Raw genomic sequence first — 72,089 nt, 5'->3', positions numbered from 1 at the left:
AAGCTCAGTGCCTTAACAATAATTGGAATTTAAGCAAAGTAAATGTACTACAAACTAATTTTTCAAAAAGTGCATATCTAATAATCAAAGTTACCAAATGTGTAGACAGCCAAGAAAGTGATCTACTAATAGGAGAAGACTTTCTAAGCCTTTCATCCAAGAGAATTCCAATAATTGCTCAAGAAAGGCCACATGAAACCCACAGAACAGCATCACAGCAATAGCAGACACTGAGCAATCACCAGATAATGCATGCCAGGACAGAATGTAATGTTACTGGCAACCATCAGTATGTGGACTGTATAGATGCAGGACAACCACAGCTCTTCAACAGAGTCTAAAAGCAGCATGGAAGTCTGGCTAGCTAGGCTAGTCATTTGGTGAATGAAACACTACAGGTCAGAATAGAATACTACCTTAAAAGAAGTCTCACCAGCAAATGGTAACACAGGGAGAAAAAAAGTACAATCTATGAAACGGAGGGAATAAGGTGGAAAATATATGAAGGAAAAACAATTACAGGACATCCAGACTGCTTTAATTTACAAATTAAAACCATCAGGAATGGAGCTTTCATAGCAATAAGACAAATGAGTGAAGTGTATTGATACACTGCCAAATTTCTAAGCAATGTGAACAAAAATTAGCCCATCATCACAGAAGAATGTGGACTACCATAACTGAGAGAAGACAGCAGCTTGATAGCTCTCTGACAAGCACTCTGTTAATATTCTCTATCCAATATTGTCAAAGTGCAGACAGCCAACCCACTCCTCAAAGAGCTTCTTTTAGAGAAAGTGGATCCCCAAGCTCTGTAGAGAGGCAAAAACAGTATCTTCCCTTGCTGAGGTCCAGAATACAACATGCCCCATAGACTCATTCTGACATTAAAGGCTGAATCCTGAAAGGTGATTAAAGCCACGAGTTCTCACTGAAGTGCAAGAGATGGCTCACTCAGCACACTGCAAGATCAAGTCTCAGATTTGCTAAACAAAATCATAGGGGGGGAACACAATTATGAACTTAGCTGTCAGTCTTTGCTTTAGATAAATATGTTTAAAGATTCAATTCCTTAAAAAAAAATTGCTTCATTATGCTAGATCTAATACTTTGCTTCCACAGTTGTGAAGGGGAAAAAAGTTTCCAATTTTCTTCACCTAAGACAATAAGACTTTCATATTTATAAGACTGATTTATCTCAGGCTTCCTCTCTACTTGGGCTGGGTAAACAGTGGAAACATTTTTCAAATACATTAGCTAAAACTGATTCATATTCCATTCAGCCGTGTCTGTACCTCCATATTTTTTTACCTGTCCATGAACATATCTGCAACCAGCCCATGTTTCCATAAATGTTTGGAGAGAAGCTTTTATTCATGTGAACACACATCTGCATGTATGATAGCTGCCATCTTGGTTGATGCCGTGGGGATTGAAATGGGCACCTCAGAGCTAGAATCAACAAGGCTCTCTAGCTAGGCTGTGAGCTATAGAGCCAAGGCTCTCTAGGTGGGGGTTGTAACAGACTCATATCCTGTATGGATCAGGCCCAGAGAGACCTGTAACACACTCACAAGTGGGTTATGCAAATGAATACACTGTATGAAAGTGCTTACCTGGCCTCCTTATATACAGGAGATACACAATACCTAAGACGAATGTAAAAAGGTTATAACTGAATATAAAATCTGCTAGATAGTTCAATAAGTCAGGTTCATATATTTCTTCTCAGTCAAGAAGGAAGCTGTCTATTTTTGAAATTTGCTTCCATATACCTAGGCCAAATGCAATGCCTTTTTATGCAGGAGAGGATAGGAAAAATTTTCAATATTGTAAAATTTCCTAGTCTTGTTTCTCTCATGCATCTTTCTCTAAAGTTCTCCCCACAGCCACTCTGAGATATTCAATGTCCTAATAACATCTCGTTAGCCATGTAATCGGGAAACAAAAGCTTTGTCATATAGCTAGAGTGACCAAACTCACATGCACTGAATGCCACATTTATTTATGTTTATCTTTCTTCCTGTGTGACTCTCTCTATCCGATTGTGAATAGTCAAGAATGATCTCATTCTGAATATGTTGTGAAATCACATAATTTTTAACCGGCCTATTTGGGCTTATTTGTCAAACAATTCTGAGTAACGGCTTACTTTTTAAAAATGTGTCCAAGTAGAATAAAAGCCTAAGTGCCATTGACTTTCAATGAAATTTCGCATCCTGTTCACTGACCACTTATAAACAGAAGGACCAACTTGATAAATTGTTTACAACAAATAGTCTGACCATCTACCTTAAGCAGGGAAATAGCTCATAAAAGGAATGTTATACAATATGCAGCTTACTAGAAATATCTTGCCAATTTTAGAAACTCTGTTATAGTATACTGTACCAGGAGACCTAGCTTGATCTCAAAATTACATTATATAAGGGTGCCAAATCTTTTCCAATCTCCACTTGTGATTTTTATGCTAACTTCTGAAGGAAGTGGCATGCATGATAGTCACCTGTCCACAATCGTACCCACTGTGCCTTGTATGTTTTATGCATACTTTCAAAAGTAAAAAATAAGCAAGCATCAAAAAAGGATGCTTTAGTCTTCAAACTATTGTATTGCAGTTCCAGACATAACTGATTGCACCCATGTTGTAGACAACGAATGGCTTTTGACAAGATACTCAATACTTGGTATCATCACATTTTGATGTGAAACATCTTGCAACTTTTGAAGCTTGCTTCTGTATGGATATGGGAGGTAGGCTAGTTACTACTTGCTCACTCTTTACTCTCAGAATAGCTGGAAGTCCCAAAATTGTATAGAAATGAAGCATGATATGCTGTTAATACCCAGACTATCACAGAAAACCAATATGTTAGATTACTCTGCGAATAATTGTAGTGAGCAACTAGCCAGTTTAATGAGAAGTTGTAAATCTCACTAACGTTTATATCCCTGTGTGGCTTGTAAGTGTCTTAAAACCACTATAGTAATGTGCCCCGAATGCTTTCTGAATACAAATTAAATGTATTAAAGAAAAAAAGAAACTGCTTAATTAGTGTCTGAGAAATTGCTCTTTGAGGCATGCAGGAGAGTGCCTATTACATCTAAAGCTGCTACAAGGATCATCTTATTGACTACTTTTATGCTGTCACTAGCGACAAGATTTTTCATTCTTCAGCACTTGCAAACTTACAGTAATTGCCTTGCTTATAAAGAGTATTCATATCTCAGTAGTGTGAATAGTAATGAGATGTACATGTCTTCAATTGAATGCATGCATATAGCTTTAAATGTACACAAGGGGCCTTTCTGATTTGCTGAGAAGCTGGATAGGTGGGCTGAGTGATCATATTTTGCATGCCACAGAATCAATTTAATCAGGAAGTGGACATACAGTGGAAATCCATTCTCAGCTGCTTAAGCAGAAAAAAGGAATCCATAAATGTGAGGTTAAATACAAAGCATATGAATCCCTCTTCTTTGCTATGAAATCTCATTGAGAACATAAAAGCTTCCATTAACAAAATTGGAAAGCAATTGTTCTTGTCAAGCTTAATTAATATTTGTTCTTTGGGAACCTTGGATGAAAGATGCAAAAGTAGTGCAAGGTGTTGATTCATAAATGATGATGATTACTGTATTTATTCCATGCAATGAATTCTGGGTGGCTTCACTGGGTTGTGAAGTTCTACAGAGTTCCATTCTAAATATGGATCTTATTATAGAGCCTCTTTGCTCCCTATTTTCCCTGTACACAGAGTTCCAGTCAGACTGTACAGAATGTCCATGATCCTTCTATGAAACACCAGCAGTCCAATGGTCCACTTCACAAATTGTAACATTTGCTCAGTAGCTTGCAACTTTGTGGTGAGGTAGATGCTAAGAGACACCAAGAAGCTTGCCTAAGATCACCCAAGACATATATGGCCAAGCAAAGAAGCAGAACTCAAATTTCATGAAGTGCATAAGACTATCTTCCTTTCCATTGTATCCTTATACCACTGTTCATGTTCATTAGTGAACTAAATACAAAAATATCTAGTTTAACTGACAAAAGTTGTCTGTTGTACACACCCATCCAGTTCATTCTTTCTGTGGTTTCAGATAATTAAATTATGGGAACTCCTTATAACCAGAGTTGGAAACAGTTGGACCTAAATAAACATCTCTGTTGCATTCCAGAGACAAACATCTCTGTACTTGCAAGTTCAAATAATCTTTTCTTCCTGAACAGGAAGCACAAACAGCCAACATTTTAGCTCATCTTGGTCTTTACTGAGGCTGGGTGAGGCCCAGAAGAATATATATTATAAGAGCTAGGTGCTAATCATCTCTGAAAATCAGAAAACATGAGGATGATTGTTGCCATGAGTCTGCTCATAAATGTATCAAAGTAGCTGCATTAAGATTATTTTACAACTATTTCTCCAGCTTTTGACAACAGGACTATGTTCCTTTGAAATGCCCAATTGTGATCCATGTACTGCCCAACCTAAAGGATATGATCACAATTTTGTTTTTTTGCTTTTTTCTAAAATCAAGCTCTTTATCAGAGAAATTCAAATTAAAATAGTTGATTATAATCTTTTGTCATGGATATGAAAATGAAACAGCTACACAAAATTAAAAAAAAAGGTTACCTCAACCTTTTTTTAAACCTTCTGCATTTAAACTGAGGATTTTTCCTAAATCAAAAAACATTAGCTGAATCTCTGATAGATATCTAAGGTCCTTATGCTTCAGTTACATTTTTTTATCCTGCATGGAGGGAAAAATCCTCCTTCTTTTATAATTTAACTGTAGGCTGAAAGAAAGTTCAATCTACTGTTTACATAGATCACAAAAGATCTATATATACCTGCTGACAAGTTAACTAATGCTATGCAACAAATCTGGTTTTAGGGGCGAGAGATGAAAAACTGAGAAGCTCTGCATGTACTGTGCATTTTAAAGGCTAACATAGAAAAGTTACTACAATTTAGGACAACATTTTCCTTCAGATTAGTATGCTGGATCTCAACTACATTATTCTGCTCTCCCTTCATGCCTCAGATTTCTGGGCATGTACAGGGAATAGAATATTGCAGCTGAGATCCATCATGGAGCCAATGGTTTTGCCCTGTAGATTTTTGCTTCACTCTAAGATTATATTTCTGGAGAACTTTCGTTCTCTTTTTTTATTTTTTTTGGATTGTATTTGCCATAAAATGCAGTTAACCTTGTAAAAGCACCAGCTTGACATCTATTGTGTTGAAAACAAAACAGTGCATTTATTGGTAAAATTATTGTATCTATTAACCGTCTAGGCACACCCCAAAATTGTATTTTGCTAAGATTTTCTTTGCTTTTTTAATTTTAAAACTGTTAATTTGATGGCTATATTTATTGTAATTATAGATTAACACAAATATTTATATACTGTACATATTTTGGGGAAAAAGACATGTAGCTTTCTATTAAAGGAAGACAAGATAATGGAGAATCAGTAAATTTTAACCCCAAGGAACATCATAGTTAATAAGTTAGCTAAGCAAAATACAACCCTACACAAGAGGTCAGTGAGTGAAGAACACTGGATCAGATTATAATCCCTGCCCAGTCCTGTGGGTGCAACCAATCAAGTTGTGGTTCCCAGAATCTGGGACCATTTTCACAGAGTCTAAGATTTATAGGTTGATGGAGTTTAAGACCAGAAGGGGCCATTAGATGATTTAAACCATTACTCTGACCTGCATATCATAGGCTATTACAGTAACTCTTCACTTAACATTGTAGCTATGTTCCTGAAAAATGTGACTTTAACGGAACAATGTTAAGCTAATCCAATTTGCCCATAAGAATTAATGTGAATGAGCGGGTAAGGTTCCAGGGAATTTTTTTACACACACACACACACACACACACACACACACACACACACACACACACACACACACACACACACACACACACACACACACACAGTATAAATTTTAAACAGAATTTAATACTGGTACACAGTGATGATGACTGTGAAGCTTGGTTGAGGTGGAGGAGTAAGGGGGTGGGCTATTTCCCAGGGAATGCCTTACTGCTAAATGATCCACTAGCAATTGGATGAGCCCTCAAGGGTTAACTCACACTCTACAAGGCAGCAGGAATGGAGAGAGGGGAGACAGCATTGCAGACAGACACACACCATGTGTATGAGGGGGAGAGATGCACATTTCCCCTTTAAGTACACTGCCTTGTTAATTAGATCAGCTTGCTGAGATCACAGCTGCTGTCAGCAAGTTCCCGCCATCCTGAGTCCTGTCATGTGTACCCCCTGCTCTATGGAAATGGGGTAAGCGGGTGCAGGAGCAGGGGGGAGGGAGACACCCTGACATTAGCCCCTCCTTCACCCTCTCCCCCTCGCACAGCAAGCAGGAGTCTTGTGGAGCAGCTCCAAGACAGAGGGCAGGAGCAGCACATGGCAATTGCGATCCTGTTGGGCAGCTGCTGCACAGGGAGCTTAGGGGAGCTGATAGGGGCGCTGCCGGTCCACCCTGGTTCCGAGCCTCCACCAGCAAACTGTAACAGGCTGCTCTTCCTGCAAGCAGTGTACAATGCAGGCGGCTGCCAAAGGACGTTAGAAGGGAGCATTGCACAACTTTAAACAAGGATGTTCCCTAATTGATCAACTTAACAAAGAAACAATGTTAACCGGGATGACTTTAAGTGAGGAGTTACTGTACACTTAACTCAGTTACTCCTGTGTTGAGCACAGGAACTAAAAGATATCTTCCAGAAAGACAGCCAGTCTTGATCTGAAGAATCAAAATATAGAGAAGACATCTTGTCCCTTGATATAGTTTAGAGCAGCCTCAGGCTACCTCTCCTAAACTAAACCAGCTGGGTATGTCCCCTGGGAGCCATTACACTAGCTGAGAATATCCAGAGTGCAGCAGTGCTCTAGTCATACTTGGACATGCTCCTTATGTTTGTGGCTGCAGAAAAAACGAGGTCAGGGAAGCAGGAGCTGGAGCTGGCAACACCATCTCTCAGCCAGTTGGGAACTCCCACCTACACGCAGGAATCCTCAGCTAGGGAGATCATCACCTTTGCATCATAGAAGGGACTGGAAGGGTCATCTAAGTTAAGGGTCATCACCAGGGTGAAGAAAAGAATCCATCCCCTTATATAAATAAACCTAGTCTTAAATACAGACTGTAGTTATTAAACAAGGTTGTTTTGGTTTATAAATAGTTATTGAATATTAAAAAAATGAAGGTTAGCTTTGAAGGTGCAACTAGATCAAGCAGCAGCAAGAGCCAGGTCAGCTTTTTGGCCTGGGTGGATGGCCAAGGGCTTGTGATTCTTCAGGAAGCAGACCTTGCAACTGGTATCCATGTCTTTAGTCCCTCAATTACATTATTGTAATGCGATCTACATGTGGCTACATCTAAAATCCATCCAGACAATGAAGTTAGTGCAGAATTCAGTGGCCTATTTATTAAGTGATGTTTCCTATCATAAGCACATAGGGCCTATTTTTGTTATATTTTGCATAGGAGTAATAGAGAGTGCTGATTTTTAAAGGCACTAGGGCAGTGGTTCTCAAAGTCAGTCTGTTGCTTGTGCAGAGTAAGCCCCCTGGTGTGCTGGGCCAGTTTGTTTACCTGCTGCGTCTACATGTTCTGCTGATTGCGGTTCCTACTGGCCGTGGTTAGCCGCTCCAGACCAACGGGGGCTGTGCGAAGTGGCGCGGGCCAAGGGATGTGCTGGCCATGGCTTCCCACAGCCCTTATTGGCCTGGAGTGGTGAACCGTGGCCACTGGGAGCCGCGATCGGCCGAACCTGCAGACGCGGCAGGTAAACAAACTGGTCCAGCCCACCAGAGGCTTTCCCTGCACAAGCAGCGGACTGGCTTTGAAAACCACTGCACTAGGGCACTCTTCTGTTGGAAGTGTATTATGCATTGAAATAACTCAGAGGTTTGGAACATTAGAAGTAAACATGGTGAAGACTAGTCAAGTAGTCAGATTGCATGTGAAGTTGTATTTGCATTTTATGCCTGACCATCTATGATGTAGATATAACATTGGTACTGAGCATGTGATGCAGGAAAGTACAAATTCACTGCAACTATGTTTGTGTCCCCCTTTGGATTTGTATTAAAATGAATTAACTGGCAGAAATGTTCTCCTAAACAATACATTTTAAACAAATGTTGCAGAATGTTTTCAAAAATAAATTTTGAATTTGCAATTACCAGGATTGCTACAGGGAAACAAATTCTAAGATTTTGTATTTCCAATCAGAGAACAGAAATACAACAGATCTAAGTGTACTATCAAATCAAATTGGATTTAGAATAATAAATTATTTCAACAAAGTTCTCAGACAAGTTAGACAGTATTATGTGCATAAGTTACTTGGTGACTTAGGAAATAAAGAATAACAAATCTGAGAATATAAATCTGTTTGCAGACAAATCACCAATAGGAAGAGGCAAAATTTATCTAACATTGTGTATTGTGAATTATTTACTCAGCTTTAGTCACATCTATATGAGACAAATAGACTAGCGATATCTGCATATGGTAGGGAAAATGAGAACGTATAAACTATTAATTGTCATCAATCCTAAAATCAAAATTTCTGTGTTGGAGCTGAAAATGGAACAGAAGCGCTCTTATTAATATAAAACTCCGTTCTGTTGAGTTTCATTTACCATTAATCAAAGCTAGAACCCTGAGACTCTCATTCAGTTTTCAAGTGTTAATGTCAAATTTTTAATGGTTTTGGTGTATAAGTGAGTAACTCAGTCAACACCACTAAGTTTTGCTTGGTTTAAATGGAAAACTGAGTTTCCCATGAATCTGCTCAAGTTTCTTGGCTTGGGTTTGTTGAAAGATTTGCCAGAACCTGGACAGAGTTCTGAGTTTCTAGCAAACCTGATACATCAGCAGCCTCTCACTTTAATCCCACCGTCTCTATCTTTGTGATTGTGTGTAGAAGGACAAAGGAAAGCATAATCTTCCAATAACATTTCCCACTGTGCTACAGCTTGGTCACACATGCCACGTTATGTGTAGCTTATAGAGAATTTTACCTTATTTGGAGTTATTACAAAATTTTGCAACATTCTAGTTTAAACGCATGGGACCATTTTCATTAGGAGTACTGTCTTCTACCTTTTAATTATGTAAAATATTTTTTTCTTTAAATGCAATATCAGTAATTTGTCTGTGTGAAAAATTTACCAAGAACTCTGGACACCTCTAAAATCAGGATAGGTTAGCCAAACCCACACACAATTGAGAAGCCCTTTATGTAATCCTCAGTTGATGCAAGAATGAGGGGGATGCAAAACCTAGGCATAATGCATCTACCTGCATGTCCATAATGACCCCATCTCTCAGGATTTGTTACTAGCCTTCTCTCATTTTTTCTAGACTGCTGGAGTTCTGACCTCTCCCTCTGTCCTGGAACCAGGTGTCTCTACCTGTGGATTTCAGGAGATGTCCTGTGATTTGTCCCCAACTTTTTTTTGTGAGAAGGGGAGCCAAATGGGGCCACAGCTTCCCTCCTCCAAACATGCCATTGCCTGAAGGGTCAGAAAACAGTCTGAACTCTCCATCCTTCCACCACTATAGAGATGAATGATTATTGGAGAAATCAATGCGTCTTGTATGGGTCTATCCTCAATCCTCAGGATCTTTAATGAGTGACAGAAAAATCAGACATACACTGACTGATCAAAGTCCCTTGAAATCAATGGAAAGGCTCTCACTGACTTCAGAGAGTTTGTGATCACGTCCACAATGCTATCTGTCTTTGTCTTATTTTGGTTGCTCTGTTGTTGTAGTTATGTTTGTCCCAGGATGTCAGAGACACAAGGTAGATAAGGTAATCTCTTATTTTTTCCAATTTCTGTTGTTGGAAGATACAAGTTTTCAAACTACATAGAGTTCTTCAGGTCTGAGAAAATAGATCAGAGTATTTGAGCTAAATATAAGTTGGGACGGATGGTTAAGCATAAGGGATAACACATTGTAGGGGGCCCTTTGTGTGGTGAGTGGTTCCTGGATGGTTTCTATGAGTCTTGATATTTCTTCAGTAAGATATGATAGGTCTGCCAGTTCCCTTGTTTGTGTATCTGGGGAACTGTAGAAGGTTCCTGGTGTGGGTTTATGGGGGATGAGTTATAGAGATTTTTTTGGAGTTGTTTGGGGAAGGATTTGTTGGTATCTTCACAATTCACACATGAATTTAGTGTGAGGTCTTCTTTTAGTTTTTTACCAGGTGGTGTCAGATAGTTTTCTGATGGCCTTCTTAACATAATAATCACAATTAAGGACTACAATAGATTCCCTTTTGTATTCTGGTTTGATCAATTTCTGGTTGGTTGGACTTCAGGGACTGGGTAGCTGTATAGCAACAATGCCAATACCCCCTACGACACTTTTCATAATTCATGGGTCCTACACATGCTTATCACAACATACGGTGTACCTCATCTAGTGCACTGAAAGCTCTAACAACAATGCTGTGGGTGAAACCAGATAATCACAGTGCTTTCAAATGAACTAGCATGGAAAAATGAGAACAGACCAAAATACCATATCACCTTTAGGCAAACACTTTTCACAAAATGATCACTCCACATATGACCTCTCAGTCCTCACCCTCAAAGAAAACCTACACAACACCTTCAGAAAGTGAGCCTAGGTACTTAAATTCATAATACTGCTAGACACTAAAAAATATGGACTTAACAGGGACACCGGCTTCATGGATCATGCAACAATCTGTAGTACACACCAGCCTACTAAAACTTAATTGCCCTCTTCAAGCCCTGTTTGCATAAAAAACCCTTATTGCTGGCTCCATTTCAAATGATCTCCTGCAATGTTACCCCTTATGTTGGTCATAAAATTCTGACAAAAAAATAAAGCCTCAGACATGTTTATTTTTCCTTTTTCAACCAGTACTAGAAGTCAGGTTTCCTGGGTTCCGTTTCCAGCTCTGTTATTGACCCACTATGTAACTAAAACAGATTCTAGAATGTTGCATGAGGATGCAGAACATCCATATAATCATAGATATGTAGGGCTGGAAGGGACCTCAGGAGGTGATCATGTCCAGTTTAGTTGCATTATCCTGATGATGTCAGGTGCTTAGACCTTCCAAAAAGAGATACTGAGGTATGTTCGTTAGATCAGCTCCAATAGATGAGTGTAAAAGATATACTCTAATTCAAAGAAGAATTCATGGAGGGAAGTCCTATGGCCTGTGTTATGCAAGAAGTCAGACTAGATGATCACAGTGTTCCCTTATGATCTTCCAGTCCATGAATCTATATGAACCCTATATGAAAGGGTTTTGAGCCTCTGTGAGGCAAAGGGAACCAGAGGTCATGACAGAAGGAGTCGTTAGGGAGAACTCTTAAGAACAGCCAAGCTAGAGAAGAAAAGTATAGGGTGATGTTTGTTTCATCAGCATTTGATACCAATAAAACCAAATCTCAAGAAGGTAGATAAATTTGGATGGTATACTTTGGAGCAGGGCGGGAACTCCTCCTGTTTCTAGCAAACTGAGTGAGTCACAATTTCTCTATAGATCAGTTTTCCTAGCTGTAACATGGAGACTGTAATTCTTACCTGACTCATGAGAGTGTTGAAAGTCTTAATTAAGTGCTTTGCTATTCTTAATTGAAAGGTGGTCTAGGAAGGGTCCACTGCTATTAGATGCTAGAAATAAAATAAAGTTACTTAGCCATACTTCCCACGGAGCTGAATCTTTCTTGGGCTTTGGAAATTCCTCCTCACATACAATAATTTCCCTCCATCATTGTCCAAGACATATGACTGTGTAACTTCATTGCCCTGGCTGCGCTAAGAAAGCTTGAATAGTCTTTGGCATGTTTAAGAACTGTGGAGGAGTTTGTGTCATAAGTGAAGTCATTTCAATAGGGAAATACATTTTGCTGCTGTTTGGTGCTCTCCCAGCACACTCCAAAATACTTGTGTCAGTAAAAGCAACGGGGGGAAAATCCCTACAAGGTTCATGAAGGAAAAAGTGTCTAATGTCTGCAATCACAGAAGAAAATGGAAAGCTCTGAGACAGTTTTTCTCTACCACCCCAGCACATATGCTTACCAAGGCATAAGCCAAGACATTGAGGAATCTATAAAAGAAACTACTGTGCCCTGACAACTTTTAGTTGTTGCTTCCCTGACATCTGGAACTGCCTGTCTTTGGCAATTTTGGATGCTAACACAGTTTCATCACTTAAATCTGTGCTCAAGATTCTCTTGTTTGCCCTGCATTACTCACAATTACATGTGGTTAATTTTACAGTTTAAGAAAAAGCCTGGGAATATATGGCATGACAGGCATTTATAACCTACTTGATGGATGATATGCCATTTATTTATTATGGCTTTTCTGTCTATGGTTTAAACATGTGGTTTCAGTGCAGTCAACCGTTATCCCAGGTTCTCCTGTAATGAAGCAAATTTGTCTCCTGGTTAGGTCTTCATTATCAAGATTTATGCTACAATGAAGGATGGCATTGTGGTGAAAATACAGGTTTAATAGTTAGGAGATCTGAGATCTATTCCCAGCTTGGAGCATCCATGCCTTAGTTTACCTATCTGACCTGGAGATGGTACTACTTTGGGTGGGGGTATCATAGGACTTAATTTATCTTGTGAGATCATTCTGAGATCCTCAGGTTTAAGGGCAAATTATTATCCTCCCTATTCTGTCCCCTGTGAAATGCTGGATCTTAGAGAGGAACAAAATCTGGTTTCAATACTCTTATTATACAAAGTAGCAGTGAGCTACAGATAACAGAATAACCATGCAGGAATTGAGAAATTTTTTTCTCTGAAGTGTCTCACATGTTGGGAAGGGAACAATCGTATGGGTACAACTAATTAAAACCATGAATCAAGCTCAGGCAAAGGCTGTGAGAGAGGCAGTTAATGGCCCTAATTTTTCCTCATTACACATTTTCTTTTCACCTTCCTCACATACTTAACTTTGCATTGGGAGATATGCTATTCTTGTAAGGCTACTCTAGAACCATAGAGCAGAGATGAATGAGTTCCCGCTGAAAACAAAGAAATGATGAAAATTAATGAACAGCAGCAGAAACAAGAAGAGCAGTGTGGTAACTGACTGGCAACGAAGACTTAGCATATGACCTAACTGGAAGAGTATGATAAAACATCACAAACCCTCTTCGCATTGGCTAGAAGCCAAATAGATAAAGCATGACTACAGGAGCGCTTACTGTAAACCAGTTCTTTGTTGTTCTCCTTCTGATTTATTCACTTTGAAGCCCCAAATCCTCTATCTGAGTAGTTTCCAGCCCAAATCCCAGACCTGAAGACTGATTTATACCAGAACCTCGTGTGGCAGCAGTGCTGTGCTTTCTCTCCAGAATTTTGTCATATCTTGTTTTGGATGTCTTGAGTACAAATGTATTTTCCACACAGGGAGGCTAGGGTTTGTTTTGTTCATCATATGAACAGCTCTCACAAGCCAAATGAGGAAAAGCAGACCAGACTTATTTTTCCACAGGATCTGATAAATTATTCTAATTTGGAGCAATGTATATGTAAGGGCTAATAATTGTTCTGAACTGAAGCATCACATTTGAACCCCTGCAGATTTGGGGAAAGTCTGGTTCTGAACTTCCCAGCTCCTGCTAAAGACTTAATTTGGAAACTGACTGTTTGTTTATGAAGAGTTAGATGGAGAGTTTCCTCTTAATCCTGTGTAAGGGGTGTCATGTAGCTGAGCAGCACCAGACTAGCCTTGGGAAGCAATTGTGACTCCTCCCTTGCTTCTGAGGGTAGAGAATTAACTTACTGCAGCCCTTGATAATGTGAAGCTGAATTCCACATACCAGTAGTTCATACATGCACATAGTGTGTTGTGCAGGGTACAGAGCCAAGTCTCCACCCACTCCCCACCTCTCTCTAGTCCCATCCCACTTACTTGCCCCCATTCATGCACATACAACTTGATGAAGAGAAAAAAGGTGTGTCTGAGTTTTTACAACATTACCTCTGCATGCATCAGAAATGTTGAAGACACTGAAATGTAAGTCTGGGGAAGAGGAGGAAAGGGCAACTGGAATTTCCTTCATATGTCCCTGTTAGGGACAAAAAAATACACGTCTACCCTGACATAATGCGACCTGATGTAACATGAATTCAGATATAATGCAGTAAAGCAGCGCTTTGGGGGAGGGTGTGCACTCTGGCAGATCAAAGCAAGTTCAATAAACACGATTTCACCTATAACACGGTAAGATTTTTGGCTCCCGAGGACAGCGTTGTATCAGGGTAGAGGTGTAACAAGTGAGTACAAGGTTAAACAATATTTACATGCAGTAAATAAATAACTATCCATACTTAACTCACTGGCACATATTTTATAGTCACACACAGGACCCAGTCTCCTGTAGGGGAAGGATGATCCTGTGCATCAGGCCGTGGACTCAGGAGAAAAATTTTGAGCACTACCACTGACTTACTATGTGTCTTGCACAAGTTTTTTAAAGTCTTTACACCTGAATTCCTCATCTGTATATGGAGGATAATAACACAGAAAAAAGAATATGTAATCAGGTAATTATAAATCATGTCAGAGTGCTATACACAAGGGGGCCAAATCTAGGTTGCACAAACTATCTTAACTTTGCAACCTTAATAATGTTCTTTTACTATAATTTTTGTGTGTAATTTGCTAAGAAAGCAAGCAAGAAAGAAATGCATGTAGCATCATACTGACACCCATATGGGTCACCAGCAGGATTGGAACCTTTAGATCCACTTCAGAGAACTCTGCCATTTGAGCTCATGGAATACCCTGGTTGTAGGTTGTCATCTCTGCCATGGATCAACATTAGAGGGGAATAGAGCACTTTTTCCAGGGACTTTGACAGATATTTGCTGATAGCAGAAAAATGGTGAGGCTCAGGAATCTTGAGTGTGCCCTATCCCCTCTAAACTGTCTTGTCCCAGTCCTATTCACCTCACATCACCAGTTCCCCACATCTCTGCTCTTCATCTGATCAGTCTTCCTGTCTCTCCTCCTTTGCCTCCAGTCACCAACACCCTCTGTCTAGACAGTGCCAACCACGGTTAGTTCTCCTGCCACACCCCAGTTCCTTATCACATCTGTCTACCTTCCACCTTCACAGCCTTTCCCTACTGGCTTCCAGTCCCAGTCTCCTTGCTCAGTCAGTCCCAGACTCCCCCTGAGCTCCCAGACCCAGCTTCCTTCGTAGCCAGTCCCAGTATCCACTCCCAGGTCCCAGTCCCTCCACACCTTTGTCAGTCCCATTTTCCTTCTCTCCTTCTTCCCCACTAACCTACAGTCTCAGTCTCCCCATCCCCTGCCCCAGGCTCCTTGTCCCAATCTACTTCTCCTTTCCTTCCCCTCCCTACCACAGATATGATTGTTGTTCCTCTGAATTCCTATTATGCAGCTTCCTCCTCCACACTGCTTGGGCTCATTAGTCATTCTTTAACTACTGCTTTTGAGAAATTATATGAGCACTAGAGATAAAGAATCACACTTTAAATAAGACCCCGGAGTATCTTTGCTTTGTTTGTAACTTTGACTTGACGTAAATAAAATGTATGCTATAGGAGAGGCTTGGGGAAAGGTTAGAAAGGGGCAAAAATGAAGTCTGATACATTAACTGGCTACCCAGGAAACATAAGTAAACTGAATGAATTCTTCAATGCCAGATGTCTTCAAGCAAAGCATGGCAGCACTATTTATTTTTATGACTCACACACTCTACAAGGTTTCACTGTACTAAGATATGAGTCAACAGACAGTAACCAAGTCAATACTGCAATACAGTGCCTACAAATCACCAAGCATTGTGCTTACTTCACCAAATTTGGGAGTTTTGACTTGTGTAACATAACAGGCCATCACATAGCATGACATCTAGATCTCTAGGTGAATAGCTTTAATTAATAAGTTAAAATAAGAAAGTAATGGAGTACCTTTATTATCTAAGGGCCTGATCTAAAGTCCCTAGAAGTCAATAGAAAGATGACTCCCATTGACATCTGCTGACTTTGGATCAGTACCTAAGTGCACAAAATGCATAATGTGAGGACATTTGTTTAAAAAAAAAGTTGTTTTCTGACCATTTTAGCTAAAATCATGAAAGGACCAGCATAATCAAAACTAAGTACAAAGATTGTTTGCTTTCCTGTTTTACAGTGAAATAGTCAACACTCTCCTTATCAGTTCAAAACCATCAACTACAATATTGATCAAGATCATCTCAAGAGCTCACAAATTTTAGCCCGCATAATGCAGGTGGTCAGATTGGTGACCCTTTGGGCCTTAAAATCAACAAGTCAATGAAAGTTTCAATAGTTTTTCGTCCTTTACAATCTGAATGCAATTAGACTTGGTAATATGAAAGTCCTACTTTTAGGTCTGATCCATTATCTATTGCAGTCTATGGAAAGACAACCAATGACACTAGGAATTGAATTAAGCCTTTATCACCCTTCTCACAACCATTTTAATATCTGCTATAGGTTTGTTAAGGTGTGTCATAAACAGATAGTCAAGGGTTAATGTCTCTTTTACCTGTAAAGGGTTAAGAAGCTCAGTAAACCTGGCTGACACCTGATTAGAGGACCAATAGGGGGACAAGATACTTTCAAATCTTGGTGGAGGGAAGTCTTTGTGCTTTTTGTTTTGCTCGTTTTTCACTCTTGGGACTAAGAGGGACCAGACGTACACCCAAACTCTCCAAATCTTTCTGAATCAGTCTTTCATGTTTCAAAATTGTAAGTAATAGCCAGGCAAGGTGGATTAGTCTTATGTTTGTTTTCTCAACTTGTGAATGTCTTTTTGCTGGAAAGATTTTTACCTCTGTTTGCTGTAACTTTGAATCTAAGGCTGGGTGGGGGGGCCCTCTGGTCTATGTGAATCTGAGTACCCTGTAAAGCATTTTCCATCCTGATTTTACAGAGATAATTTTTACCTTTTCTTTCTTTAATTAAAAGCTTTCTTTTTAAGAACCTGATTGATTTTTTCCTTGTTTTAAGATCCAAGGGGTTGGGTCTGAACTCACCAGGGACTGGTGGGGGGAAAGGAAGGGGGTTGGTTAATTCCTCCTTGTTTTAAGATCCAAGGAGTTTGGATCGGTGTGAAGCCTCTCAAGGCAACTCAGGGAGGGGAAAGTCTGGGGGGAAAGGAGAGGGGATGGTTAATTTCTCCTTGTTTTAAGATCCAAGGGGTTTGGATCTGTGTTCCCCAGGGAAGGTTTTGGGGGAACAGAAAGTGTGCCAGACACTAAATTCTCGCTGGTGGCATTGTACCAGATCTAAGCTAGTAATTAAGCTTAGAAGTGTTCATGCAGGTCCCCACTTTTTGTACCCTAAGGTTCAAAGTGGGGAAAAAACCTTATCACCCTTCTCACAACCATTTTGATATCTGCTATAGGTTTGTTAAGGTGTGAGGGCTAAAACCCACCACAATAGTGCAGATGACGTTCCACTATGATCTAATACTGTACATTAATAATAATTTCTATTCCCAATTAGAGATAGAATCCATTTATTTTGACATGATAACCTACATACCCATATTGCATGTTTCTAAAATCTTTCCAGTTAGTGAATTTGGTGTCTCTGTCTATTTACATATATGAAATCCTATAGACAACTAAATATAGCATTGCCTCTATTTTGTCTTAAAATCAAGCATTCTAATATCCTTCATGGAATGAAGGAGATTTCTTCTTAGCAGTTTATCTGAAGTGGAGTGCAATCTGAGAGTAATAGGTAAAACTGCTACAACACCCAGCCCCCTGGCTTTTGGTTGCTTTTAAGTCATGGTAATTAAGTAACACTTCTAAGTAGTGCCACATTAAATTTGTGGTACTCTTATTACAGCTGAAATCAGAACACCTGTCTAGCTAATCAGCTTTTCATGATTAAAAAGCCCAAAATAGCTGCAGTACTTAATGAAGAACAGAATGGCAGTTATCAACCACTTGGTAAATTTTGCTAAACAAATACTAGGTTTGACAACAGTATAAAGTTTGCTTTGGTTACTGATATTGATATTTCTTCTTTATTCATCTGTCTAAAAGCCTATGTAACCATGTATTTCTATCATTGATATCCTTATTTCCCCTCATACATTCCCCATTTATTTTTTACACTCCCATGTGTTTTTTCTCAAATAAAATTATAAGTTCTTCAAGGTAGAGACTCTCTCTTATTTGGTGGTATTACATCATGTAGCACAATGAGACACTTCAGTTCTGGGCATTACTGTAATACAAATAGTAGTAATAGATACTGTTTGAAGAAAATCAATCTTGGTTCACAAATATAATTCATGACATTGTCACTAACCTATGGAATAATAACAACTATAGATGAAAATATGTTGTGTAGCTTCAAACAACATTGATCTAACAAGATTTTTTTTTCCAGAGATAAATTATTGCCAACAGATTTCTGTCTGCTATGCAACTTTTTCCATGCACATTTATAATATGCCAGTTGTTTCAGTCTGGTTTCCAGGGTTACAAACTCACTCCCTGTTGACTGCTTTTTTAAATATCTTTTCTTTGATCGGTTTTGCCTACTCACCTCCCTACGTTTCAAAGCCTAAGCTTCAGACCAAGTCACAACTTTAAAAACTGCAGTGTAGACAGCACTTTGGAGTGATAGTGCGAGCCCTCAACGGGCTCCAAAATGCTGTGCTGACATACCCTCAATGTGCAGATCTCCTCACTGTGTGGAAATGGCCTCTTAGGAACTTTCCCACTCAAAATTATTTAAAAACTAAATAGTTGTGGCAATGGGGAAATGGGGAGAGATACTGGCCTTTTTTCCTGAACATCAGTGTTCCACATATACAAACTGAGGAAAAAGAGAAAATCTTTAAAATAACTATAATGTAATATTAAATACATGATTGATTTGGCTGTGTTATATGTATGAGCCAGTGGTAGTAGATTTCAGAGGAGCATAGGATATACATAGTCTCCTCCCAAAGTCTTTTCCCCCAGTGCATCCCTAGATATCAGGGGATAGCTCATTCAGACCCTGCTTACCTCATGGATGAGTAAAGGAGTGCAGGAAGAGAAAGGATGGTCTCATGGTAGAAGCAGTTGAATACCACTCTACTTATGCTAAATGATCTGTTTGACCTTGCATTCTGCTGTGAGACTGAGAGTTCCTTTTCCAGAATTGAAGAAGAGCTCTGTGTGGCTCAAACGCTTGTCTTTCTCAGAAACAGAAGTTGATCCAATAAAAGACATTTCCTCACCAAGCTTGTGTCTCTAATGTCCTGGGACTGAGAGAGCTACAACTACATTGCCTTCCTCAAGAAATTGAATTTTATGCTGCCTCTGCCACAGAGTTCCTGTGTGACGCTGGGCAAGTCACTTCAACCAAACTTTTCACTGGTGGCCATTAAGTATTCATCATTTCTGGATAGCCAACTTGTGCCACTTGTGACTGGATTTGTAGAATGCTGAGCACTCACAGCTGCAATGGAAGTCAATGAGAGGTCTTCTCTGAACAAATAAAGTGCTATAAATATGTTAAGTACTCTGACAAATCAGGTCCTGTGCATCTCAGATTGGGCACCCCAATTAGTAGATACTTGTGAGAGTTTTAAGGTTTATCTCTCTGTGCCTTAGCTCTAGAGTTGTAAAATAGGACTAATACCACTTTACCTTACAGGAGCCACCAGTGTTCCCTGATATATAAATATGTTATACAATATACAATGGTGTGTGGCTTTTCATTCCATGATTCATGGGTAACTGCATTACTCACCTGGCAATACCGTGTGTGAATTATTCATGTCTTCTCAAAAGAGTGAAAACAAAACCTTTCTAATATCCATCTGTTTTGCACAGTTTGTATACACCATTTATTTGGTTCTTTTTTTTTTTTTTGTCTGTACTCTTTTCTTGTTTTACCCTCTCTTTGCAATAGATCAGTTGCTACTCTGGAAAGAGAAACATAATTGCTATGGGCTGATTTGGTTACAGCCACAAATTCTCGCATTTTTAAGTGTTCATGCCAAGATTCTGCAACCACTTACACACAAGTAAGTCAAGCCAATAAGAAATAAGACTATTCATCTGAGTAAAATTACTCATCTGAATGCATGTTTTCAGGATCAGGCCCTTGTGTGGTAGCATTAATCTACACTGCACTTTCCAAAATGTATAAGACAAATTTTGTGCCCTTTTAAGTGATGGATGCAACAGTTTTCATAACAAAATAAGGACCATTGTACATTATAGACTGTTCATTAAACACATGGTTTTACTTGAAGCATTTAATTGATATAAGGAGGAAATCACTGTGGTAACCTAATATTGATATTGACCTACTGTTAGTAGATGCTAAAATACAGGTTTTAAACTCGCATCTGCCAAATTTGTTGTCATACTGCAGCTGGGGTTAATTTGGGTGACAACACCAGCTGAAGAGCAACAGGTCTCATCTCTGTCACAATTGGAACATTGTAATGACATTATGACAGGACTTGAAAGAAAGCAACTTTAATCAAGATGGCCAATAGCTCTGGTTTCTGTGCAGGGGGAAAAGTGGAAAATTTGGAATCCATATGTTCATCTTGCAGGTTTGTGATCCTAAAAAGAAAGTCAATCAAGCCAAACTAAACAATTTCCTAAAATGTTTTTCTAAGATCTTTTTTTTTAAAAAAAAAAAACAAGCTATAACCAACTCAAGATCATACACTGGTTGGTGATTCTAAATCTTTTAAAATTACTCTCTGAGGCATATAAAAACACCTTACCATATGCTATATGCAAAGAGAGCAATCCTGTAAGTAAACAGCTTCAAAGAACTTCTTACAGGCTATATTATCCATTAGTAGTACTGTGAAAAATGATGTTTCATCACTAACAGGTAGGCCCACCGGGGAGCTACAATACAGCCCTTAAATAGCTGCTATTCCAGCTTGCAGACTGGAGTCATGGCTCTGCCCCTCCTCAGGGCTTTGAGAATAAGTGGTACATCAAGGAGTTCCTGGCTGCCCTGACCCCCTCTGACCCTCAGTTTCTGCTTGAATCCAGAGGAGCAATATAAACAGAGAGAAGTCACAGCATAGACATACCAGCAGGACAGACTGTGGGAATTTGTCCTCCCTTTGTGTATAAGCTTTGCAACTTGGGGAGAGGTGGTCTTCTTGGATGCCCAGCTGCTTCTGGATGTCCAAATAACTGCAGATGCCAAGAGTGCTTCCTATCATCTATGTTTTGGAAAAAACTATTTACTGAAGCAATTGTAGCCCAATATGCAACTGCTAAATGCATTTTGGCTATTGGGTCCATGTAGCTTCAGACCTACTGATATGTTTCCAATCGCCCTGTCTCCCTTTGAAGAAATTGCGATCACATAGCTGTGCTTTTATGGGGCACTCTTCATGTCTGTCCCCTTCATTGTACCTAGGATTTACCATTCCTGGGGCCTTCTCCAGCAATTCTGTGAGCCAAATAATTTGCTTATTTATCTTTTCACCCTTAGTCATTTACAAAATGTTATTATGCACCCTTTAGTTGCTACTGAGCCAAAAACTGTACACATTTAACCTTTCTTTATGTCATTCCTCCTGCCCCTTACAGTGGAGTCCTCAGATGTCACTTGAAACCTGCACAAACTCCAAAATGAACACAATTATATTCAGCCTGCCAATAGTCCAGAATATGCTGGACTAGGTGCCTTTTGTTTGGTTAGAAATCCAAATACATACATTTTTCCATCCATGACTGAAAAATGTCTACCACCTTCACTTTCTGAGCTGCTGTGTAAATGACACTGGCTTCGTCCCTTTAAAGAACTGAAAGAATTATGAGGGATTTTATTTATGCTTCAGATATCTCCTCAATCAGCTGTGACAAGTAAAAATGTACCAACTCTTTCCGAATGAGCTGTTTTCTATTTGCCTAGTTGGACCTCCCACTGATTTTATTTGGTCTTTTAGAACAGGAATCACAGGAATAGCATGTTGGTACTGAATAAATGTTTCGTGCTTTAAAAATAACCAGTGTAGCTTCACCTCCACATAGACAGGAAGTTCATGTATATGATAGAAAATCAGTTAGAGTAGCTTTAAGGCGGAGGTTTAGTCACATAACAATTGGAAAATTTAGAGTTATATTTCTCGCAGCATTTTAACCTCTGTCCCATTGTGCATATCCATTACCCTATGGTCTTTGTGGTCCCAAAACAGCAAGGCACCTAGGCCTGCTTAACTTGAAGCACTTAAGTCTCATTAGCTTTTGCTTAAATGCCTCTGAGTAGCATTTCATATTACTTCCTATATGGTGTGTGAAATGTAATTAGGCCCAGATCTAGCAAAACATTTAAATGCCTGCCAGAACGCACGGTAGAACTACTATGTGCTTAACTTTAAGCTGGTGCTTAAATGCTTAGGCTGGGTCAGGGTCTAATTACATTATCGGAAAACCTATGGGCAGTAATAGAAGATGCTACCTTATGTGCATCTGAAGTAAAATGGAGGTTAAATTTATATTATTCAGTTTACTTATATATTATATTCTTACTGGAGGAACTGTATGAAAATTTAGCATGTGAGCACAAAGGGTCAAATGCCCTAATATAAAGCTTGCTCAAATGCTAATGAAGCCACATGAAACCCCATTGGGTAGAAATACAAAATGCTGCATACTGTGGGGCCAGTTTCTGCTCTTACTTGCCATTCAGGAATGCGGTTGTGCCAGTTTAGATGAGAGTAAAATTCTGCCGCTGGCCTGCTGTATGATCTTGGGCAAGTCATTACATTTCTCACCGCCTGTTTCCACATCTGTAAAATTAGGATAATGATACCTACTTTTATAAATTGCTTTGAGATCTAGGTATGTCATAAACAGATGGTTAAGGGTTAATGTCTCTTTTACTTGTAAAGGGTTAAGAAGCTCAGTAAATCTGGCTGACACCTGACCAGAGAACCAATAGGGGGACAAGATACTTTCAAATCTTGGTGGACGGAAGTCTTTGTTTGTGCTTTTTGTTTTGTTCGTTGTTTGCTCTCGGGACTGAGAGGGATGGGACATCATTCCAGGCTTTCCCAATCTTTCTGAATCAGTCTTTCATGTTTCAAAATTGTAAGTAATAGCCAGGCAAGGTGGATTAGTCTTATGTTTGTTTTCTCAACTTGTAAATATGTCTTTTTGCTGGAAGGATTTTTACCTCTGTTTGCTGTAACTTTGAATCTAAGGCTGGGGGGGGGGGTCCCTCTGGTCTATATGAAACTGAGTACCCTGTAAAGCATTTTCCGTCCTGATTTTACAGAGATAATTTTTACTTTTTCTTTCTTTAATTAAAAACTTTCTTTTTAAGAACCTGATTGATTTTTCCTTGTTTTAAGATCCAAGGAGTTTGGATCAGTGTGAAGTCTCTCAAGGCAACCCAGGGAGGGGAAAGTCTGGGAGGAAAAGAAGGGGGATGGTTAATTCCTCTTTGTTTTAAGACCCAAGGGGTTTGGGTCTGGGTTCCCCAGGGAAGGTTTTGGGGGAACAGAAAGTGTGCCAGGCACTAAATTCTGGCTGGTGGCAGCGTACCAGACCTAAGCTAGTAATTTAGCTTAGAAGTGTTCATGCAGGTCCCCACTTTTTATACTCTAAAGTTCAAAGTGGGGAAAAAACCTTGACAAGGTACAAGAGCTAAGTATTATTCTGAGACAGATTCTGCCCCTCTTAATCAAGAATAGTATTTAGTAAGAGAGAAGTCCTGTTGATTTAAATGGATTTACTTCCAGGTAAGTTTCTTTGTAACATTAGTAAGAGTGGCAGAAGCTATCTCTATATATGAACTACGGAAATAGAAAACAGTACTGTTCCCTAGTACTGTATTATAGTCTATTATTTGCTAAGTAGTCACATTGCAAGTGGTTTATGGTATCACCAGAACTTTTTACAAAATAATCGGTAATAAACCTTACTTGCTATATTTGGGACTGATAAATGAGCTACCACAAGTCAGAGTGTTATGCAGTATTATTTAATAATAATGTTCATTGAAATGTATTAATGTGCTCCTCCAATTGCCAGTGATTCCTATCTGCTGTGCATACGAAGGGATAGTGTTATGCACTCCAGTTATTTGGTGTGGTTGCTTTCCTAACCTTGGGTATGAAATCCTCTATGAAAGGCACTTTACCAGCCCAAGCTTTTAATTCTATCAATGGAAATGTTAACATTTATAGGTTTCCTTTTTCTCCCTGTTTATAGCACACCCACAGAGTTAGACGTTTTGCAAATGTGGAAAGTCCCCTGATGTACTGGAAATAGCTCAAGTTAAAGCAAACACAGACTAGCCCAGAGAGACTTCACCCACAATGTGGCAGAGTCCAATAAATTAATTAACTCTGGAAATACCTTAATGATGGGGAGAATTGTTTTGTGAACCAAATAGTACATTTTAAGACCATATGGATGAAGGTCTGAGGACCATGTCATGATTTTGAAGTTAATGTAATCCTTCTCCCAACTTCTGAATGCACAAAATCTTGTAGGTACCATGACCAAATGTAGATCCTTTTGGCTCATTTTTTCCTCAAATTTAATAACAATTGTTGCCAGGAAGTTTAAGGAAGAACCAGATCCCAGCTAAGTAATTTACATACACTTGGGTCTATTCCCCACTTAATATAACCTCCCTATTAACATTAAGGGAAAGTGGTGTTAAGCACCTAGATGTAAAAATAGTCCATACCCAGTGAATATAAATATTCCAGGGATATTGGCACCACTCATGAAAATAACAGCTAGAGATGTCCTGGAAATTTTAAATATTGGATTACATGTCAACCTGCAGACTAGTAAATAAGGATGGGCAAATTGCCTTTGTCTAATTTCAAAGCAACTCATTCACACCAAATTCAAACATTAATCTATGGGGCAGCACCATGTCACACTGCTATATCAACAACCAAGGTCCCTACTTTAACCTCTAAAAACCTGGTCTAAAGCCGCACTGTGCATTGGAATAGGCAAATTTAGATAATTTCCCCATGGCATAAACTCTGTTCTTGCCAGTTATTTTGTAAAAAACCCATCTGTCTTCTCAAAGCAATAGCAATCTCAGTACATTTGAGTGCTAAAGGTTTATTCCAAAGTAATGGAATTCAATCATGACAGACTAGCATTTATATGAAAACATTATTCATTTTCATCTTGTAACCCCAGGAATTAAGACATTAGGGATAGATAGATACTTTATACCTATTGTTTTTCTGGCTGCTTCTCATTTCTTTGCTAGAAATTTTATACCTCCAGAACATTTTACCCCTTAAATGATTATTTATTCAACATTATCTTAACCTGTGGTATCTCGCTATCATCACTTTTAGAGGTGTTTCTTTCTGGCACAAACTTATCATCATGGCACTGCACATCAGAGTAAAAATAGGTGACATAGCCACATTACTTGGCCTTGTCAAGGGCAATCCCTAGTGTTCAGAGATACCTGCAACATGCATATTTCTATTCATTCTAGCCCTACGCCATTTGAAAGTTTGCTAGCTACTTTTACAGACAAAAAGAGGGGTCACTGCCCTGACAATTAAAAGAGAACAGAGAGACAAAGGATGAGTAATGATACAATAGAAAGCTGTATTTGAATTGTGAATTTAACACAAATGGTTAGTTTTATAATTTTTCCATTAGAATTTTTTTCCTTTAACTTTGCTTTTGTCCATCTACTAAATATTTATTATACGGGCTGGCTAGGCTTTGTAGCCCTTTGAAATGTCTTTCATTTTAAAGAAACAGCAAAAACACTTTAGGATTCCTGAATCACATAATGCTGCAGTACTTATTCCTCCTGAGAGAGGTAATGTTACTTACTGCTTAAGCATGACACTGTTATCTGATTATTCGCAGCTGCTGGTTGTTTCTTTTTTTCAGCAGATTTCTTCATATTGGGTATTCCATTTGACAGTACAGTAACTGTAAGTAATAACATGCCTAATATTATAACATGTAATTAAATAAGTCTGGTTTCAAGACCATCATTAATAATACTTAACTGATAAATCAAATTTTGATCTACGTAGGAGAAGAAAGAAAAAAGGGAGAAAAATGTTGAACTTTTTACCTTACAAAGCAGAGTGGAATAACGTATATATATTTAAAATGCATCTAGCCTAAACAAGAATAATTTCATTCTCAAAATATAAAGCAAATCATCTGCTGCCTAAGGTACCATCCACACTACAGTTTCTAGGTCTGGGAAGTGGTTTTCAAACATGTTCATGACCAAATATGGCTATAACATGGTTTGTGTCTACACCCAACATAGCTGCAAACTGTACTCAGAAATCATGCTAGTGATGATTATCTAGGATTGTTTCTTCCACTATGGTCCTTTAAAAAAAAAAAAACAAAAAAAACCCCACCTGTGTTCAGCTAGGTCTATATGTGAACTAGCTAGCATGATTTTAATGCAGTTTTAGTAACCTATGTGTATGTTTACACAGCATTTTGGAGCCAGTGGGAGCAAGCCTCTCATCCAAGGTCAACAAACTTGGTGTAGGGGGCTCATGTTACTGCTTTAAAAATGGCAGCATAGACAGCACTTTGCATTTCCAGCTCACTGCAACTCTGGCTCTGAAAGCCAATGCCCTTCCAAGAGCCTGAGCTCAGCCCAAGCCACAGGTTCAAAGCACTGTCCATACCATTACTTTTAGAGTGCTAGCACAACCACTGCTCCAAAATGCTGTGTAGATATACTCACACATTGAAACTGTGCTAAAACTGTGCTTGCTACTAGTTCATGCTGCCCTTGAGGCTGTGAGGTGCAGAATATGACACTGACACTGAATTGACTGGAGAGTGTCCTGTTCTTCTCAGGAAGCACCCTGTGTCCCAGAGCATCAGGCCCAGCAGAAAAATGGGCTACAGGCCCAATCTTGAATAGTAACACCTTTCTCCTAAATAGTGCTTTTCTTCACTAGGTCTCAAGGTGATTCACAAATAGAATTACATTAATCTGAATTAGTTTGCACCCACAGCATCCACACGGGGAGTTACAGTGCAGCACTTTGGCGTGCATTGATATTCATACCCCTGTAATCTAAACTGTAGGGTAGTGTAGCTATAGCCTTACCTTCAGACCTCACAATAGCACAGAACACTTTAAAATAATGTTGCAATAACACTGTATCTTCCCTTGCAACACACATGCACCTGAAATATCCATCCAGAGATGGAAATAGTGCATTTTCTCCTCCCCTATTAGTACAACAGATTCACTTTGTCTGGGTATCAAAGAAGAGGAGGGGCTTATTGTAGGACTAAGAAAGAGGAGAACTGTGGCTTGGGTGAACTAGGTCTGGAAAGTCATTTCATACACAGGAGGCAGCACAGAAAAATGCCCAGAACTGAGAATAGGAAAGGGAAGGAATAAAGTCAAGCAGTGTACTTTAATGCTATATCTTAAGAGATGCTAGAAGCAGAGATATAGAATAAGTCACTTATGTTTCCCCTGTCACTGAACCAAAATATAAGTAGGCAATAGTAATAGAGAAAAAAATTAAATATTAGAAAATAATGGATCCCATGGGCATATCAGGAGACTGAAAAGAAGTGATAGCAGAAAGCTAAGTGGACAGAAAGGGCAGGAGTGGGTTTGGGGGAGTTTTGAAGAAATAGGAAAAGCTTTGCAAGCAGGAGTTAAGTTGGGAAAAGAAATCTTGGAACTTCCAAAGCCCTATTAACTTCAGTTGGAGTTACACATTGCTGGGAGAAAGGGGGGTGAGGGGTGGAAAGAGGGAAAATAAAGCCCATAGAGAGTAAATAGAAAAGGCTTTTGAAGAGAGGAGATATCTGAAGTAAAAAGCTGCATTGAAAAGGGGGACTGCAAGTAGTCAAATGAGAAGGGAAGAGGCAGGAAAAGAGAAAACACCAAAATCAAGAAGAATTAATGAGGGTTTCTGAAGAGCTCTTGAAGCAATAAGTCCTTCACCATCAAAATTATCTAAAATATTTTGATAAAAATATATTTTTATTTTGTTATCCTTTTCCCATTAAAAAAACAATACCCCCCCTTCCTTAAAAGTGGCGGTGCTTTTTCAAAGTTCTGAACCATTAAAACATACAACATCTAAGGAGTATTTCATCCCTATTGCACAAGACAAACTCTGGCAGACTTTAGATCAGTACAAAATTCTAAAATTGGACATACATTTATGACCAGAGAACATTGGTAATAAAAATGAAACTTGTTTAAAAAATGACCATTGTGTCTTGGCACCATTGACATGTCATTCTCAATGGACTCTTGAACTAACAAGGTTTTATTCCAAGTAAAGCTGTGTATGAAACAAAAGTAATAATATTTTCCTCAAGCAATATCTACAAAAGAACAGCGAGATATTAACCCTGACATTAGGCAGTAATGTGGAAATCAGGGCTGGCTTATGATCTTTTATGGTTTAGCAACTGGAGAGAACTGTCAGGTAAGGTTGAAAAATGTTACTGTGTAATTGGAAAGGGAAAATATGAGAGAAACATACCTGCCATTATGTGAATGAAATAATATATTGGGATGATTTCTCCCATATTTTTCACGTAAACATATTCATTTTCCACCAATAAAATGTGCACATAATAGGATTTTTCAAAAGGTTCTACAAGGAGAAAGTCTTCAACTCCCATTAAAGTCAGTGGAAGTTTTGGTGGGATCCATGAAGATACTTATACGTCTAAAGCCCAGACCTAGGAGCCTAAATCTCAGATTTAGGTACCTAAGTCCCAGTTTTGATTCCCCTAGTGAACTACAAAACTTCTGCTGAGCCAGGTAGGCACCTAAATTTGCTTGGCACCTAAGTTTTTTAGAGTAAAAGTTCCCTATCCATGTATGTTCCTGCTTCCCACTAGACGCCCAGACACCTATCTCCCACATAAGCCACACAGCAATTCATGAATCCAGGAAGACAGACACGCAGCAGTCTAAATCATTTATGGGACCTGATTTGGTAGGTGTACTCAGAGGCCTACCATATCAGGTTCCATTCAAAATTCCACCAGAGGAGGTAGTGTTGCCACCTACCTTATAACTTTTAGACCAGTGGTTAGGGAACTTGTCTGGGATGTGGGTGACCCAGATCCAAGACCCTCTTGTCTACCAGAGGGGGAAAAAGGATTTAAACAGGGGTCTCTTGCTTCTCAGGAGAGTCCTCTAACCACTGAGCTATGAGATATTACGATGATCGTCAATTTCTCCTATTGAAGCTGTCACACAGTGTGGATAAATAATAAAGGAGCAATTGGAGCTGGGGGACTGGACTCAGGGTCTCACATTTCCCAACCATTGGACTACAGAGTCATTCCCATTCCCATTCCCATTCTCTCTCTCTGGGCCAATGTCTGTTTGACTTTGTGGATTGCAGTGCTGTTTCAAGGATTTTTCCAGTGCTTAAATGTTAGTCACTGTAATGCTCAGCATTGCTACACCTAAGTCCCTTTGTAGATTCCAGCCTTAGATGCTGAATTCCCTAGAGCCCTTTTGAAAGTCAGTGGAATTCGGCTGTCTAACTTTCCTAGGTTCCTTTAAAATTCCAGCCAGCATCTGTAACGGATGTAGTGTTGTCTCATAATGGAGAAAGCTTTTCTCTGTAATAAATCATATGTCTTCACTGCTAGTGCTGGAAAAAGCTGTGCATCTAGACCTAAAGCATTTGCTGCTTCACATTTGGTGACAGAGGTCTTGTTTGGTATTTGACACCTCAAATTACTAGTCTTTAACAGTCCTGGGCCATTAAACTTGATAAAAGTTGTAATATTTTGTGATGCATGCCATCTTCATGAGACAGGGGGCTGATCTTTCTGAAGATAAATGACAGGCAAGCACAAAATCTGGCACCCCCACCACAGACATGCAACTGCATGCAAGCTCCTCTCAAAAGGAATCAGTGCTATGCTTTTTGACCATTAGCATTTCAATAGCAAGAATACTGATTTTGAACTTGGGAGGCTGTTTCATTCATTGGCCTCTCACAGATTTTCAGTGCTAAATGTTTAGTTTTCAGATTTGGTATGTAACTGAATCAATGTATGGTTTGAATTATTCTCCTATGACCACATGAGCTATGAATAATAAAATAAAGGTTGACGCCTTCTTTGACTGCTTCAGTCTGCACTAAAGAGCAACCCGGCATGTTAAAATTGACTCATACAACAAGTATTAATCATACCATGGCAGTGAGTATTAGTCACATCATCATGTTAGAGCTCCTCATGTCTCTGCTGCTTCAGAAAGCCATGGCAACTGACATTTGGTGGTTACCCAATTTTGCAAGGCAGCACAGCTGGATAAACACAGAGATCAAGTGGTGGAATAATCAAAAGAAGGAAAAGTTTATTTCAGCTACAAACTATTTTTGCTGATATACAAATCTCAGGAGCTATAATGGTGCAAGACTCAACTTCATTTTTCAGTAGGATCTCATTCTGTGAATGCTTATAGTATTTACAATATTTCTTTTATCTAGCCATTTAAATCTGGCATACATAAAAAAATTTTTTTTGCATAAAACTATCAAGAGGAGGAGTTGAAGTGTGTGGGTATGTGGGGAGAGAGATGCCTGAAGAACTTTATCTGGAAGCTGAACACTGATATTTGATACTCATTAGAAATTCAAGAATTATGTCTAAGTAGATTTCTTGAAGGTCATAAGTAAATAATGCAGAAAATTTCAAATACTATAAACTAGATCATGGAACTCTGTGAAGGCAGTTCCATTAGATTTATTCAAGTTGCTTATGTTGGTCCTCGCCAGTGTGAAGAAGAAGTGAACAATCTGGCACTGTCAAAGTATTGGTAGTATTCCCTCACCAGGGAGAAAACATGATTTCCTAAAATATCAGTTTACCATGTTGGTTGAGAAAACTAGATTTATTAGTGATATTTGGTTGACTGCATGAATATCTGATAGAGCATTTGCCTTGGAAAACCTAAAAATCTAGGGTGAAATCCTAACCCAATTGAATTAAATGGAAAAGCTCTCTAGTTTTCAGCTCTGGTTTCTAGTCACACTACTGGTGTCTGATATTAACAGGCTTGTTTTCTTAAAGAATGGAATTTCACACAGGACAATATATGAATTTGTACACCTACACAGGCACAAATGAATTCACTTTGCCATTTTAAATTTTTTTTTATAGCTAATATTGTAGATAATTGTTTTATGCAGGAGTATTTCTCACAGAAATGTACTTTTCCTGAAGTAATGTCATAATCCATTGTTATCCAGATCTACAGGCTGTTGCCATGGACATTATTTTAATGTCATACATTCTCCATTATGGTACCACAGTGAAATCAGGAGGGAGAGATGGATTGTAAGAAAACCCTTTCTTTACAAAGCTTGCAGAAGCAAACACATGAAAGATACTTACGTGTAAGTGAAATATGTTTTAAGGTTTGCCCCTGGGAAAAAGTCCTTTTTGAAGAGGTGTATGGTGGCCTCTAGTGGTTCATGTGTTCAGCAAAAAATATCATAGTGCCATGTTTTTAAAACATATCTTGTTGCATGGCCTTGTAAATGTAAAATGTAGTGTGTCACACTGAAGTAAGCTAATTGACATATTAGCTTTGTTGATTTATGGATGTAGTTAATATGCTGTATATTTTTAATCTTCTGGTAATAATTAACTATAAACTATTAACTGTAAAACACATAAATTAAAGGATGGCCTGAACTAAAATCCTTGACCTGAACATCCTCAAAAATTGGTCAAGTTTGGAGCCAGATCCAAAATTTGTGGGCCCAGCACATCTGTCATGCAAACATCTCTGTAGCCAACTTTCACTTCAGCTTACTGTGATATGGAGAACAGAAATTAAATGGGAAAACTGCTACAAGCCTTGTACAAATCTCAAAGGCCCTCAAAGATCTGCCTAAGTGCACTATTGAGCACATTGACATTTCCATAATGGTTTCTCAGGGCCTCCTAATCCCAGAGGCACCTAAGTCCCTGCCAGCTAATATTTGCGAAGCTGCCTATGCCCTGGCACTACCCCCTGCTAATGAGTAGCTTGAGATCCTAATTCAAGATGAAGCCGCAGAGGCCCTGCAGAGGGAAACTAGGCAGGTTAATCACCACCTCACCAGTGGGGCCTGATCCTGTAAATGTGCTTTGAGCATGCCTACGACTTGATACCTGCAAGATCCCACAGCAGAAGGGCTAGATGCAGGCCAGAGATAGGTGGGGGAACCAGCACAGCAGCCACACAAAAGACAGTTGTGGGTACAGGGAATCATAGGGTAGCATGAAAGAGATATTGAGGGTGAGGAGAAGAAAAAGAGAGACACAGACACAGACTGATTAGGTAGCTCAAGCCTTAACAGGGTGATCTAACTGTAGGAGAGGGTTCGTGGCTGAGGATCCTGATCTGAGGGTAAGCCTACCTCTGGCCCATCAGCCAAGCACACCAGGCTTAAGCGCCTGATCCCCTCACTTCCTCCCACCCCTCGCTGTGATATTTCACTCCTGTTTAGCTTAGGTGACTCCCCACTCAGTTTGCCAGCTTCTGATGATCCCTTTCTTCTGTGTCTAACTCTCCCCATGCAATGTGTGGCCAGACTAAGAGCTAGCTTGACGATGAGGATTCCAGCACTGAGCTTCTGGACCTAAGTGACTAAGATACAGCTTGCTATTTCTGAGGCCTCATCTGCACTAAAACTAAGTTAGGCATCTCACTTATAGTTAGAATTTGCAGTGCTGGTAGGACCTAAATGTGTCCCTCTAAATGGGCTAACACCTTAGACTGTCCATGTTTGTGACACTTACCTTTAATTATTAGAAGAACTATTCTAATTATGCAACTATAGCATCTCACAGCAAAAAGATGTTCAATCAGGTATGATGATTAGTTTATCTGTCACCAAACTAATGAACAATTAGTGTGCTGCAAGACTTCATTCTCAAGAGTTCTGCCACCACATACCACACATTTGAAGATGACATCATTAGTGGCAGCTAATTCTGAATTGTTACAGAGACCAGTAGAAAAGCAATGTGTAAACATTGAACAAAACAAATGGAATACAGTACAACTAGGTGGTGTCTCCGCCATAACCACAGCTGTTTTTATTAACAGTTTCAGCTAGCAAAGATGGGCCACCAAAGGGTACAGCTTTGTTCAAAGTTTTTATCATCATTTGAGATTCCTCATAGTTCTGGGGTAGGGTTCCGTGGCCTTCTTTGTGCAGGGGGACGGACTAGATGATTACATTGGTCCCTTCTGACCCTCGAATCTATGAGTCTATAGTTTCTTCTAACATGTGCCCCATTTACAAAGGTGTTACCACCATGCTGGCTCAAAATGCCTCTCTTTGTAGTCTAGAAAGTCTTTAAATTGTTTTCTTCTAGAAATGGAGACTTATACAGTACAGTCATTAGTAAATGTTTTAAGAGGTAAAGTGCTATAAAACATGAAATATTTTATTTTTATTAATGAGCATGCAAGTTGACAAGGGAATCTGGACTGACTGGTGAAATTATGGCAGTTTATAAAACCTAGGAAAGGACCCAATACACAAAGAAATTCCAGACATATTACATCAATCTGGTTCTTACTGAAGGTTGGTGGTTATTCACTTCAAGGCAAAGAAGTGGAAAAATACTTAAATTAATAGTGTTTATGGCCACTTAATTATGGTACATTAAGTCAAGTGTTTTATTCATTTGCTGTTTTTCAGCACTTTCCATAATTCACAAGAAAACAAGGTTAGAAAACTCCTGAAATGTTACAGCAGTGGACTGTGGAGACAGTTATTTATATCCTGCAGACACAACTTTAATAAAAGATGAGGTGTTAACTGCATGCAGGTGACACTGTGGTACTTTAAAAGGTAATTCTTTACATCCTCATTAACACTTGACAATAGAATCTTACCAACCAGACTAATCAGAAACAGATGCTACCATCTGAAATAAGTGAGACAATTTGTGCCTTCATCCTGGGCTATGGATTATATTTCTTCTAATCTTGAAGATCCTGGCCCACAATAAGTCTCCTTTCCCCTGCTCTGTCAGCACAAGGGGGACTGAAAGCTGCCTTCAGTGGGCAGCTGAGGATTCTCTTGGTTTTAGGGAATCATTGGGTGGCATAGAACCAGAACATCTTGTTGAAGAGCCAATTATATGGCACCCCTTCCTGGTCCCAAATATAAGAATGCCTAGGGCTGACAATTCCTGGTGAAAGACTCATAGGGTGCTGTTACAAACTGGCAAAATTTACAAAAGCCTTAGGAATGCTCAAGTTGTGCTGTGGGCTACACCTGACTGTCCCCAAGATTGAGATGTGGGGAGTCTTTTTCAGACTCCCCACTTTGGTCCCCAGGTATACCAAGCTGCCCAGTCAGAGGTGTTCAGTGACAGTGGCTCTATATATTTACGAGATCTTTTGGGGATGACTGGAAGTTGTTTTAATTAGTTAATTTAGTAGTTTTACTTCTTGAGACTCCCAAGATGATGACAAATAACATAGCTGAATAGCGTGATCATTATCCTCATAAGTAAACAGATGAGGGAAGCTTACAAATAGAGCTGGTTGAAACACAGGGAAGTGAAAAATGTATTCTTTGTTGTTGTTGGCGACATTTTGATGAAAAAGTTTGTTGAAAAATCAAAAATTTGAAAAATTTTGACCAGCTCGGCTTACTAAAATAATGTGACATGCTCTGCACGGATATAATCAGAAATATTTTACAAGTGGTCATTAATGCAGTATATACAATACTTTAGGAGACTACTATCGTCTGTGTAAAAGATGTACATCTCTGTAACTGGTAATAGTTAAAAGGTAACGGATGTGGGAAAGGTTCTCTCATTGAATATTTAACTGGAAAAATCATCCATAAACATCTACGATTACCACTCTAGTCCCAGAGAACATTAAAACAACTCAGAGTAATGGTATAGAAGCTGCTTAAAATTTAATTACATGGTAGAATGATTTTAACATTTCAAAGATTCCAAATAATTGTGAAACAATAAACACAAAATAGGCGGGTCCACTGGGAAAGCCTCACTCATACAGGCAGATGCAATGTTATGCTCCTTTCAACACTTAAGTTAAACAGTAAATCTTTATGTGTATTTTACAGAGCTCTGTCTATCGAGAACTGTGAATCCTTCATTTTTCTGAAAACTGGGTGTTGAAAAGGGACAATTATCAATGATGTCAATAGGGCTAGCCTTAAGTCCAGATGCTGCAGATCCAAACTCTCTTCCCTCCAATTCTGGGTTCAGTACAGCACCATTTCACCTATACCTCAGTACTGGTTCCCATCTAAACCCTGCCAATCCCTTCTGCCCCAATTAAACCTTCATGTCTCTCTCCTTCTCACTGCTCTCCATCTTTTATTAAGCTGCCCTCTATTCCTGCAGCTTCCTCTACCTTCTAGTGTGCCAAGCAACCTCTCCCACCTCCTCCAAGTCTGTCCTTAAGAGAAAAAAAAAATTCTACAGATGCCTCCACGGCAGCCAGGTATGTAGGGGGAGCATTCACCTTGCTACACATCTTCATGAGGGAAAGTATATCCTTATCCCCCACCCACACTGCCTGCCAGCTTGCTGTAGGATTAGTGGAACCATGGCCTTGCCCACTTTCTGCCATGTACTCTCCGAGGAGTAATAGTGAGGAATCACTCCTTGCAGGCTGCAGAGTGGGAGTGGAGGGTCTTTCCCCTGCACTGCACGGTGATGTAGCAAAGCATGTCTGAAATCATGACACTCAGATCAAAAGGACTGCATTTTGTAGCAGTCAAGGAGTATCCACAAATGTAAGCCCTTTGACCAGATAAAGCTGCAGGCAGATTGGTGATTTCTTCCCACTCCTCAGCAGCTGGCTCTTACCAAGCCCTCCCTCTCAGAGGTTGTTCCTGCCTTCTGTCATCCTCACCCCACCTGGAAAGCTCCTGCTCCAGGCTGGTACTCAGAGCCCACAGAAGTTCTCTCCGCATTTTACATCACACAGGCTCCTATTCAGTACCCCTCCCACAAGAAGCCGCTGCTCCAGATGAAGCACCTACATGCAGCCTGGTCACACTGCTCATTTCACCCTCTTGCTCCCATGCTCAAGGCTCTGAATCAGAATAAAACTCTCCACCCTAGACCTGCTATTGGTTATGGAATCTCCAACAGGAATTTTCATTCCTTACTTGAAGATTCCCAGGCTTCAAGCCCCCACTCCCCACCCATGCTTTCCTGTCTCCCAAGAATCCTGCTACCTTCCAATTTCCCATCCAGTTCCAGAAACTCCCCTCTCCCACCTCATTGAGACACCCTAATTACTGTGGTCCTGGCCCTCATTGCCCAGGGATGGTCTTAGGAGAAGCCATCTCCAGCTGATTTTTTTTTTGACTTAAAGTCACCGGGCAGGGAGGAATGTGAAGAGATGGTCACATCAGCCTGCCACTGGCTAAGGGCAGCTCTTCCAAGCCTCAGAGGCTGATAGGAAGAGGCTAGGGCACCTCAATTCAGACTGCAGCATTTTTAAGACCAAAGGAAAGGAGTAGGAAGGAGGCATGGATTTGTTTGAACTACAAATACCCGGAGGAAGGGACTGAATCAGGGCTCTCCAGATTTAAAGGCAGGAACCTCTACAGCTTGAACAAAAGCAAACCCCTTGTTAGCCCCCAGTTTCTGTAACTGGGAGCTGAAGCAGACTCTGTGCAGGAGAAGCGTATAACCTAATGGCCAGTGTGTGCTATGTGTTTCCTTCTGTGTCTGAACTTTAGAGACTATGGGTCTGTTACAACTCCCAAATGTGGAGCCTAGCTCTTTAGTTCAAGCAATAGAGACTTATATTTTTAGGCCCTTCAACACCAGGGACCTCCAGAGCTACTCACTCACTGTCTCTCTCCTGCAGTGCTGTTGCTGGAAACACCAATAAAGGCTGCTATTAAACTTTTCAAAGTGGGAACATAGCAGGGAAGAGTATTGAGCTCAGCTGCTTGGCGAGGTGATATCTTCCCACTGCTTTCCCATAACAGTGGGGCTGGTACTCAGTGTATCCTGCAGCTACCATCTCAGAGCACAGGGAACCTGGGAGTTATGCTGAATTACACCAGCCAAAGAATGGGGCCAAAGTCAATCTGCTTTCCAGTGTATGCCTGCTCTGAGTGAAATGAACCAGCCCTATACCTACAGTAGCCTATGTCCCTCAGAGTCCTAGTGCACCTGTGCTGGTCAGTGCACAGGGGTGCAGAGCCAGACCACTTCCTGTTCCTCAACTATTCCTACCCATATGTACAGAGGTAGGGAGGGCATAGTGGTCTCGGGCCATGGCTACACTTACAGTTCTGCAGCGCTGGTGGTTACAGTTGTGTTCGTACAGCTGTGTAGGGCCAGCGCTGCAGTGTGGCCACACTGACAGCTACCAGCGCTGCAATGTGGCCACATTTGCAGCACTTGCAGCGCTGTTGGGAGTGGTGCATTGTGGGCAGCTATCCCAGCATTCAAGTGGCTGCAAAGTGCTTTTCAAAAGAGGAGGGGTGGGGTGGAGTGTGACAGGGAGCGTGGAGGAGACAGAGAGAGTGGATTTTTGGAGCTGACACTGTTCTCAGCTCCCTGCCTTGCAAGTTCTAAGGACTGGAAGATATACAGTGCCTACCTTCAATCATTTTAAAAGTTTTGACCTTTCCCCCACCTGTCTCTTATTCACTAAATGCTAATTATGCACTCTTAAATAGCCATCAGACCACATAAACAGTTGCTCAACATTACCCCTCCCCCCTCTCTCCTCAAGCAAACAGCTTTGAACATTCCAAACAATTCTCCTGCCTTCGCTGGCTCGCTCGCTGGAGCAAAGAGCAGCTGTGTTTGTTTTTTAGCAAGTAGCTACGGGGAGATCGGAGTTCAGCCATCCTTCTGGTTTGTTGTGGACAGGAATTCTGGGGTACCTCCTTATACCCCGGAGGCCAATAAAAGCGCTGCTGGTGTCAACACTTGCTGACCAGCGCTGCATCACCAGCGCTGGAATCGCTACACCCCAAGCAGACCAGGTGTACAGCCAGCGCTGCAACCAGGGAATTGCAGCGCTGGCTGTGCTTTGCAAGTGTGGCCACATCCTGAGTTGCAGCGCTGTAACCCCCTCACCAGCACTGCAACTCTCCAGTGTAGCCAAGCCCTCAGAGACACTGTTCTTCTCTGTGTGCTGCTACCCATGGCCTTACACTTCTTCACTACCTGCATGGGGTCACTAAGTTCTTGCCTTTAAAATGCTTAAAACATCTGTGGTTGGTTTACATGCACAATCAGTGTGCTTTGGAAAGCCTCAACAAATAAACCCCCCCATGGAGAAATGTAGACATCTGTCATCTATATTTACCTGAATATCCCTCTCAGGAAATGCAAGCTTGAAAAGATGAACCACTTTCTCCTTTCTTCAATAGTAGCTATCAGATTTGAGAAACCGCACAGACAATTAACCAGAGAAGATCCTGAGCCCAATATGACAGAAAACAAGCAAAGATCATTTGGCCCACACAATGTGCAGATGAGATGCCTGGGAAAAGATAATGAGATTGCCTACAAGTGGTCAGATGACTTCTGCATGTCTTGTGAACCTTTCAGGCATCTTAGCTTTGATTGTTGGTGACTTTTCCATTGAATATGTATTTTAAAGTCATATCAATATACAGGCATAATCTCCCAAGCTACTGCTACTAGAACAGCTTTGTGTGACTTGAAAGCTTGTCTCTCTGACCAACAGAAGTTGGTCCAGTAAAAAAATATTACTTCACCCACCTTGTCTCTCTACTGTCCTGGGCCCAACATTGCATTCACTATAAGAATGTTCACTTCATATTAAGGAAGTCAATAATTGATATGTCACCATTTCAAGAAAGTAGTGGTCTCACCAAGGTCTTCATGTTATTGCTACTAGTCATTATTTTTACAGAGACATGTTACTCTCCAAGTATATATCAGCAAGTTAACGAGGTCGGCATCTCAAGGAGCTTACAGTACATTTAAATTTATTCTAGTTGTATATCACCTTATTCTATATGCTTCTTCCTTCCAAATAAAAGCTTGAATTTACTGTGGTAAAAGTTCCATTTCCAGAGAAGTGAATGGAAAAGGTATTTCTTTTCCAAACTGAAGCGTAATTGAAAATTGTTCTCCTGTTGTCTTTTAGGAGACATGAACATTTTTCTGGCATCCTTGAATGGAAATTCCATCATTTTCTTAAGTGAGCCTGCTCAAAATAGTTTGCTCAGATGTGTTAGCGGGTATGGATGTTCATGTATAAATGCTGTACTTGCACTTGTCTTTACCCCAAAGTACCTGAGGGTAGGACTTTACCCCAACACATCCCTCGGCCCACGCCGCTTCCCGCAGCCCCCATTGGCCAGGAGCAGCAAACCACAGCCAGTGTGAGCCACGATTGGCCGAATCTGCCAAGCCTGTCAGGGTGCTTACCCTGGTGAGACACATGCCAGAGGTTGCTGACCCCTGCCTTAGGTGGATGGTCTTAGTTGTGAGGTCCTGTCAGGATAGTTTTAATGTTGTAAAATTGTATGCCTTTTGATTGTTGTAGAAAGCTGCTGATAAGCATAGTGTATAAAATGAAATGATAAATCTGTATCACAGGCTGAAGTGGAATAGCTGCAGGCTTCCAAAGATCAGAGGCAGTAGAAATACAGATCAACATTAAGGAACTTTTCTGAACCACAACATTCAGACTTAATAGAGCTTTAGAGTGAAGATTTGCGTGAATACTTCCTTTATCTAACCCAATTAATCTATCCATACCTGTGGATCGACTAAATGTGCACAGAAGCACTTCATTTTCAGCTGCAGTAGGGAAAGGAAGACTTTTGATATACTTATAAATGAAGAGGAGAAAGACTAAAAGAAAAATACATGTGTGAATGACTTCTGCTCATATAATTTACTTCAGTCTAGAGATTTAATCCAAGCCTACCAGTTTGGAAGAGATACCAATGAGCCAACAAGTCATTAAAAGAAAAAGAAACACTACATTCAAGCTGCTTATTAGAAGGATTACTGAACTGTCTCAAACTCATAGTAGATGTAGCCCGTACTCCAAGAGTAGCCCACCCCCCATTGTTTATTGGCAGAAATCTGAAGTAATGCAGGTAATCTTCCCTGAAAAGTATGTTTACTCAACTCTTTCACAAAGAATAATGCTTGGATTCAGTCCCAAAACTGTAGCGAAGCACAGAGAGTGTGATCCAATGATCATAGGCCTCTGTTTGTTTTTTGCTTTATTTTCTGCTATTTTCCTATTGTTAGATATGTCAGTGTTTCAGAATGTCTGTTTGTGACACAGGGATCTAGTCAGGGTCGCAGCTGTGAATGCCAATATTAGGTCAGACTGTCCAAACTGGGCAATCACTCCCAAGCTGGTGGCATATTCAATAGTTAGATTTAACCAAATCAGCAATATATTGTGTGCTCCTGGGTCACTTTACTAGCTCACCATAAAGCCACTGACAGTCCCGTTAATGCTCCACTCAGACCAACTGGACTTCTATCATGAAAGTATATTAAAACCAAAAATCACCACGTTAGGTTACACTCAGTCCCAAAGGATCACTCACCCACTCCAGGTTACTAAATGCTCAGGGTCTCACCCAAGACAATCCTGCCAGCCAATTCAGTAACTAACTGAAGTTTATTAGCTAAGAAAGAAATGAAAGTTATTCAGATGTTTAAAGCAGGCAAGTTACATTACAGGTGAATTAAAGCTCATAAATCTAAAATGTTAATAGGGATTTTTTATCTGCTCGTTTATCAGTCTCTCAGATTTGCCCAAACAACATTGGGAACCTCAGTCCTTTGTTCACAATTTTCTGTGTCAAAGTTCATCAGTCCAGAAATGATAGGAAAGAGGACAGAGGTAATCAGGGGCCTTTGTTCTTGCCTTTCATATTTTGACTTTTTTCTGGAAAAATCCTGTCTGTGCCATTGAGTCAGGCCTTCATTGCCTACATGCTGGGTTCCCCACTCCAAAGTCTATGTACTCTTCCACCAGCCCTTCATTTGAATTGCAAATCATTGCCTGTCTCTTCTGTGTGGAACCTGATGTACGAGGTGTCTCTGGGACTGAAAAACAGGAGTGTTTATAGTTTGTTATCCTGCACAGCTAATCTCTGCTAACCTGGGCATTTTCCAGACTCACAACAGGTTTGAGTTACGACCACATAGCAAAATGTCATAACTCCACACACAACGTTGATACACACATTATAACAAGATAATACTACACAGCAGGTTATAACTTTTCAAATGATACCTTACAAGACATACTTTGTACAAGATTTATCACACTTTTGCACAAGTGGCAACCATATTAATGTAGATGGCCACCTTCCCCAGTATATAGCATCACAGCATGTACCAGCTGTGTCTGAGAAGTGTCTGATCAGAATTTTACTCAACAAATTGTGTAAGCTTAAGGGGAAATGAGCTAGATTCAGTCCTTGCTGCAACACAGTTTCCCCCCCATGAAGACATACTAAGTCAAACACGGCTATCTTTACTACCCTTTCCAATAAAAACAATCAGTCAGTGTTTCTCTACTCTAACCCCAGTCTTTTCAAAGGGAAACTCAAAACCTCATTACCTGCCAAAATCTGAAATCAGGTTCTGTGTTCTTCCAGCTCAAGGACATGGCATTGCTATCTCTTAGATATGGGATTGAGCTGCAAAGCTGCCAGATTCAAGCTTGTTTGAAAGATTAAGTGTGTCTGGAAGTGGAATTTTCATTTGACCATTATAGACACTGGGGCCTGATTGATATACAAACTTTAACACAAAGCTGGGTAGGTAATTCATCTCTTTGCTCTGTGCTAGTGGTGTCATTCACTTCTGCAGGAGAACCAGAGCTCAGGTCTTGGAAGATGAGTAAAAGAGGATCTCACTATAAATGATTTTGTTTTAAAATGTACTTGTAGGTAATTTTTGAAATCTGTGTATAGATACTGTAATATTAATGAATTAGAATTGCTTAACTTTTCCTTCTTTTATGTTTAAACAAAATTTCAGTTTAACTTTAACATTTCTGTAAAAGAAAGTGAAAGTAAGATTTGAGGCAGAAAAATCTATGATCTATTAAGCTATAGAACTACCACCCAAGCAAGTGGTAAGATATCCACTGCTTCTGCTTGGGTCATGTAAAGTTTTGTTTTTGAGGGTGGGGGTGGGAAGAGAGAGAGTGGCAGAAGCACTAGAAAATGTACTGAAGGAAATAGTATTCACTGGCCTAGGTTTGGATGACCTAAGACATAATTACATTATGGTCAACAGTAATTACAAAACGGATATTCAACTAGTGTACCAGCTCTTTCTCACAACCCAAATAAATACTAAATATTCCTGTGACGGGGCGGATCGGCTCCGCACTGGTACCGAGGGGGTTAACTCTTCCCTCTTAGCAGAGGAAGCCCCACCCCCTAAGGCTCTGCTGGGCATGCTCCAACTGGAAGTCTGCAGAGCCACTCAGTCAGGGCCGGCTGACAAGGAGGAAGGATGCTTGGCAGAGGCTCCAGCCCAGGAGATGTTACAGACCTTACTTATGAGAGCTGAAGAGCCAGAAACTTGGACAAGAGGCCTGATGCTATCAGAAGCCCAGGGAGTGTTGAGTTCTGAGGAGGCTGGAGATCCCAGCGCTGAAGAGCCAGAAACCTGGACCAGAGGCTTGCGGCTATTGGAACCCCAGGTAGTGTCTGGTGCTGGGAAACCTGGAGACCCTGATGTCATATGGCCTACTGCTGCCAGAGAACTGGTAGGAAGTGACCTAGGGAAAGCAAGGGAGTTGTACCTTGCACCATTATGAGGTCAGTGTGTTTTGGTAGGATTCCCCATTGACCCCATGGTGGACCGCTACACAGTTGGCAGGGTCCTGGATTGGGGCCCAATGGAGTCGGGTGGGTCTGGGTTTTCCTACCAGGGGTCACCACTCCCTTGCAATGGCCCCAGTTACCTGACCCCTGTTTTGCCTCTAAAGGGGGCAGCATGGACTCCAGCGGCTAGGCTGCATTATCCCACTCAGGGCAAGGCAGTGTACGGACCCTGGCCATTGGGCCACACTGTGCTGACTACCGGGAGGGGGGTTAAAAACAGACATAGGCATTGAGAGGCAGGGTTACCACTCACCCCACCCCTCGACTTAAGGGGTCAATGAGGGACTAAACCCACCACACGTGGTGGAGAATGCAGGCACTGACCAGGGCCTGATAGAAGGACCCACACTTACAGGATAGAGACTGAGAAGCTCCTGAAAAACTGCTGGAAAACCAGTAGCAGCAAGCTGCACAACAGCAGTTGCAGCTGCTACAGCAACTGGCTACCCAATAGCAACTGCAGGTGGCACAGCAACAAGAATCACAGCAACAGCTGATTCAGGAATTGGCTGCCCAGCAGCAAGAAAAATCAAGATTGGCTCTTCCAACAGGTGGCATCAAGATAGCATCAAGTCCTTCTCACACCCCAGCTGGAGGGGGCCTGGGGATAGGCTCGGGAGACTACCGATACATCTTACAAATTTGGGGCCCAGGGGCGACCCCAAGGCCTTCTTAGTGACTTTTGAATGGGCAGCTATTGCCACTCATTGCCCCCCCAAACACTGGGCCACTATTCTAGCCCTGTACATAATGGGGCTGTCTCAGGCTGCTTATTGCAATCTTGACCTGCAGGAGGTGCTGCAATATGAGAAGGTTAAGGCTACCATCCTAGACCAGATGGGCATCAACTTGGAGACATACTGGCAGAGGCTCTGCAGAGAGAAATATCTGCTGGGGCCAGACAACAGGTAGTAGCCCAGAGTGTCCGTGACCTCTGTTGGAGGTGGCTAGAGCCAGAGCGCTGCACCAGTTGCCAAGTGGCTGAGACTGTGGTGCTGGAGCAGTTCCTTTGGATCCTGCCCACCAGGGGGAAGGAGTGGGTGCAGCAACACTGGCTAAAGACTGAGGCTACATCCTTCATTGAAGATTACATGGCAGCCGAGCAGGAGGAGCGAGTGGGTCTTAGGACAAGGAGTTCAGGAGGAGGAGACCAACCCTGAGAGGGAGCGATGCGTAAGACAGGAGGTGGAAGCCCCCAGTTGTATGCCAGGCAAACAGGGTCCCCGCCGACCCTCAGGACACAGGGCCCTTCAGGGCCAGTAGGAATCACCGGGGGAACCGAGCCTATCGCAAAGTACCCCACCCCTGGAGGGGAACTGGGACCGATGCTACCAGTGCAGACAAACAGGACACTTCAGGAGAGTGTCCCCCTACATGGACTAATTATAGGCAGGTCCTGGTGCAGACCAACAAGCCCGGAAGGATGGGCCAGCAAAGATTATGATCCCAGTGAGAGTGAAGGGAACTCTAAAATCGTGGCATTGTTGGACTCGAGATGCAGCCAGACTATCATCTGCACAGGACTGGTAGAGCACTCCCACCCCACCGAGGGGCATCAATATGGTTACAATATATACATCTGTGTGTGACTGAGGCAGCTCAACAGGAAGTGCGTTGCCCAGTTGGGGTGGCCTGTAGGTTAGCCTACCACATGGTTCTGGGATGAGACTGGCTGGGTTTCACTGACCTTATATGGGGGTGGAGCAGATGGCCTGAAAGAAGGGAAGAGTACACCACGGGAGACAGAGTTTGTTAGGCCAAACAGGACCCCAGGACCTCTTGGAGGGGAGGCTGAGAGATTCCGAAGTAATCAAGGAAAGTCAAGCCCCAGCCAACAGTCCGACAGGGGAAGAGCTGGAATGGCTGGATATTGATGGAGATTTTCTGGATAAACAGAGGGGACCCCAGCCTCAGCCGAGCCTGGGAGCAGGCAGCAAGCCAGGATGGAGAGGCCACCCTCTGCAACACTGGTCCCTAAAGCCCCCATTTTGCGATCCACAAGGACTTGCTTTATTGGGTGGCCCAGGAGCCAGAGATGAGAGCCAAGTTGTGCCAGTTATTGGTCCCAAAGAGGTTCCAAAAAGGATTACTCCACCTGGCCCGCGCAGTCTCCTGGGAAGGTCATTTGGGGTGGCCCAAGAGTTCTTCTGGCCAGGCATACATCAAGATGTCCCGAGTGCCAGAAGTCCAGTTCGAAGGGGATACCAAGGGCCCCCTGATACCTTTACCAGTGATTGGCCTTTACCAGTGGTGGGAATCCTGGAAAAGAGCAGGTCGGGCTCTTGATGTCTGATTTGTGTCCAATCTCTACGCAAAAGAATAAATGGACACAAAGCAGATATAAAGAACAACATTAAAAAACCTGTCAGAGGACACTTCAACCTCCCTGGTCACTCAATTACAGACCTAAAAGTTGCAATTCTTCAACAAAAAAACTTCAAAAACAGACTCCAATGAGAAACTCCAGAACTGGAATTAATTTGCAAACTGGACATCATTAAACAAGGCTTGAATAAAGACTGGGAGTGGATGGGTCATTACACAAACTGAAAACTATTTCCCCATGCAAATTTTTCCTCTACTGTTACTCACACCTTCTCGTCAACTCTTTGAAATGGGCCATCCTGATTGTCACTACAAAAGTTTTTTTCCTCCTGCTGCTAATAGCCCACCTTAATTCATTAGTCTTGTTAGAGTTGGTATGACAACCCCCATTTTTGTGTGTGTGTGAATATATCTATCTATCTTCCCACTGTATTTTCCACTGCATATATCCAATGAAGTGGGTTTTAGCCCACTAAAGCTCATGCCCAAATAAATTTGTGGCATCTTAGATTAACAAATACTCGTTCTTTTTGCTGATACAGACTAACTACCATTCTGAAACCTGACATAGTGGATTTTACCATTCTTCCAAATTTAAGAAAACTTTCAATTTATATGTCGAAGTGTTCAGAGCTATAAAAACAAGGTTGGCCTATATTTTATAAGGATCACTAACAATCTCTTTTTCCAGATAGTAAACTTGCCAGAAAACTTAATTGCTTCCAGGAAAATTTATACTGTTCAGATTTAATATCAAATTAGCCATCTTCAGTTTTTCCAGCAGCTTCTGAACATGCTCCAAATGCTCTTTAACACCTTATCAATAGATAATACACAATCCTACCCACCATCCCAGTCATGAGTCCTAACACAATTTCCAACAAATGCAACAAAACCCTCCAGCATTTATTAATAGAATCTGCAGTGCATCCCTATGAATTTAAATAAGCCTTTTGATGTTGCAAATGCTCTTTTCTTTTGCTTCCTGGATTCATCTCAATCTTCCAGTGTACTGACCAGAGTTCCAAAGTTTACTAGCCAAGCAACAGAATTCAAGTTTGTGACACACCCTTCTACTTAATCCATTTCATATAAATCGCTTTAGGCCTTGATCCCAATATCTCAGATTCCCTTGTGAGACAGAATGTCAGCTGACTGTTTCATTACTGATTGTTTTTCCACTGTTCTTATAGAATATCAGTATACGTTTCGTCTTAGAAATTGAATTTTTCACTCATACATAGTCCAAATGATCTACAGCAGCCACTTTAAAATTTGTATAAAATTTATTTACTATTGTGGCTGTTGACACTCTTATACATACGGATTTGAAGTTAATTGTATTCCTTATATATCAACTACCCAGTGTATTGGGGGAATTCCTCTGGAATTTGCTAAGTAAATCTATTATCTATATATAATCTATCATGTAAATAGATAAGTAAATCTATTATGAATGATAACAAAAGTTATTTTTGTTCAAAGTGCCTATTGGGTTCAGTGAGATATGGGAAGACATTAAAAGCATCTGAGCTTTGCGCCATTATTCACCAAGGATATAACTGAGCAGATAAAGTGCACAATAATACTGGAAAATAATAATGTAGATTCATAGATTTAAAGCCAGACGAGACCTATGATCATCTAGTTTGTCCTCCTACATAACACAACACATGCCAGTAAACCTAATCCAGTAGTTTGTGCATCATGTTTGTAATGGTTGTTTAAACTATACTTTATATTTCAGAAAGATAGAGTTTTATGTAGTACCTACAGCCATTAACAACTTGGCATTAGTCTCTTCTTTCTTCATCTTTACTGCTTAGAAAGCATCATGGTTAAGATTTTCCCCCACAGCTTTATAAAAGGACAGGAAAAAAGGGAGAAAACAGGAAAGACATTACAGTGTAACTGTAAGAATATAATTCATTTATGCACATGCGAGATTAAAAGAATAAGGATATGAAAGGTAGGCCCACATATGAGTCAGGAGAAGACTGAACCTATGACATATTAAACAAAGCACTTCAAGCTATCTGGTTTATTTATTGTTAATGATGGCTTGTTTTGTTCAAATTCTAAAAAAATCCAGGTTGCATTGAAACCACCAGAATTCATATTTATGTTTCTCTGGGGGAATGTGTCCCGAAGCCTTAAGCCAAATAATTGTGTCTGGAGTGCTCTTATTATTGAAATACCTGTTGACCAGGTCTACGCTAGAATTTCAATCATGTTAGTTAACATGTTTAAAGATGGTGTACACAAGCCCTCAAACAGCTCTACCCAAAAAGAGATGGAAAGAGAACCTTTTAATTGATTAAAATGCCTAAAATATTTTTTATTTTTCTAAATTATCAGTAAAGAAAAATTACTGGAATGAAATTATATGCAACTGTTTACCTGGGATGGATGCCAAGCAATGGCTCTGGCCTAAGTCTGAGACTTATCTCCTCTTTTAACTCATTGAGCTTTGAATCTAGACTGTGAAATATTAGCACAAGACTGAGTTATCAGCCTCTTGTTTTAATGTAGACTTCCAATCATGCTCTCACAGAAGCCCCTGTGCTGCCTCTGAATTTTATGTGGTTTCTCACATAATGATGGTGATCTAATGCTGGTGGTAACAGGGATACATGCAGTATTCAGGACTGAGACCTTTGTTATCCCTTCACTTCAAAGTGCATGTTGGAAAGATTCTACCTCTTTATATAGAGAGAAACTATATAATCTACTTAGATGTCATCTATACATACAGCATTGCAGCTCTCCCTTCGGCATAAAACCCCACCTCCTCAGGGAGCATAAGCTATGTGCCACAAACATTCATGTCAGTGTAACTTATGTTACTTAGGGAGAAAGAATATTCACACCCCGAGTGACATAAATTTTACTGACATATGCTGTAGTGTAGACATAGATTTAGACAAGAGCAATGCCAAGGAAAGTCAATGGTCACATCCTTACATTAGGGTGCATGTCAAGTGATATCACCAGCTATAACACCATGCCAAACCATCTAAAATATGTTGAAAAATTTAACTCTTACAATCCCACAGTGGTACACCCATAAACACCTATAAAGTAGACATGTCAGACACAATATGCCCATAGCATAGAAGGTGTATTCAGATCAGGGATTCTCCAACTGCTTCCTAGCAAGGATCATATATTAATGCAAATTGTCTTGTGGAACTCCTTTCCCCACACATAATTGTGTGTGGACTTCCCCTCCTATTCACAATTGCAAATGCATATGGAAATTCTTTTAGTGTGATTTAGCAGCTGGAAGTGAGGAAAACTCGCACCAAGGGGGGCTAGTGAATTCTTTGTGTGCCACTGCCAAAACAAAACCTATAATTTGGGAACCACTGATCTAAATTCAGCAGTGTGATGAAAGAGAAAACATGGAGAACAATGTGAAAAACCAGCCAAACAAAGCCATTGTTTCCCAGGAAATTAAGGATGTGATTTTGAAAAGCATTTAGAATGGCCTAACTCTGCTCCCATTGAAGTTAATGCTAGAAGTCCCATTGACTGCAATGGGAGCAGAGGTAGCCCCATGCTGAATACTTTTGAAAATTCTCCTGTAAAACTTGATTTGGGAATACATCTTACTCTGGCTCAGGGATCGGCAGCCTTTCAGAAATGGTGTGCCGAGTCTTTATTTATTCATTCTAATTTAAGGTTTCATGCCAGTAATACATTGTAATGTTTTTAGAAGGTCTCTTTCTATAAGTCTATCATATACAACTAAACTATTGTTATATATAAAGTAAATACGGTTTTTAAAATGTTTAAGAAGCTTCATTTAAATTTACATTAAAATGCAGAGCCCCCCAGACCAGTGGCCTGGAACCGTGAGTGCCACTGAAAATCAGTTTGCATGCTGCCTTTGTCACACGTGCCATAGGTTGCCTACCCCAGCTCTGGCTAGTCCTGTGAGATGGAATCAGACTGAATGAGAAAACAATGTTTAAAACTTTGAAGTATGTGCTGCTGTTTCCAGGGATCTGTCAAATCACTTCCTCAGCAACATCCTTACTTGGAATTTTCACAGAATCAAATATTGGAGATGGAAGCAAACAAGATAATCTAATCTATCCTTCTTTATCCAGCCGGGCTATAAATGATTCAAGCAATGCAGCTTCCAACATTTCCCTTGTAAGAATATTCCACAGTCTAATAGACCTTATATTCACCTAAATTATTCTTTATTCAATTCCACCTGCTCTATGAAGCCTGTTTTGTATTGTCCTTCATTAAATGATCTGTGCAACACAGTTCTGTAAAATTATATCTCAAGCTATCATTTTATTTAGACCAGTTTTCCATCCTCCTCAGTGATGAGTCAGAGATCTTCCAACCCCACGAAAAAAATTCCTTAAAGAGGGAAACCTTTTCTGAGATGAGAGAAGCTTTAATGAGGTTCATGTTTTTAATGAACTTCCTAGTCATTTTCATTTTTTTAGAATCAATAAATCCCTTAGTCCACTGTATTAAATCATTTAAAACCACAAATTTCCTCACAAGGTAAAAGAGCATTTGATGTAATTCAGAATAATTTCTAATTTAAGAATGAAATATGGGATTACTTTTGGACAAATCCCCCAGAACATGAAATCTGTGATCCAAAATTTGGTTTCAGTTCAGCATCTTCCCTGAAGTTATGACTGCCCCAGCGAATATTTAAATTAAATTAAAAACAAATGACAAAGTCTGTACTCAATCTATTTTTCCATACCTAACCACTCTTTTTAACACAGAGAGAATGACACCTTTGTCGTTCCCTGAAGATTAATAAATCTATCAATAAATTTTATTTTAATAAGAAATCAGTGCAGTTGGCTAGGAACAGCTACCACAATATGAATAATATTTCCAACTCTGAAGACTAGGGCTGTATCTAAAAGCATCAAAATAAATATATTTTGCATCTTAAAATATTATCTTGTACTATAGCAATATGCTGTATTTTAATAGAAATTATGCTAATTGTTAGAGATGGAAGCCCATCTTAGCAAACTGATGGGCTGTGATATACTATCGTTCTTTGATAAGGATAGCTTCTGAAAGCCACAGAAAGATATCATAGTCAGTGGTTTTGCTTTTCTTTAATTTCTACATTTATAGCTTTCTGGAAATAGAAATGATGAGCTAAATTCTCAGCTGATCTGACTGGGCACAGCACCAAAGATTTAAGTTGGAGGAACGAAGGCCCATTTACACTAACAAAGAATGTGACCCCACATATGCAGGTCAAAAAACATGGCTTAAGTGGCAAAACACCTGCACTAATAGTTTTTCCAGAGCATTGTGGTCCCTGTGTAATTCACAGCACATCTGCTACTTAATTTCTCAGTTTTATCTATCATTCCTTCCTGAATATGTGGGGAAAGGCACTAACTGGCTGCTCCCTAAAGATTAGAGAGGTGCAAGGGTTAGAAGATCATCGTACTGTCTCCTACAAAATGGCTAAAAGTAAAGGAGGAAACTATAGTGGGAAACAATATTTGCAGATAGTGCAGGAATCCTGCTTGTAATGGCTTAAAATAAAACCAGGAACCTGGTAAAACAGCCTGAGATCCATCAAAAAGTGTGTTAAACCTTGGGTGAACCTTTTAAAGGTTACTGAAGTTCAGGCTCCTCTTTTTTAAAAGAGTTAGATTTCTAGCTTGACAAGCTCATTGTCCCTCCCCCCACCCCTAAATGTGTGGTATTATGCTGGACTCCACTAGAATACTGCTTGTGATGCTTCCTGGGGTACACAGAGCTGTAAGGCACATTACCACCACCTGCTCTTGCCGTGAAATGGTTTTGTCTGTGATCTCTGAAACCAACAGCTTCTGGCAGCACAACCCAAATAAATACTAAATATTCCTGTGACGGGGCAATACTTACTGGGCAGAATGTTCTAGGAAAGCAGCATCACCCTCAGAACCACCTTTTTTAGGTATGGAACAGTACTTCCAAAAGTAATGGAATAAGGAGAGAAGGGAAACCCATGGTAGCTCCCTAAGATATTCAAGTCACAGAGTATCAAAATACCCACCTAATGCACAGAAATTTCAAAATACTCTTTCTATTCAGAAGTAACCAGCCTTTTTGGAACTAGATTAATTTGCCTCTAGTGTATGGTTTTATCCTCTCAACTGTATGTTGATTACATTGTTCAGAGGACTAGCACAGAACACCGTAGGAATGATATTGCAATTTACATTGCATACATTTAACAGTAAAATATTAATTTGGATGAGATGGTGGTGAAGAGCAGGATGTGAGGTCTTTGGGGCAAGGATAGTCTTTTTGTTCTGTGTATGCACAACACCTAGAGCATTGGGGTTCTAGTCCATGACTGGGGCTCTGACACTAGTTATGAACACAATAATAATTCTACCTGTCAACTCTTTCTCATGATATTTCTATACTGTATCTGAATGCTGTTTATCTGGGCCAGTGATATTGCTTCCATATCCTTGAATAATTGTCCCATCTACTTTTCATTAGGAGGCATGATGTTAAATTGTTGAGCAGATCCAACATTTTGGTCAGCAAATTCAATGAAGTGCTTAATATTTTTTTTTAATACTTTGTTTTATAGAAGCTTCTAATCATGCAAGTGAAAATACTGTACAAAATTTTCCATTTGCAGTCTAAAGCATGGCTTTCCTTTGAGTCATTTTCTTAATCATTAAGAAGCCATCCAAATGCAGTTGCCATAAAATTTATAACCAGAGCCTGCGTTTAATTAAAACCTTACTACAACAACAGAGAAACAGTGGGCTTTTCCATGCAGCTAAATGGAATCTACACATCCTGGTTTATAATTCAATTTTAACAGTGTCCTTTTTAAAGAAGAATCTTCTCTTTCACATACCCCTGCCCAGTCTTCCCCCATCTGTCTTAGATTATTATTGGACTGGTGCCATTACAGTGGTCTGCACCCCACAAGATCAAATCTGAACTTACATAACACAAAGAGCTGGCCCCAGTTTCTAAGTCAGTCCAACTTGCATCTGACAGCTTTCCTGAAGCACAGACCTTACACAAAGTGCTAGTAAAACTCAACGTTCCAAATTTTGTTCTCTTGAAAGCCACCATTGTTCTTATTCAGTCTTTGGTTTAAAGAGAAAAATGAACCCTGGCTAATATGAACAACTTCCAGACATTCCTTCCACTCCCATTTTTTTAAACAATGTTGTAAAGGCCTAGTATGCCATACCCTTGGAATGGGCATGGTTATCATTAAGCCAAGATTCATTTCTCTCTAAGATATGACACAAGCTAGAAAAACAAATGGGATTTCCAATTAAACATAAGCTCTAGCATGATATTCCTTTAATCATTCAGAATAAAGTTTCCAGATTAGAATAGTTCATGGGTTTTGGAGAGCAGTGTATTCAAATAAAAAGCAAGAGATGACCATATCATTGATCTAGCAAGTGATTAACATTGGAGAAATTCCATCTTCTTCAGTAATGCGTCATTTTCTTTTGCAATCCCTCATCTGTTTTTGAAGCATATACTGTGCCTCGAAATGAGATTGCTGATGATAAATTTCCTTTTTTTTTTATTGTTACATAAGATAGTTAGATCCAAGGTTGTGTCATGTATGCATGTATTTAGAATAAGAGGATTACTAGATTTTTCACATCTCTTGACTATCCATCTTAATTTACCCATTCTTTATTACTTACCATTGGTTTCCAGTAGCATTCACAATGTCCTAAGCAAAATAAAAAAAAATTGTGGCCCCTGCTCCAAAGTGCCTATGATCTAAAAAAACAGCATAAATAGACAGAGAACTAAAGGGTAGAAAAACAAAGATTGATAAAATATTCTAGCGAAACATTGCCATAGAACTAATGTCACTCATCAAAATCTTAAAGCTGCGTTCTACTTAGAGCCAGACAATTTTTCGATGGATTATTTTTCTGTTGGAACATGCTGATTCACTGAAACCAAAAATGTTCATGGAAATGTATCTGTTTTGATGAAACTTTCATCATGAAAGTTTGAAGTTCACAGTGTAATTTCTGGTCTGAACCAGAGAAACTATGTTCAAGTCCCTGATCCGAAGGCGAAACAAGCATTTGAATGTGGGTCTGCCACACCCCAGATGCAGGGCCAGCTCTTACTTTTTTGCTTTCCCAAGCCAGCCCTGCCCAGATGACAGCCCTAACAACCGGGCTGTAAAGTCAGTCTCCCTCTCCTGCTGGAGCTGTTCCTCTGTGTATAAATAATTAAATATTCATTGAGTCAGAGAGAATCAGGCAGAACCGGGTGGGTACATAGGCCTATAGTAGTGTAGATGTGAAGTATAAAACTTTAATTGGTTTTATTTTTATTATGTGTATATTAATGGGATCTTAAAAGCAGCTTTGAATAGTTTTGTCTTTGGGCTTTATTAGAGCAAAATGACCTTTCAGTAAGACACAGGGTGTTACTGTGGTCATGAAGCCCTAGCAGACCTTGAGGAAGTATGAGCATAAAGGCATGTGACTGAACAAGCAACAACAATTTTGTAAGCCAAAGGGCAAAACTCCATGAATCATGTCCAGGGAAGTGACTAGGCCTTAACAACCCAAGAAGCCATTAACCCAGATAAAAGGATTGAAAGAGTTTTAGTGGCGTCATCATCTATTATTCTTCCAAGCACCCAAGAGCAGGGGAAACACATGGAATTGCAATTAATGGTGGATATGGTGAAGAAGCAGTCCATTGAAAAGACGGTCCCAAAAATGGGCCTACAGCTGAGATTGACCATGTTCACCAGGACTGGACAATGCAGCTGTGGCACAAAAAACTGTGATCCCCTCATTTGCTCAGAAGATCCCTGGGGAGATACTTCAGATCATCATCAACTCAGCTTGCAACCTTAAAAGTCCAGATAAATGAGGAAGAAGTGTGCTCTTTACTGAGTCACCTCAATGACAACCAGACAGCTGATCTTCCTACTTTCCCTGGAATGGTCCTGAGGAAAGGATAGATGAAGATACCACAAACCAGCTAGTTGACTGCAGGATGCTGCACACTAGCCTGATAGTACCTGAGTCACATGACACCAGATGGCTTCCCCAACCTGTAGTTCATGACTGACTTTGAAGCTCCATAAACCAGGTAAGCCAAAGAGCAGATCCTTTTTCTAAGTAACATTTGTTCAAGTTAAAGAATTAAAAGGAAAATCTGTTGGCTCAGTGCCTGACTAACTGATTTTTCCTAACCTTTTAGGTGTGGATGTTAAATAATAGCACACGCATGTAAGCCAAAAGTAAAAAAAGTTACAATAAGGCATAAACTAACCCAGGGTCAAGGAAAATCTACCACAGATCACAGGAGGTCACTCTGGGAACCTAAAGGTTCCAGTATTAACCCATTCTGCCCACAAGGGAAATTGGAAGCTGTCTCCTTTTCAGTTACTTGATTTCAGTTTGGACTACCCTCAAGCCCTTAAGTGACAAGGTGAGTAAGGGAATATCTTTTATAGGATTGACTTCTGTTTGTAAGAGAAACAAGCATTCAAGCTTACACTGCATACAACAGCTTGGGTGGTTAATCTGATTTCCATTGTAACTTCAATTTGATTATTGCATTGTTTAAGTGTTTTAGGGAATATAGAAAATGAGTTAACTTTAGATGTATTTCATCACTAGAGTACATCAAATCAATTTGAGGTACATTTTTCCTCATCAAATGGTGATGAGGGCCAAACACTCTTAAGTAAAGAGATTTTAATAAAAACATGAAGAAGTCATTTATCCCAGGCCCTGAACTAAACTTCTATTATTACTATAGCCAATACTTCAGCTTGGGTCTCCCACATACCAGATGTGTGCCTTCACTACTGTGCTATTGGCTACTATGGGAGTCTTTTGCTCTCAGGTTTTTCCCCCATGAAGATTTTTGAAAGGTCTTAATACTCCTTTCAGTGCTTGTGCACATATAGAGTCATAGAGTTAAGGCCAGAGGACAACACTAGATCACCTAGTCTGATCCCCTGTATATCCAAGGTCACCAACACCAGCACACTAAACCCAGCAAATATGCATTCCACTGCCAGTGTAAGTACACAGCGTACACTTGAGTCGGAGACTTGTCAGCAGTACCGCTAGGCGGTGTATGTACCCCATTCTCCTCATGTATTGAGCCAAGGTCATAAAAGGGTAATATCTGCTGACTCCCTGTTTTCCTTCCCACGCTGGTGGTGAGTGTTAGAGCTCTCCACAAATGTGTTTAGTCTCTGTAAGATGCTTATAAGTTGCTACTTGTGTTAATCTTAGTTGTAATGTCTATATCACACCCTATAAGGTAATATGTACATGTTGCTTTGTAATTGTAAAAACGCCTGCTCTGAACTTGTGAACTCAGACCCATCAAGAAGAAGTATCAAAATTAGGTGGGCCATTGTGAAACATCATGATACAAAGACTTTGCTAATTGTCCCTATGCAGGCAACATGCAGAAGGTCTCGTCCCATCAGTTTGAATTCTGGAAAAGGGAAATAAAGATAGCTGACATGAAGATTTCTCATCTCTTTGCTATTTGAACTCTCACAGGGCTCTTGCTAGGAAGCAAAAGTAGAGATCCCCAGGGTCAACCTGGTTTAGTCCTAAAACACATTCAGTGGCTAGATTACTACATCTGTCACCTTGTGGAACCACAGACTGTAACTCTTGTGTATGTGTGTTACCTTCTTTAACTTGTAAATAACTCATTTATTTTTCCTAGTAATAACTTAGTTTACTATAAGATTAGCTACAAGGGTTTCACGTGAGATCTGAGGTACGAATTGATCTGGGTAAGTGATTGGTATCTTGGGACTGAGAGCAACCTGAATATTTTGTGATCTTTGGTATAAGTGACCATTCATTAGTAAGTCCAGCTTGCCTGAGTGGAAAGATAGACTGGAGCGTCCAAGGGGACTGTCCATGACTCCATAGTAATACTGTTACAGTGAGTTCACATTTATTACTGGGTTGGTGAAATTTAATTATAGAGCACACCGCCAGTTTGGGGTGTCTGCTCTGCTTTTTGACAGTCTGTCCTGAGGCTGGCACTCCCAGTCATGAGCCACTCCAGACAGCACGACAGGGAGTTCAGCCTATCTATGAATAGAAGAGACTTGTCAGTATAGCAAAATGAAGGGAAGGACACTCTGCATCCATTCAATGAAGAAACCTCTTGGGCAGCAAGGGTGCTTTCACTAATGTTTTGGGTTCTTGCTGCTCTGAAACCAACCAGCTTTGCAAAAAGCCAAACTGTAGGGAGGAAATATACTTTACTATGTAGGAAAGATAACTGTTAATAAAGTGAAGACCCTGTGTGATGGGCTCATCCCAGGGTGCCACCTGGAACTGAGATACAGCTGAACCTTCTGTCTCACCAATCTGGGTTCCCTCTTGCACTGTGAAATTGTGACAAGCTGCAAAGCCCTCCAAACTTGCACTCACACCAACCTCCATAGGCAGGGAACACACCCAGCTGTGTTCATGAATACTCTGGCCAGCCACACATGAACCCACGACAGAGAGGCTACAGCCAAAATACACCCAGTTCCCCAGCCCAAGACCACAGAGATGTACCATCCTGCCCTGGTCAAAGCCCGACCAGTGTGAATTCATTATCCAGTCTGCCACTTCTACAAAGGAAAGTGGACATGCATCGACTCTTGATCATGAGCTGAGGTTTATCCCCTGTGTTCTTTGAAGTGCAAAGTGTTCTAGGTAAAATATAAAATTGATTTACTAACTACAGAAAGATAGCTTTTAAGTGATTATAAATGATACCAAACAGATCCAAGTAGATTACCACAAGAAATAAAACAAAAATGAAAACTGAGTCTACAATTCTAGGTAGGATTTGAATCATTAAGGGTCTCTTTATCAGACTCTCTATTACTGATGCATCCAGCTTCAGTATTGACCACAAGGGGGTCTTTAGCACCATCAACACCGTTGGCACCACGGTCCTATCAGTACAGTTGAAGCACTTGGCACCATTGATGCAGACACTTCAGGCATGGTCAGCACCCCCTCTGTTTCCATTATATACAACATACCCAGCACTGTCAATGATGTCAGGTCCACCAGCACCACATAGCCTTTGACATTGTCAATGCAGTTGGCTTGAACACTGCTGCCACTTATAACACCTTATTGACATTCTGTGCTCATCCCACACTACATAGAGGTGTTTCCCACATCAAGACCCTCATGAACACCAACAAGAACAGTCCCTCCATTTCCCAAGGAATCACACATTTCTTCTTCAGACTCTGAACCTGAGGTGCATGTGTCATCATCCCAATCTTTCACATCACCTTGCAGATGTCATGCCAGAGACATGGCTTCTAAGGACTATGAATGATCTTCCTACAAGGAATCCCCAAGATGGTGCCCTCTGCCCTCGAGGGTTCAAAGTGTGGAGTACAGCTCCATGGACCATATTGGTCATGGCCCGTTCCAAGACAGATGAGACTTCCACCAGAATCCCAAATCAGGAGGCCTCTCTCTGAACAAGCTCCCCTGACTGTTCTCCCTCCCATGGTTTGGATCCTATTGAGGATAGTGAGATATTGGAGGAACCCTGGACATCCCATTGCATATTTCTTCCCCCTCTCCAGATGAGGGTAATTGAATCCATCTTATCACCTCAAGACGACTTTAAGACCTTCCAGCACTTAATGAGAAGAGTGGCCACTTCTTTAGGCATACAGACAGAGCTTGTTCAATAAAATCTGCACACAGTCTCCTAGATATTTTACAAACTCCTGCTCCAGGAAGGGTTATTCTTCCCTTAATAAAGCCCTGCTGGAGCCAGAAAAACCCTGCTGGCAGACCACGGCTTTTGTACCACCTACAGCCAAGAAACTGTACTGATGCTACTAAATCCCTCAAAATGACTTTGATTCTCTTTTTCATACCTCTGATTCCTGACTCATTAGTGCTCATGGCTACCAGAGAGTGCACCTGCCATTCTCATCCCCAAGCCATTTCTAAAGAAAAGAAGCTCAAGAGACTGGATATGTACAGCTGGAAATCTTACTGCACAGCTATCCTGCAACTGAGGGTGGCTATCCTCTCCTGCCCAAATATAATTTTGTTAATGGTACAGATTTAACCAAATTTGAAGATGAATTACTGGAGGAGTATAGGGAACAGTTTATGGCTCTTGTCTGCAAAGAGCACCTCACAGCAAAAACATTCTTCCAGGCAGCTGTTAATGAAGCTGATGTGGCTTCACAATTCATGTACATTGCCATGAGACAACAAACAGGCATTTGGAATTCCAAAGAAGCTGGAAAATACAATCAAGGACTTGCAGTGTGAGTGCATCTAAGCGGTTCTCTCAAAATACTGATGACATCATGCACACCCTGAAAGAGTCGTAGGCACTTTGAGCTCTCCAGGGATATGTAACCCAGCCTCAAAGAGGAAGCAGTTTAGACTTTAGCCATACTATACATCACATTTCCAGAAGATATTCCAGAGCTGTGATAAGAAACCACCTGGGAATTCTCAACATCACTAGACAACTTTACCTCAATCAGGCCTTTTTCATAAGACATCAACAGCCTCTAAACAGCCATTTTGATTGCCCCCTTGAGGACAACATACCAGTTTCATGACCTATCTACCTTTTGGAAGATGCCTTTGCTCTTTTACGGTGTTCAGAACAAAATAACATTGGACGAGTGGATGCTGAGCACTGTAAAGAAAGGATATGTTATCCAGGTCACCTCCCTCTTTCCCCAACCCACCTTTCCCATCCCTTTTCAGGGACCCATTTTATAAGACCATGTCACTTCCAGTAGTACGATCTCTTCTGGAATTGAGAGTGGTAGAAGAGGTTCTTTGTCATTGCAGAGGGAAAGTATTCTATTCCCATTATTTCCTAATTCCCAAAAAGTCTGGTGGCCTTTGTCCCATGTTTGGCCTCAGGAAGTTGAACTGATTGATCAAGAAAATCAAGTTCAAGGTGATTATACTTACTTCCATTATCCCTTCCCTGGAGTGTGGAGATTGGTATGCTACTCTTGATTTGCAAGTTGCGTACTTCCATGTGGCAATACATCCTGGTTATACAAGTGCCTTCTCTTTAAAGCAGGAGACACCCACTACCAATACATGTTGCTCCCTTTTGGCCTGTCATTGTCCTCAAGGGTCTTCACAAAATGCATGCCAGCAGTAGCAGCTACTCTGCACCACTTAGGTGTCCAAATTTTCCCTTACCTGAATTAATGGCTAGTGTATTGACTCTCAAGCATCCAAGTCCACAGCAGCATCCTCATTATCAGACAGATGTTCTCTTGTCTGGGCCTGCAACTGAATTTAGGCCAATCTAGCTGACACAGTGTACAATAGTCATAGGAAAAGATCTGGACTCCATAACCAAGATGGTCTCTCTTCTGATGGACAGATTTCAATCTATAGCTGCTTTGTTTGAAGGCCTAATATTCAAGCCAATGACAACAGTGCTTTTCTGTCTACAACTACTGAATCACATGGCTTCATGCACACATGTAACTCCGCATGCCTGACTTCACCTTTGCTATCTACAGACCTGGCTCGGCTCAGTTCAGTTTATTGGCCAGTGCGGCATTCTGTGGACAAGCTGGTTTGTGTATCTGCATGAATGTTTCTGTCCCTGGGTTGTGATTGGACTATTTCAATGTGGGCAAAGAGGTTCCTTTTCTGTCTCCAGAGCCAAATATAACTATGTTTATAGATTCATCTACCAAAGGTTGGTGGGCCCTACCTCGGCCAACTTTGTGAGCAAACTCTGGCCAGCCCAAGAAGTCTCTGCACAATTATGCTGGAGATCCATGTGATTTGTCAGGCCCATGAGATATTTATGTCTGCTTTCAGGAACCAGGTGGTATAAGCCCTAACAGACAACACCACTACCATGTTTGATTTCAACAGGCAGAGAGGTAGCAGATCAACTCAGCTATGTGAGGAGTCTATCTACCTGTGGAACCTACACATAAGAAACAAAGTTTCCCTGATAGATTTCCATCTTGTGGGAATGAGAACACCATTGCAGACTCCTCAGCAGGAATTTTGTAGACCACCACCAATGGTCAATCAGAAAGGAATCCTCCTCCAGATCATCCATCAGTGGGGATACCCAGAAATAGACTTGTTCGCTACCCATCAAACAATAAATGCAAGACCTTTTGCTCTAGTGTGGGCACAGTCCCAGTTCCTTAAAGATTCATTTTTCCTCCCATGGACCAGTCATCTGCTGTATTTTCTCAAGTTCATCTCATCTCAAGGGTACTCAAGAAGCCAAACAGAGAAAGCAACATTAATCTTAGTGGTACCAACCTGGCAAAGTCATTATTGGTTCATAGACCTACGCACCAGATTTTTATCTGTTCATCTATAACTTTCCCCCTAAGTCAGCGATTTCCTCTCTCAGAACCAGGTCAGCTCTCTGAATTCCAACCTCCAATCCCACCACCTCACTACATGGATAATCTATGGTTAAATGCTCAGCAAAAATATGCTCTAGAGATGTTCAAGCTGTCTTAGTGAGCAGCAAGAAGGATTCCACTAGAGCCACATACTCAGCTAAGTGGAAGAGATTTTCCATCTAGGCACAATCTCAGCATTTATTACCATATAGCTCAGCCATTAGTCATATACTGGATCACATACATTTGAAGTCATCTGGCCTTTCTGTGAGAGTTCACCTGGCTTCCATATCTGCACCAATAAAGGGTTTTTCTGTATTCTATGACCCTCTGGTGTCCAGAGTTCTGAAAGGTCTAGTCAATTGCTGCTCTCTGGTATCTGATCCAGTGCTGTTATGGGACCTTAACCTACATCTGTCAAGATAAATGGGACCCCCTTTGAACACATAGCAACAATGTCATGGTCTCTATTATCTATGACAGTTGGGTTTCTTGAGGCTATTGCTTCAGGAGGAACAACTTTGGAACAACAACTTCTGCTAGCTGGCCCTCCTTATGTTTTTTCTTTAAAAAGAGGACAAGGCATCTCTCAGATCACATCCAACATTCATGCCAAATGTGATATCTTTCTACCTGACTCAATCTATTCAGTTTCCCCTCCCCCCAAAAAAACTTCACCTTTCCAAAGGTGAAGACTTCACAGCTTGGATGTCTGCCGAACTCTGGCATTCAACTTCACCAAACTAAGTCATTCAGAGCCTCTCCCAGGTTCTTTGTAGTCTATGCTGAGAGAGTCAAATGCCAACCAGTGACAGCTCAATGTATCTCACATTGGATCTCTGACTGTATCAAATTTTGTTATGATCTTTGAGAAGTCTCTACACAATGTCTCATTCCACCAGGGCTCTGTCTAGTTCAGGCCTCTTTGAGCAACATTCTCATAACAGATATCTACAAAGCACAAATAGTGTTGTCTGTACATAGCTTTTCCAGACATTATCACATCATTGTGGCCTCTTGGGACACTGCCAACTTTGGCAAGTCAGTATTTGAGTCTCTGTTCAGATAATCTGAAGTTTCTCCAACTGTAAGGGAACTGCTACATACCTACCTGCAGCAGACTGTATATATGCACATAATCACTAGAAAGAGAAATAGCTGTTAGTTACTGTAGAGGTTCAGACTCACCCCTGCAGCACCTCCTGCTGGTCTTTCAGGGAATTAGCTTGATTTCCAGCCCAGAGCACCCTCTGCAGGCTGGTGATCCACTACCGCTTGGCCCTCATGTCCCTCCCTGGACCCCGGTGCCCTGCTAACTGGGGTGCTGCCTCTGGCAGTAACCCCTGTCTCTCAGGGTCTCCCCTTCCTAGGGGAACCCCCACCCTCTATCCCCAACTCACCTCACTATAAGGCTATTGCCAGTCATCAACTAGCCGCCACACCCTGGGGCAGACTGCAGTATCAGTCTACTCATCACTGGCAAGGTTAGGTTTGGACCTGCTGCCTTGGCCTACCCCTGGGCTGCCCTCTGCAACCCACAAGTACCTGTTGGCCCAATGCTAGGCCACCACTTGGGGCTTTCCAGGCTGGAGCTCCCCAGCCTTGCTCCACTCAGGTGCCCTGTCTCTAGCTCCCTGCAGCCAGGCCTTTCTCCCTCTACAGGCAGAGGGAGACTGTTTGGGCTCCTGGCTCACAGCCTTTTTATACAGGCCAGCTGTGGCCTGATTGGGGCATGGCCCAGCTGCGGCCGCTTCCCCAATCAGCCCAACTTTTAGAGCTACAGCCCTCTTCATGGCTGCTTTTTAAACCCGTCAGAGCAGGAACTGGTAACCACCCCGCTACAGTTACCTTCAGTAATGGTTATTCCTCGAGATGCATTGTGCACATATACATTCAGTGACCCTCCTACCTGCCCCACTACTTCAGATAATAATTTCACAAGTGACAAGGAGAAGGAGGCAGGGAACTTTAGACACACCTCTTTTATGGCTTTGACTCACTATTTGAGGAGAATGGGGGGCATGCACCACCTAGTGGTACTGCTGGTAAAAGTCTCCAACTCGGGTGCATTGGGCACACATGAAGCTGCCGTGGAATGTACATGTGTACAAAATATCTAGAAAAACAATTACTGTAGGTAAGCAAATGCTTTTCTTTTCATTCTGGGGAGGGATAGCTCAGTAGTTTGAGCATTGGCCTGCTAAACCTAGGGTTGTGAGGGGGCCGCTTAGGGATCTGGGGCAAAATCAGTGCTTGGTCCTGCTAGCAAAGGCAGGGGGCTGGACTTGATGACCCTTTGGGTCCCTTCCAGTTTTAGGAGATAGGATATCTTTAATTTATTTGGTGTAGCATGAAAATAAATGCTGAAAGCTCACAATTTTTCACAATTTCTGACCAGCCCTAACTCTAACTCACCTGTTTCTGATATATAAAATAACATTTATACTAGGGAAGGAAGAACTATAGTCTCTTGAAACTTGATTTAAGGTCTGATTTTGCTCTCCTTTGATGTAAATCAGGAATTGACACTATTGAAATCAGTCAAGTTCCACCTGCATAAGACTAGTTTAAGTGAGAAGAATCAGGCCCTGAATCAATATTTCAAAAGGCTCCAAGTTACATAGGAGGCTGAGTTCCATTTTCTAAAGTCCTAAATGTCTAAGTCACTTTTTAAAATGGAACTTCTCCTAAGTCACTTAGGCACTCTTGAAAATTTTACCCTAAACTTTCATCCTGGGCTCTAGAGATAACTGATGGGGCAGCTTTCTGATCCTCTTCAAATATTGCAGTGACAAAGACAGCTTAGCCCTACCTAAGTATCTTATTTTCAGTTTTCTTCTGGTCCTCAGTGAAATCTCTACTCTATGGTTTACCATTATCACTAGGACTTTTGTTCCAATGATTTCAGTTAAATCATTTTCTTTCCTTTCCCTCCATCCTCTTCTATCTCACTTCTTCTTTCTCTAGTTTTATTTTTTGACTCTTCTTTTTCGTCCTCCAAAATCTCACTCAGTACCATAGATCTCTGTTTTCATTTCTCCAATCTCTCCTTCTCCATCCCCTTACATGCTATAGGGTTTGGACATTATACTTACTAGTCAAAGACCAATAAGGATAGGAGATGGGGGAAGGAATTATCTTCAGAAACAGTGTCCAGGTGAGAATCCAATTCCTTGTCCCAGCTGTTTGGAAAGGAGATATTGCTGGCATTCCTACTAAGGTTCTCTCCCCGAAACCTGTTCAGAGCTGTAATGCTGAATAGTAGCTATGTGATAAATTTTAACCCCCCTTTTCCACACACTCTGGCTTCTATGGAAAAGAAAGTACATTCTGTCTGTCTCTCTCTCTCTGTTCTCCCCTCCTAGCCTAGAGAATGATCTATGGTCTCTTGTTTGTCTCTATTTGTGCCTCATTCAGTGGTCCTTAGTAATGTTTCCAGTTCATTAGCAGAAATGGAGAATTGGCACCTTTCATGAAAATCTGGGGGCCAGTGGCAAGTCAGTCATGGTACTTCATACAAAGTTAGTCCAAAAACTTAGATGGGCACTAATGTGTTCAACATCTGCAGCTTGACTTAAGCTATGATGACAGGGGAATATAGCCACCTACAAATATTTGAACACAGTAAATACTAATGCTGGAGAGAAGTGATTAAATATGGCATGAGGGAGGTTAATTAGGAATAATGAGGTGGAATTCTGAAAGGGAATACTTGCATTGAATGTAAAAACTTCCTGACAAGGAGGTCAAATTAGACTATGAAAGAGTATACTGCAAGAAGTGGTGGAAACCCAGTTTAAAGCTACTTTTAACACTAGAAAAATGTGCTATAAAAACAGCACTGGCAGAAGATAGACTGAGTGAGCCAATAAAGTCTCTCTCTTCTATCTACTAAGATTCTGTGATCTAAAAATGGACCAATCCAAATAGGTTCAGACTTAGTGAAACTTCAGATCCAAATTTTGGGACTGCAGCCTATGTCTACTAAGAACAGAAGAAAAATAATTACGTATTACCAGGGAAATTGGTGCTATCAAGTTTTCCTGAAGCATAGTTTAGATTCCTGTGTTCTTCAAAACAAAACTGACACTCAAAATAGGAGATATTTATTTTTCTCTGTTCCTTTTTAAAAGACAGATGAAACTGGGAGAATGATCCAGAGGCTTCCAAGTGAAATCCAAGCATCTGTCCTGTGCTAGGAGTTGAAACATTTAACTCTGTGATTCAGTAGAACTCCTCAAAATAACCCAAAGGGGGAGAGGGATAAGGGAACAGGAAAAGAGTAGGAAAGTGAGGAGGGAAGAGGAAGGTGGGTCACTGAGTATTCTAACTCTTGAAAGGGGGAGAAGGAAATTAGAACGGTCAAGTCGTTTTTGCAATCTGTCATGCATAAAACTAACAGGACCCACCAGGCAATATTATGATATTCATTCATTCATTTTCCAGACATCTACCAGCTGTGACTTAGCTTTCGGGGTTTATCACAAAGCATCCAGGCTGCAGCTATCAAAGTCAGTTGAGAAACTCTGAAATCCTTCCATTGCAAAAGCCATGTGATGCTGGAACATAAGCTGGACAGTGAATGTTTGACTCTCATGTGATACTACGGTGGATATATGGCTCCGAAAAGGCTTGAATTAACTGTCAGACATTGCCTCAGGTCACACAGATGCATAGTTTTTTCCATTCACTTTTTCACAGTTCTTAGCTTAATCCCACGCAGCAGTTTCCAATGCAAGACGATAGGTTGCTGGTGGGTTACTGCGTACAATTCATGTTTTCTTCCTGTGCAGAAAGTCTCAAATGTACCAGCTAATTCAGCTTCAAATGTCCGGCATGCAAAAACTGGAAATGAGGGAAAACGTCATCATATGAAAAATGAGTTTTGAGCCAAGAGATTAATCATGTTATTCACTTTAATGGCACAGTAGCTCTCTTAAGGAGATGGGAACTAAAGTAGCACTACTGCTGCAACTTCATTGCTTTATTTATTTATTGTGATTGAGAGATACTGCTTTAAATGGATTTTTAGATAAGTTTCCAGTCTTTATCTCTAGCTTATGGAATATATCTGTTTCATATACCTCAGAAAATGAACCCCAGAAGGGGTCTTGGATCTCTTTATAACTTGTATAAATCCCAATCAAGACACACATCTATATGAGAAAAACTGAAGGATTTTTATTCCCAGCCACCTGCTCTATCTTAGGGGCTCTAGAAAGCAATTATACATCTGAATACAATAGCTATGAACTTTGATGCTTTTTCATTATAAAATCTTGGCTAAGGAATTCTGGAAATTCTGAGCTTATGTTTATCATCATTACTTTTATGGGCTTTGGCAGCATTACACAAGGAAAGAGAGGAGTTTCAGCTTCATTATTTCGCACAAATGATATACATTTTCATCAGGTGGTACGTAGAAAAAAAGGAGGTTGAAGCATATGTGGGGAAATGAAGTCATTATTAATTTTGGTCCAGAAAACAAAGGAAGGTCCATGCTAGAAAGTGTTCAGAAAAGGGGCTTGGGAGGATTCAGTCACTGAAAGACAATAAAGCTTTTGGAAAACAACATCTGACAATTCTTCATAACATTTCCAGCCAATTACTTAGGAACAGTAAATGAATTTAAAACAAATGTTTTGGGGTTGTTTGTTTTTCCTTAAATCAGGGAGAGGACAGGTGAAGTTAGAGGATGTTTGACCCAGGAGAGTATGTGATATCCAGGAACTTCTTGGTGCCAACTGGAAGATGAGGGTACATACAGAGTTTTATGGGGGCCAGAGGTACGCATATTAATTTTACCAAAAAGTGTAGGTATGAAGTCTGTACTAAGAGCCAATAGCCCACTAGTCATCATAGACATTGTGAAATGTATAGATGGATGGATAATATTTAGGAAGCTATGTATATACTGGAATTTATGTTCTCAAAGCCTTGGAATTAAGGCGGATGATCAAGACAGGCATTTATTAAGCAGGTTCCTTTCAAGCAGAGATAGCAAACACTTATCTCCTTGTCTGTGTCTTGTGTATTGTATGTCTCACAATGTAAGCCTATCTGCATGCAGAGCTAGATGTGGATTAAAAAACTGCAAGGTCAACGATCAGCAGAGGGTGTCCTGTTTATGAAAAAGAACAAAGGACTGTTCTGATATATGTAAGGCTAACAGGAGACACCCTTCTTCCTTCGCCAAGGAGATTACCTGTCAGCATGCCCTATTTTATGAAAGGAGGGTGTAGCGGGGTGGTTATCTGCTCCTGCTCTGAGAGGTTTAAGAAGTGGCCTGGGAGGGTTTGAAAGTTGCAGCTCTAAATGCTGGGCTGATTGGGGAAGTGGCCACAGCTGGGCCACACCCTAATCAGGCCACAGCTGGCCTGGATAAAAAGGCCAAGGAAGCCCGGAGCAAACAGTCTTCCTCTGCCTATAGAAGGAGAAGGGCCTGGCTGTAGGGAGCTAGGGGCAGGGCAGGGCAGGGCAGGGCAAGGCAAGGCAAGGCAAGGCAAGGCAAGGCAAGGCAGAGGAGCTGGGGAGCTCCTGCCTAGAAAGCCCCAGGCTGCGGCCTAGTACAAGGCCAGCAGGCACTGGGGCAGGGGCAGCTCCAGGCATCAGCAAGCCAAGCGCGTGCTTGAGGCGGCAAGCCACTGGGGGTGCTCTGCCGGTCACTGCGAGGGCGGCAGGCAGGCTGCCTTTGGCGGCGTGCCTGCCATGCTTGGGGCGGCAAAATGCCTAGAGCCACTCCTGTACTGGGGGTTGCAGGGGGCAGCCCAAGGGTAGGCAAAGGCAGCAGGTCCAAACCCCTTTGCCTATGATGAGTGGCTGATATTGCAGTCTGCCCCAGTGAACGGAGGCTAGATGGAGACTGGGCAGTAGCCAAAACTGAGGCAAAGTGAGGATAGTGAGTTGGGGGTTCCCCAGGGAGGGGAGACCCAGATTGGTGGGGTACTGCCAGGGGGCAGCACCCCAGTTAAAAGGGCACTGGGGTCCAGGGAGGGACCCGGGGGCCAAGAGGACAGGCAGATCACTGGCCTGCAGCGGGTGCTCCTAGCTGGAATGAGCTAATTCCCAGAAGTCACCAGCAGGAGGCACCTCAGGGGTGAGTCTGCACGTCTACAGAGGGTCACAGCCAACCTGACTTGAAAATGCTGCAAAGAATTCGTTAGACAAGACAGTATCTTACTAATTAAGTCTAGACTGTAGAAGGCATCTCATGGTTTTATTTTACATGCAACCATTGTTTACAATACTTTTACTGCTACTTCTCAAATCTTTATACTTTGTTAAATAAACTTGCTTTTGCTATAATTTATCTGTGTGTGAAGCGGAGTGGTGATCTAAGGTGTAACTGGTAAGTTGGGGGGTACTGGTCCTTTGGGAACAGTGGATCTGTGAATTCTGTCAATGTTCAGTGAAATATGTACTGGACACTCTAGGGCAGGGGTCGACAACCTCTGGCACGTGGCTCGCCAGGGTAAGCTCCCTGGCAGGCCGAGCCAGTTTGTTTACCTGCCATGTCGGCAGTTTCGGCCGATCGCAGCTCCCGCTGGCCGCAGTTCACCATCCCAGGCCAATGCAGGAGGCGGGAAGCCACGGCCAGTACATCCCGCGGCGCTTCCCGCTGCCCACATTGGCCTGGGATGGCGAACCATGGCCAGTGGGAGCTGCGATCGGCTGAACCTGCAGAAGAGGCAGGTAAACAAACTGGCCTGGCCCGCCAGGGTGCTTACCCTAGCGATCCACGTGCCAGAGGTTGCCAGCCCCTGCTCTAGGGAAATGCTCAGAGGGATTGGAGCATGCCTATTATTAAGCTGCAGAGGGACAGTGGAGCCTGCATAGACTAAGAAGGCAGTGCTTCTTATCTGTGGCTGGGGGATTCAGGGAGCTGACACTTGGCAGATACACACAAGACTTCCTCATTCTAAAGATAGGTAGTAGCGAGGTGTCTGACCCCTGGGAAGCATCAGTGTTTTAAATCAGTCTGTAAATGAATCAAATTTGTCCTCTCACCCATGTAACCTGAATCTTATCTCCTCATCTAGCTATCAGAATTGGCATTTGAGCCAGATGAAAGAATATTACAAGAGGTAGTTCCTAAGCATTTTGGAACAAACTCCTAGTTATTAGACTGCCAACAAATATCTCCACCTAAAACAGACTTTGGTGATACAGATACTGCATTGTGGTTCGGAATGTCACTGAGCTCCTGCCTTAATCCGCCTTTCAAAGGGATCAATTAAAGAATAGAGAAAGCACAGTGACCTGTCAGAGTGAACCAAGATACTGACTCAGTTAGAACTGGAGATTTTCCCCTGTTCGCTAGTCTAGAAGTTAAACTACAAGATCTGGATGGTAGGCCCATTTTAAGCATTTATTCACAGTATGGCTCTTAGCAAGTCATTTTACCTCTTTGCATATCAGCATCCCCATGTTAAAATAGAGGTATATCTTCCTTAGAGACACGTTTCAGAGGGGTAGCTGTGCTAGTCTTTATCAGTAAAAACAACCAAGAATCCTTGTGGCACCTTAGAGACTAACACATTACTTGGGCATAAGCTTTTGTGGGCTATAACCCACTTCATCAGATGCATGGAGTTGAAAATACAGTAGGCAGGTATGAAAATACAGCAGGCAGGTATGAAAATACAGCACATGAAAAGATGGGAGTTGCCTTATCATGCGTGTGGCGGGGTTGGGTCAGTGCTAAGGAGACCAACTCAACTGAGAATGGGCCACTTCGATTCTGATTGAATTGGCCTTGTTAGCACTGACTGTGTTTTTATACCTGCCGACTGTGTTTTCCACTCCTTGCATCTGATGAAGTGGGTTATAGCCCACAAAAGCTTATGCCCAAATAATTTGTTAGTCTCTAATGTGCCACAAGGCTTCCTCGTTGTTCTTCCTGAGAGAGGTGTTCTCAGGCTTGTAGCTAATATTTGTGGAGCACATGGAGATGTCTGGATGGGAAGCATTATATAAAGGTTCATTGTTGTCATTGTTGTTATTATTAGCTCTTTGCCATAATCCCCCACTGTAGAGTCCTGAAATCACCAGAGTTTCAAGAAAGGTGACAGATAGATGAACCAGCAAATAAAAAATAAGATGGCTAGAACCAGCCAGTTCCATGGCCAAATTTAGCAGCCTGTTTGTCAGCACAGATTGTTGTGTGTTATGCTTCTCTGTTCTGGATGAGAAATTGATGTTGTCTGGAATATTGGAAACAGTATAGTCATTCTCAACTAAATTACAACAACAGGTACTGCTTGAAGTGTGTAAGGTGAGGACACATGGAAGAGCCATTGCCAGCGTGATGTCATCCTTAAACTAAAAAACATCTGAGCTTTGTTTTACTACATAAGGTTTTTTTGTTTACTAAGCCAAATGTCCTCCTCAGATATCCTAATCCTTCCCACAGAAAGATTTTAGATGTCTAAGTTCTTTTTCTGCCAGCAATGTATATATTTCCTTCCTTGTGCGGTATGGTAAAATGCTAATCTCTGTTCCTTATTCATCAGTGCAATGATTTAATGCTTAATATTTTATACACAGAGTTCTTAAAAAACAAAAATAAAAAAACACAAACCCTGCACTGTCAGCATTCTGTAATAAAATTATCTCCAGTGGCCTTCAAAATGTTTTACAGCATCTTACTGCCATATAATTATAGCAAATTGTAAGAAACCTTTCAAGTTCAGTCAAGTCCTGTGAGTGATAACTGTGCTTCATTCCAGGGTTGTTGGGTTTGGGTTTTTTTTATGTCTTGATGGTAATTGTGAGAAAACAAATGTTACCACAGTGGTTTCGAAAAATAACTTTAGCTTCATGTAAAGGTTAATCATGCAAATATGCAGCTCTACAAGTCTGTCAATTTCTTAGATACCTGAGTTCTCATTCTGTGAACTTTACACATCTATTTATACATTCACGAAAAATATCCATCCAACTGTTATTACATGTTGAGCAGAAATTAGAATGTCTTGCTACCATTCAGTATTGCCATTCCAGATTGCAATGTTAAAACCTTTTTTCTAATCTAAGCATTTAGTGCTTTCTCTGTGGCTTAGTTATTATTCACCATATTTCCCGAAGACCTGTTCAGCACATATAGCCATAAATCAAAAACTTTTGGTGAGAGACACAAAAGCAAGCATGAGTGTCTACCCATGAGTCCCATAAAAATGCATGCCATACCCAGATCTCATTCCAGAGACTCTTGCCTCTGAGAGGCAGGAATGTAAAAATTAGGGATGTCGATTAATCACAGTTAACTCACATGATTAATTCAAAAAAATGAATCATGATTAATTGCAGTTTTAATCACACTGTTAAACAATAGAATACTAATTGAAATATATTTGAAAATGTAGAAAACATCTAAAATATTTAATACAACAATTTCAACACAACACACAGTGTACAGTGTGCACTTTATATTACTTTAGATTACAAATATTTGCACCATAAAAATGGCAAACAAAAGAAATAGTATTTTTCAATTCACCTCATACAAGTACTGTAGTGCAATCTCTTTGTCGTGAAGGTGCTACTTACAAATGTAGATTTATTTTTTTTTGGTTACATAACTGCATTCAAAAACAAAACAATGTAAAACTTTAGTTCCTCCAAGCCCACTCAGTCCTACTTCTTATTCTGCCAATCGCTAAGACAAACAAGTTTGTTTACATTTACAGGAGATAATGCTGCCTGCTTATTATTTACATTGTCACCTGAAAGTGAGAACAGGCATTCACATATCACTTTTGTAGCTGGTGTTGTAGCCAGGTGTCGTACCAAGGTATTTACATGCCAGATATGCTAAACATTTATATGCCCCTTCATGCTTCAACCAGCATTCCAGAGGATGTGCTTCCATGCTGATGATGCTTGTTTAAAAAAGAAAAAAAAAAGTGTTAATTAAATTGTGCCTGAACTCCTTGGAGGAGAATTGTATGTCTCCTGCTCCATGGTTTTACCTGCATTCTGCCATATATTTTGTGTTATGGTAATCTTGGATGACGATCCAGCATATGTTGTTTGATTTAAGAACACTTTCACTGCCGATTCAACAAAACACAAAGAAGGTTCCAATATATCAGATTTCTAAAGAAAGCTACAGCACTTGGCCCAATGTTTCAGAATCTGAAGTTCCTTCCAAAATCTGAGATAGATGAGGTGTGGTGTATGCTTTCAGAATTGTTAAAAGAGCGATATTGTAATGCGGAAACTACAGCACTCAAACCACCAAAAGAGAAAATCAACCTTCTGTTGGTGGCATCTGACTCAGATGATGAAAATGAACATGCATCGGTCTGCACTGCTTTGGATTGTTATCAAGCAGAATCTGTCATCAGCATGGACACATGTCCTCTGGATTGGTGGTTGAAGCATGAAGGAACATACTAATCTTTAGCGCCATCTGG

This window comes from Gopherus flavomarginatus, chromosome 1 (genome assembly GCF_025201925.1).
Source record: "Gopherus flavomarginatus isolate rGopFla2 chromosome 1, rGopFla2.mat.asm, whole genome shotgun sequence".
NCBI lineage: Eukaryota > Metazoa > Chordata > Testudines > Testudinidae > Gopherus > Gopherus flavomarginatus.
The sequence above is the reverse complement of the archived record's forward strand: the minus strand, read 5'-3'. Positions refer to the sequence as shown.